At 41.2% G+C, this 72,089-nt stretch overlaps 1 protein-coding gene across 1 annotated transcript; it reads right to left on the bottom strand.

The window, feature by feature from the left end:
* Nucleotides 1-23,261: 23,261 nt before the first annotated feature.
* Nucleotides 23,262-65,944, bottom strand: SHISAL1 (shisa like 1). The gene is made up of 4 exons (XM_077807446.1): nucleotides 65,878-65,944; nucleotides 57,881-58,094; nucleotides 44,507-44,800; nucleotides 23,262-23,298 (listed from the first exon to the last, which is right to left on the bottom strand). The coding sequence occupies exons 1-4, from the start codon at nucleotides 65,942-65,944 to the stop codon at nucleotides 23,262-23,264; spliced, it is 612 nt and encodes a 203-aa protein (XP_077663572.1).
* Nucleotides 65,945-72,089: the final 6,145 nt, after the last annotated feature.

Here is a 72,089-nt window from a genome sequence, read left to right as displayed (position 1 = left end):
CAAATTTGCGGATGATACTAAACTGGGAGGAGTGGTAGATACGCTGGAGGGCAGGGATAGGATACAGAGGGACCTAGACAAATTGGAGGATTGGGCCAAAAGAAATCTGATGAGGTTCAATAAGGATAAGTGCAGGGTCCTGCACTTAGGACGGAAGAACCCAATGCACAGCTACAGACTAGGGACCGAATGGCTAGGCAGCAGTTCTGCAGAAAAGGACCGAGGGGTGACAGTGGACGAGAAGCTGGATATGAGTCAGCAGTGTGCCCTTGTTGCCAAGAAGGCCAATGGCATTTTGGGATGTATAAGTAGGGGCATTGTGAGCAGATCGAGAGACGTGATCGTCCCCCTCTATTCGACATTGGTGAAGCCTCATCTGGAGTACTGTGTCCAGTTTTGGGCCCCACACTACAAGAAGGATGTGGATAAACTGGAGAGAGTCCAGCGAAGGGCAACAAAAATGATTAGGGGTCTGGAACACATGATTTATGAGGAGAGGCTGAGGGAACTGGGATTGTTTAGTCTGCAGAAGAGAAGAATGAGGGGGGATTTGATAGCTGCTTTCAACTACCTGAGAGGTGGTTCCAGAGAGGATGGTTCTAGACTATTCTCAGTGGTAGAAGAGGACAGGACAAGGAGTAATGGTCTCAAGTTGCAGTGGGGGAGGTTTAGGTTGGATATTAGGAAAAACTTTTTCACTAGGAGGGTGGTGAAACGCTGGAATGCGTTACCTAGGGAGGTGGTAGAATCTCCTTCCTTAGAAGTTTTTAAGGTCAGGCTTGACAAAGCCCTGGCTGGGATGATTTAATTGGGGATTGGTCCTGCTTTGAGCAGGGGGTTGGACTAGATGACCTCCTGAGGTCCCTTCCAACCCTGATATTCTATGATTCTAATGTGTGCACTGCCTGATGTGATTTTTTGTTTGTTTGTTTTTGGTTTTTTGCACCCCAGTATAAACCGTGTAATGTGTGCTGTGTGTGTAGTAATGTAACGTTGCAAATGCACCTATTGCTATTAGCTGTGAATGTCGGCCCCAGCCAGCATATGATATGAACTAATACAATGATGAAGTTTTCATAAATAGACTTTTATTCCAAACCACTGCAAACAGACATACAGGTAAGTGAATGAAACTTTATAAATACAGGGAAGAGAAACCTTGGAAGAGAAAAGAACAGTCATTTTCCTTTCATAAACACACACACTGACTTGTAAGAAACACAGTTGGTGTAAGTGCGGCTGTGATTGTCTGTACTCGCCCCTGGGGTGGAGTGGTAGGGGTAATGCCGAGGCATCCAGGGCCATGGCATGTGGGGTGTGTGTAGGGAGGGCCCAGAATGTAGTTCTCTATGGGCTACAGAGGGAGGTGACCCATGGGTCAGAGCCTGAAGGTCAGCAGGAGTCTCCAGCATGTCTGTTTGTTGCTTGAGAAGGGCTAGCATCTCCTGCTGCTTATGTCTTTCCTTTTCCTGTGCTTTTCTCCTCTCTGCTCTATCCCTGTCCATTCTGCCTGTCCTGTGCTTGGTATCTGAAGCACCAGAGGGTGGGAGATGAACCCACATGAATGCACCCCTGAACTCTGGGGCTTTGCTGACCAAGGACAGCCAACTGTGTAGGGGGTGCAGTGGAGGGAGAGGGGAGGAATGTGTTAAAAGGACATTTGTTTGTTGGACTACCCCTCTTCCCCTCCCCCCACAAAAAACCATGGGAAACTGAGGCCAAGGACACTGCCCAACACACCGTGGAATTGAGTTGGCTTGGCTTATGATCGCATATGTCTGAATATGGTTGTGATGTTTTTCCAAACTAATGCCTGATTCCCTTTCCTTTTTAGTATATACAGACTCAGTGCTTGAGAGTGGGCAAGTATTGCCTCTTAGAGGCAGCTGGGATGCAGTTAAGTTTTCCCCCATTACAGGGTGGGGGCTCAAGCCAGTTCTGTGTTGTAATGTTAAGAGGAACCCCTAGATATTGAACTCTGCCCTTGGTGCTGCTGACTTCACCTGACAGGGTTACACCATTGTACGTCTGAGTCTGACCCTGAGAACCAGTTAAATAATGAGTACCAGGTCCTCAACTGCTGTTAATTGTTGATTTCACTCAGTTATGCTGATTTATACTGTTGAGGATCTGGCCCTTTGTATAGTTTAATCACTTATGGTTGGCTCCTAGTGGGTCTGGTCCAACTGAAGCCTCATGTTTGCTAATCCCTATGGTTAAAAATAGCTTTTGTATGAAGAATATTTTGTGTCTGTATCAGCAGCTTCTACTTCTTATGAGATCAGTTGTTACTTTGTCACAAGCCCGCTGTAGGGACAGTGCAGCCATAGAATAGGCTAGGAAACAGATTATGACTTGGTCACAACTTGCCTGTAGCTGCCTCCTGCTTGGAAAGGGGATGTACCCTGCACCAGCTCTGTAGCTGGCACAGCTTATGTCCCTGGTGCAGCTGCACTGGTTGGCATATTTGGAAGTGCAGGGCAGGTGTATGCAGGTGGGGACTCTGCCCTGAGGAGACTGGGTAGTCTACAGCATGGGTAGCTGGCAGAGGGCAGTAAAGTAACCCCCCACATAGGCATGCAGGGAGGTCACTGATCTGGTCCTATGTGGCTCATAATATATGGCTCCTAATGTACTGAAATAAATTGAGTTTACTTAAAGCTCCCATGCTAATAGCTTGAGTAACACATTGACTTCTTCATTAGGAGGTAACTAGATTATGTTGGTACTTCCTTATGCTGCATAATTGAATCTATGAGTCTACTGCAAGTGCTCTTTTAATATGCAGAAGATTCACGGGATCCAAATGAACTGTTTAAAGCATTTGTGTACAGTTGATAATACCTTAAAGCATTAGTCTTCTCTGAACATATTCATATATAACGCCCTTTACTATTAATGGAAATTACGGATGCACGTGAAGGGAGCAGATAATTCCCTTCAGTGACCGAAATTTGACTGGGTGACTAGACAGCTGTTTACATTGATATTTCATTATGTGTTTTTGAATGTGGACAGCTGATTCTGCAGTCCTCCAGGTGCAGAAAACTCATACTGGTAACAGCATGAGTTGCACAGTATAACTGGTACATCTTTAATATGGTAGACCACATTTTGTCCTGGCGTTAGCTAAGTATAAGTCAATTGTAAAAGAGAAAATAGGTTACCTCTGTAGTTTTGGAAATGGCTATATCTGCACCAATTAAGTACATCCCAGGTCCCTCTAGCTGGAAAAAAAATGAAACCACACAGAATGCAGTTTTCTATATTTACTTAATGAAGGGGCAGATTTTGCAGCCTTGTCATGCAGTTAGTAGAAGTGAGAAGTCCATGGGACTACCAGCATAAATAAGTTACTCATTGTGAGCGTGGGTTGCAGAATTGGGTCCTAAATTTTTGAAAGGCAAGTAGCTGTAAATTAATTTTAACTGGTATCCATCTGATAGTCCCTCATCTGGTTTGCAGCTGAGAGTTTTAGAAAGGAAATATATCCAAGTTCAGACTTTCCTTTCAGAACTTTGGAGACTTTAAAGAAATGTGAAATATGCAAACTTTAACAGAGGTGTATTGAACAGGGAAACAGATGAAGGAGACTTATGGACATGACACATAATGCTGGAGTATTTTGCTGAAAAACCTAAAAATTCTCTCTGTGTGTGTTCCTTGGCTCACTGAGTATATTATCATTTTTTTAATTACAAGAAATTCTCCTCTCTCCCCCATTAAAGTATATTATCAAGGAAAAAAATGTTTAAAAATATTTCAGCTAAGATTTTTAAATCACATTTTTACTTTTGGATGGATCTGTATTGGAAATTTAATAAGAACTGGACACCCAAATCTCTTAGATAGCTTTGAAAATCACATTCTTAAAGTCCTGCCCATGTTGCCCAAAGCAAGGCAATTCATTTTGGCTGAAACATTTGTCCTTAATTCATCCAGCTGTGTATGTCGAGAAATCATCATACATTTTAATGTATAGTGGTCATAAAATAACTAACATGGCCATTTAATTCACAGGGGTCACAAGAAAAACTGGCTTGATCAGGTGGGGACATTTGAATGTATACCTCTGACAGCCTTAATTGAATGTGGTTGGTTTGTCAAACCTTGACAGAACTAGTATGCCAAACTGAACAGAGATAATATGTAATGAAGCCAGACCTTTTGCTCAGCTAAAGAAGGTTGTAGTTAATGTTTCATGTCTTCACAAAAAAGTCAAGATACAAGGGAATTATCAAAGTCAAAATTGGGCTATTTTAAATTATTCATATTTCTGAAATGTAGTGAAATGACTCTCTGTAGGGTAGTTGAATGGATCATTGTAATGTGTAAGGAGAGAGTTCTTTTCCCCCCCCTCTGTGTCTTTAGTGTCTGGATCAGACAAGTTGTTCTGGAACTGAGCCAGAGGTGGTCTGGAATTTAAAATGCACAGGGCACCAAAACTACTAACAAACTATCAAAGCGATTAAAATCTACAAGTGCTATAATAAGGGAAGAGATTTTGGTGGAAGAATCCAGGAAAAACTCTCTTCAGTAATTGAATGCCCTCACCTGCACCTAGCAATAGAAATAAGAGATTAAGGTGGTTGGATTGCATAGTTTCTTATGTCAGCTCCAAACAGTCAGAGTTACTTGTACAGTCCCAGAGGGGTACAGCTTTTCTACCAAATTCCCGAAGTTTAGTGGCACTAGGAGATTCCTCTCACAAGCATGAATATAGAGATGCCGTTTCAAAGAACTACTACACCTGAGGCAGTGTGGTCAGCCAGATAAGGCATGAGACTGAGACTTGGACTTGGTTTCCATTCTTGACTAGCACCGAATTGCTGTGTAACCTGAGTCAGGCCACTTCACCTCTATTTTTCCTCCCACTGTTTCTTGGCTATGTAGATTAAGCTCATCGGGCCAGGGATTGTGGCCCAGAGCCTCAAAGCTATTTAGGTACCTAATTTCCCACTGGTTTCAAAACACCCTTGAGGATATGTGTCTCTCTTATTATGCGTTTGCACAATGTCTAGCACAATGGGTCCCAATCTCATTACATATAATAGAAAATTGCAATAATGATATTTTAGACAGTTCTCCATTGGTGATGAAGACTGGATTTTCTGAATGTCTCTAACTTCAGATCATCCCAAACCCCCAAAAGCCTGTGTCACAGATTTTGCAAATGTATTTCAACAAAAGGACTTTAAAATATATACAGTATATAAAATATACAGGTGTTCTTCATATTTGCAGAGCTATTTTATACTGGACTCAGAGTGTATATCTAAAGACTAAATTAGAAAGCAGCACACTGAAGAGTAGGGAAGGCTTTAAAAGAGCATGCTGTTCCAGGAAAAATTCAAATATGGGTGGGAGAAAAGGCCCTCTTTCTTACTCTCAGCTTGAATTTAATGGATTCTTATTCACTGAGATGCTACTCTGTTGTTGTCTCAAAGCCAACTTCAAAAGTTAGCCGGTAAAATCTATCATGTGATGCAATCTTTTGCTTCCTGCTGTATTGCCAGTCCCTGGTTACATACCCTCTCAGCAGTTTGTTCTTTGCAGTAGAATTTTTGAAAATGTAGATTTAAAAAAAATCTTCTGTTCAGTAACAGTGGATACTTGATTCATGAAAAAGGTATTCTACAAAATAGAGATACATTAAAAAAAATATAGTTCCTTCCTTTTCTCCATTCATTCAGCCTTTATTGGCCAACATAGAACCAAAAGTAATTTATCTATTTGTCAATGGATATTTGCCCGCCATTTTTCTCTCTCTATATATAATTAGAAACTGTGGGTAAGATCCTCTGTTGGTATGAATCTGTGTAGGTCCAGTGAAGTCAATGGAGTATACCAACTTCCCAGAAATCACCTACTACAGGACAGGCCTAACAAAGAAAATAACAGAACGCCACTAGCCGTCACCTTCAGCCCCCAACTAAAACCCCTCCAACGCATTATCAAGGATCTACAACCTATCCTGAAGGATGACCCAACGCTCTCACAAATCTTGGGAGACAGGCCAGTCCTTGCCTACAGACAGCCCCCCAACCTGAAGCAAATACTCACCAGCAACCACATACCACACAACAGAACCACTAACCCAGGAACCTAGCCTTGCAACAAAGCCCGTTGCCAACTGTGCCCACATATCTATTCAGGGGTCACCATCACAGGGCCTAATAACATCAGCCACACTACCAGAGGCTCGTTCACCTGCACATCCACCAATGTGATATATGCCATCATGGGCCAGCAATGCCCCTCTGCCATGTACATTGGTCAAACTGGACAGTCTCTATGTAAAAGAATAAATGGACACAAATCAGATGTCAAGAATTATAACATTCATAAACCAGTCAGAGAACACTTCAATCTCTCTGGTCACGCGATTACAGACATGAAAGTTGCGATATTACAACAGAAAAACTTCAAATCCAGACTCCAGCGAGAGACTGCTGAATTGGAATTCATTTGCAAATTGAATACAATTAACTTAGGCTTGAATAGAGACTGGGAGTGGCTAAGTCATTATGCAAGGTAACCTATTTCCCCTTGTTTTTTCCTACCCCTCCCCCCCTTCCTCAGACATTCTTGTTAAACCCTGGATTTGTGCTGGAAATGGCCCACCTTGACTATCATACACATTGTAAGGAGAGTGATCACTTTACATAAGCTATTACCAGCAGGAGAGTGGGGTGAGGGGAGAGAAAACCTTTTGTAGTGATAATCACCCATTTTTTCATGGTTTGTGTGTATAAAAACGTCTTCTGTACTTTCCACAGTATGCATCCGATGAAGTGAGCTGTAGCTCACGAAAGCTTGTGCTCAAATAAATTGGTTAGTCTCTAAGGTGCCACAAGTCCTCCTTTTCTTTTTGCAAATACAGACTAACACGGCTGTTACTCTTTAACCTGTCATTATGCAAGGCACTGCATTTAGCCGTATGGAATGGAAAACTATCAACTGCATGAAAAAACTTGTATAGATACAGACAGACATCATCTTCCTTTCCAAATGCAAACAGATGGACATCGTACCAAAAGGACTGAAAGTAAAAAATCCATTACAATCTACATACCACACAGACTATGCTGACAGCTTGTGCCACACGTTCTCAAAGAAACTGCAGAACCACCTGATCAACATCCTCTATAGCAAACATGGAAAGATAAAGAATGAGCTCTCAAAAATGGATACTCTCATAAAAAATCAACCTTCCACACAAACTTCCTCGTGGCTGGACTTTACTAAAACTAGACAAGCCATTTACAACACACACTTTGCTTCTCTACAAAAGAAAAAGGACACTAAACTTTCTAAACTACTACATGCCACAAGGGGCCACAGCAATGGTTCCCTCAACCCACCCAGCAATATTGTTAACCTATCCAACTATACTCTTAGCCCAGCAGAAGCAGCTGTCCTATCTCGGGACCTCTCCTTCTGCCCCTCCACCGCCACGAACATGATACAGTTCTGTGGTGACCTAGAATCCTATTTTCGATGTCTCCGGCTCAAGGAATATTTCCAACACGCCTCTGAACAACATACTAATCCACAGAGACCTCCCTACCAACACTACAAAAAGAAGGATTCTAGGTGGACGACTCCTGAAGGTCGACACAGCAGACTGGACTTCTACATAGAGTGCTTCCGCCGATGTGCATGGGCTGAAATTGTGGAAGAGCAGCATCACTTGCCCCACAGCCTCAGAAACAACTCTGACATCGTAATCAGAAAGGCTGACAAAGGAGGTGCTGTTGTCATCATGAATATGTCGGAATATGAACAAGAGGCTGCTCGGCAGCTCTCCAACACCACTTTCTACAAGCCATTACTCTCTGATCACACTGAGAGTTACCAAAAGAAACTACAGCATTTGCTCAAGAAACTCCCTGAAAAAGCACAAGATCAAATCCGCACAGATACACCCCTGGAACCCCGACCTGGGATATTCTATCTACTACCCAAGATCCATAAACCTGGAAATCCTTGGCACCCCATCATCTCAAGCATTGGCACCCTGACAGCAGGATTGTCTGGCTATGTAGACTCCCTCCTCAGGCCCTACCCTACCAGCACTCCCAGCTACCTTCGAGACACCACTGACTTCCTGAGGAAACTACAGTCCATCGGTGATCTTCCTGATAACACCATCCTGGCCACTATGGATGTAGAAGCCCTCTACACCAACATTCCATACAAAGATGGACTACAAGCCGTCAAGAATGCTATCCCTGATAATGTCACGGTTAACCTGGTGGCTGAACTTTGTGACTTTGTCCTTACCCATAACTATTTTACATTTGGGGACAATGTATTCCTTCAGATCAGCGGCACTGCTATGAGTACCCGCATGGCCCCACAGTATGCCAACATTTTTATGGCTGACTTAGAACAACGCTTCCTCGGCTCTCGTCCCCTAATGCCCCTGCTCTACTTGCGCTACATTGATGACATCTTCATCATCTGGACCCATGGAAAAGAAGCCTTGAGGAATTCCACCATGATTTCAACAATTTCCATCCCACCATCAACCTCAGCCTGGTCCAGTCCACACAAGAGATCCACTTCCTGGACACTACAGTGCTAATAAACGATGGTCACATAAACACCACCCTATACCGGAAACCTACTGACCGCTATTCCTACCTACATGCCTCTAGCTTTCACCCTGACCACACCACATGATCCATTGTCTACAGCCAAGCTCTGAGATACAACCGCATTTGCTCCAACCCCTCAGACAGAGACAAACACCTACAAGATCTCTATCATGATTTCTTACAACTACAGTACCCACCTGCAGAAGTGAAGAAACAGATTGATAGAGCCAGAAGAGTTCCCAGAAGTCACCTACTACAGGACAGGCCTAACAAAGAAAATAACAGAACGCTACTAGCAGTCACCTTCAGCCAACAACTAAAACCCCTCCAACACATTATCAAGGATCTACAACCTATTCTGAAGGATGACCCAACACTCTCACAAATCTTGGGAGACAGGCCAGTCCTTGCCTACAGACAGCCCCCCAACCTGAAGCAAATGCTCACCAGCAACCACATACCACACAACAGAACCACTAACCCAGGAACCTAGCCTTGCAACAAAGCCCGTTGCCAACTGTGCCCACGTATCTATTCAAGGGACACCATCACAGGGCCTAATAACATCAGCCACACTATCAGAGGCTCGTTCACCTGCACATCTACCAATGTGATATATGCCATCATGTGCCAGCAATGCCCCTCTGCCATGTACATTGGTCAGACTGGACAGTCTCTATGAAAAAGAATAAATGGACACAAATCAGATGTCAAGAATTATAACATTCATAAACCAGTCAGAGAACACTTCAATCTCTCTGGTCACGCGATTACAGACATGAAAGTTGCAATATTACAACAGAAAAACTTCAAATCCAGACTCCAGCGAGAGACTGCTGAATTGGAATTCATTTGCAAATTGAATACAATTAACTTAGGCTTGAATAGAGACTGGGAGTGGCTAAGTCATTATGCAAGGTAACCTATTTCCCCTTGTTTTTTCCTACCCCTCCCCCCCTTCCTCAGACATTCTTGTTAAACCCTGGATTTGTGCTGGAAATGGCCCACCTTGACTATCATACACATTGTAAGGAGAGTGATCACTTTACATAAGCTATTACCAGCAGGAGAGTGGGGTGAGGGGAGAAAAAACCTTTTGTAGTGATAATCACCCATTTTTTCATGGTTTGTGTGTATAAAAATGTCTTCTGTACTTTCCACAGTATGCATCTGATGAAGTGAGCTGTAGCTCACGAAAGCTTATGCTCAAATAAATTGGTTAGTCTCTAAGGTGCCACAAGTACTCCTTTTCTTTTTACCAACTTATACTGGCTCAGGATCTGGCCCTTTTGTAAATACAAGCAGATTCTAATTTGCCCCTTGAGTTTACATCTGTCTCTTCACTGTCACCTTTTGAACACTTTAATGAAAATGGAATTGTCAAAATGTCCGTTTTTGGATCACAACCTGAGCTTTTTGAGTTAGGGAGGGGGCAAGAGACTGACTTTTGTATGCTGGTGATTAGGGCACTGGCCTGAAATGCGGAAGACCCAGTTCAAGTCTGTATTCTGCTAGATTCAGAGTGATCTGGGATGACGAACTCGGCTCTGAATTCCGATCCTAGAGCATTCTGACTTGGGCAGAGCAGGGCCTTGAAACTGAGTTTTCTACAATCCAGGCCCAGTGCCCTAATCACCAGGCTCTAGAGTGAGAATCTCTCCAGAAAGCTTTGGACCCAAAAATCCTACCAACAAAGTTTTCATCAAAACTAATATATCTCAGGTCAAATGTTCTGGCTTTGGCAACAGTACCCTAACCATTGGGCTAAAAGTTTTGAGGGTGGTCCTCCTCTGCCCTGGCTGCTTTGGGTGAGCTTGCCTACAGGGACGTGCTCTGGGAGGTGAGCTCTTGGCATGCTTACTGGATCAATCCTCACAGGCGAATTGGGCAGACAAATGCCTCTTTTCCCCCAGTTCATGCATTGTGGTCTGGTGCTTAGGCATCCAAATGCATAGAATCAGGCTGCAGTGTACAGGCACAGAGGCAGAAATATAAGCACCCAGGGAACTTCTACTGTAGATCTCAAGTGAGTTTAGGTGCCTGCAGGGTTCAGCAGCAGCAGAACGGGGTTTTTGTGAATCCCAGAGTGCCTGATTGCCTGTCTTGGAACAATGTTTTGGGTTTTTTTAATCAAAGAACCATTATTTTTGTGTTACTCCATTTCCATTTCAGTGTTAAGAGGAACATCATGTTACCCTTTTGCTCCAGAGATTGAGAGACAATGTTAAGTGTAGTAATTGTTTGGGTGAGAGCTAGGTTTCAGTGTGTGAGATGCAGGATGAGACATTCATTGTTTGTCCTCTGACCATTTTTTAAAAATAAAACTCAATTAAATGTCACCTTTTAGCAGGAAGAAACCTAAAACTAATCCTTTTAAAATAAATAATTGCAGATCTTGTATTTGAGACTGCAAACCAGTTTATTTTTCAATGTTGAAATTCACAGGACAACACCTAAAATTTTTTTAAATCAAGACTATTGCTGATGCAGACTTATCTGACCTGTGCACCCATTTCTATATGATCACATATGTTCTATGTCTACTATAGTTTTGTTTGCCTCTGGACTGCATATAGAATCACTTAGGTTTGTTTTGGTTTTGCCTTAAAATGTAGTGAGGGTTGGAAAGCAACTCTATGTGTACTTTATTTCTCAATAGCTTTTATAACAACTTTGTAGTAGAGATGGATTTTAGAAGTGTTGTACAGGGCAATGACCAGAGATTTGGTGACAGCGTTGGTGCGAGGAGAGAGGAAAGAGAGGCTCTCAAAGTTGTGAGCTTGAGTGGCTAGAGGATAGTGGAGTTATGACTGGTGATAGCAGGAGGAAAAGTGGCAATGGAATAAGAGAGATGGAGGTGTAGTTTTAGCCCTGTATGGTTTCAGGAAGTGGTACCATACTTTTGGGGAGATACTGGAAAGAGAGTAGGAGAGGTGCACTTGGAAACATGGGGAGGGGTAGATGGAAATAATCTAGGGGTTGAATGTTAATGCAATCGGAGAAGGAAAACAAGATTTTCTGAGGTGACCCCAGTTGTAGTTGCTCTCTTTACAAAGAGTGCTCTTTGACTCCAGCAATGGAGCTGTGTTTATTTTAAAAACTGTTTCAGGGCCACATCTTAGTATTGATTTGTCCATGTGTAAAACTCCCTTTGGCTGGACTAGGATCTATGCATATGAATCAATGCATGGCATGGCCCCTGGTGAACAGCTCTTTTTGAGTCACAATAAAAGTAGACACAAAAGAAAAACAAGTTTTGTTGCAATATTTCACTCATTCAGCAGCATCTGGTTGAGGTGCTTTACTGAGTCTGGCTTGGTATGAATGATGATTTATGAAGTATGGAGATTTTGTTTTGAATGATTATGGCTACCAGCTGGTGGTTGTTCCACGTTTGTTCTTGTTATTAGGAATTCACTTGTGTATCCGTTTTTCAGATCAGGAGTATTTATTTATTGCAACTACACTGGGATGACTGACTGTTTCAGGTGTTGGCTTAATGTATGAGATGAGTTACAGAAAGGAAGTAAAAATTCGGAATGAATAATTCAACACTCTACAAATATTACACACATGCGAGTGCGCACACCCACCCACACCCACTATGTAATGAAGAATCCTGGTGTGCTATGTTTGTTTTTTTGTGTGTTTTTTTTAATCTATCTAAACACACACTCACAAACGTAATGTATGAGAAAGAAACCCCACAAATCCAGATTTCTGTACATGCAGAATATTAGAGATGGGATTTGGCTGGTGGTGCTGAGAGCAGTATTTTCCCCTCTGTTTTCAGATTGATACATTCTATAATCTGACTATGTAATCACTGCATACTCCCATTGACATCAGATGCTATTATGTGGCTGCTGCATAACCAGCTACTCTGTGGGATGAGGTGGGGGGACATATGTTTGTCTCCTATGTTAAAAACATATTGTGGGGAACAAAACAATCGGAAAGATTTTATAAGGTTTTGATGTGCAGCTGCTAATCCACATTCTCTCACATCTCTGCAGACCTGATATGGATGCCATGTGGGCAGGGCCAGAAAAAACTGAAGTGGCTGGGAATCTGCTGGAAACTCTATTCCACAACCCCACAGATCCCTAGCTAAATTAATAGGGATCAATATGATCATCTAGTCTGACCTCCTGCATAAGACAAACCACCATAGAACTCCACCTAGTGATTCTTGCATCAGCCCCATAGCGTCTAGTTGAACTGTAGGATATCTGTGTGAGCACATCTTGATTTAAAGTTGAACGTGCCAGAGAATCCACCAGGCCCATAAATAAACTGTTCCAATGGTTAATTACCCTCGTAAAAACAACCACCACCTCATTTCTAATCTGAAATTGTATAGTGTCAGCTTCCAACCACTGGGTCTTGTTATACAGTTGTCTGCTACTTTAAACAGGCCTAAAAACATCAAGAAACCTTCATCCCAAGTATACCCTTATAGACTGTGATGAAGTCACCGCTTAACCTTCTCTCGGATAAACTAAAGAGCTTAGATTTGAGTTCAAGACTCTTAATGTAAAGCAAATTTTCCAAAATTCATAACTTTTGTTGCTGTTTTCTGAACCATTTTCAATTTGACAGCATTGTTTGAAGTGTGGATACCAGAACTGGACATAGTAGTATTCCAATAATAATCTCACTAATGTCATAAACAGTGGTAATAACACCTCCCTACAACTACTTGATATTCTCCTCTTTATGCTTCCCAGGATCACATTTGAGCCATTTTTGGTCAAACTTTCCCAAAAAATCCAACCTGAAGCAGTGACCAAAGCTTCACAATTTCAATCTGGGTAAAATTTGCCCAAGTTACATAAAGGAATTTATAATAGAAAGGGGTTGGGAACAGGTGTCACTACTGCTCCAGCTATAACAACATGTCATACAGCATTTTTCACCTACAAAAAACTAGGGCTTACATCATCTCTAGGTACGTGTTTAGTATGATTAATGGACTCGGTCATAAACTGAGCAATACCTTACTCTGGAGTCATCTCAGTGAACCCAGACTAAGAGATCCCACCAGCCTTAGCGTGGTAGCAGAATTTGGGCCTAAGTGATTTTGTTTCAAACATCACCACAATTAGGTTGTATTTTCAGATGAAGACTTGTTAGTGATTTTATCTTGGCTCACTTGTTCACCGAAAATAGCATGGTTCATTTCATCATAACATAGTACTGCTGCAGAGCTTGAGAGAGATTATTCAGCAGTCACATATTTTCTCATGCAATTTATTTGAAATGATATCTTGAAAATACTGATAGACAAGCATTGTTCTAGGTGATTTCAGTCTTGCTGATCAGCAATTTTGTTTATCTAATTCCAACAGATGAAGATAAATTTGAGACATTTTCAGTGACACCAAGGCAAAGGTCTGACAATTTCAAAACAGAATCCCCTCAAGATGGGCTTATTTTTAGTTAAGATTGGTCTGAGATCTACTATTACGATTCAAAGTGCAAAAATGGACCATATTCAACAAGTTTCCTTGTGACTCGCAACATCTTTGTTGCGAGATGAAAAGCCTAAGAAACAATAGAAAAGAACTCGTGTGCTCGGAGTCTGCTCAAAATTATTAAAACTGAAGAGAGAACAGGTGGGTGAAGTAATATCTTTTATGGGACCAACTTCTGTTGGTGAAAGAGTCAAGCTTTCAAGCTTACACAGAGGTCGTCTTCAGAAGTTGGTTCCATAGAAGATGGTATCTCACTCACTCAGATACTGGGACAAACACCAGCTCTGATGACATTGCATAAAGCTGATATTGCTAAGCCACGCTTAATAGAAATGTTTAGTGATTATTTAATTTGTTTAGTTTTTGATGAATCACAGATTTAATTACTACTTTAAATTGCCCTACATTATGGTAATGACTTTAAACAGCAATAAAGCATGACTGTATTTTGGGCTTGTTTCTGCTCTCCCTTGCAGCACCACTCTATTGACTGTGCAAGGAGTCACTCTGTAGTTACTCCAATGCAAGCAAGAATAGAATCTGGCTCAGTAGTGTGCTTGAATGTTCCATTAGTACACATCTCAAATTACTTGTGAACAACCTTGTGCATCAACCCCTTGAGATGTATTAAAGAAACATTGTTTCCATATCTGCAGATGGACCCAGGGTCCTTTTAAGAGACTGCTCTAAGGGCTTGATCTTATCAGGTGCTGAACATAATAGACCAGATCCAGCAAAACCTTTACCAACACGAATAGTTGTATTGATTACTTAATTTCACATGCATAAAAGTAAGTGTGTGTTTAAGTTACATATGTGCATAAGTGCTTTACTGGATCAAGGACAAATGCACAGCACCTTGCAAGATCAAGCCCTAAAACATGCCTGAAAAGGTGTTCTGTTATAATATGGCTCTTTGTTTAAATTTTGGTTTCAAATTTTACATTTATTTTCCCAATTTCTGCAATATATCTTTCTATTATGATACACATTTGATCACAGAAAGCTACAACAATCTTGTTGATGATTGTTTTGCTCTCTGCCTACTATTTTAAATGAACATTGATTATGCTTTGTAAATATATTTAACTCTTTCCCCCTCAACCTTAGTTGGCCTCAACTTTTTCTGCAATCCCACTGCAAACATTCCATCTGCTCCTTTCAGTCAGCAGCCTTGCTGGTGTGTGTGTTCCCAGCTCAGGGCGAATTTCTACTTTTCGTTCTCATTTAAAAGATCTCTCGGGTAGGGTGTTCAGATAGAAAGTGTGAAAAATAGGGACAAGGGCATGGGGGGGGTAATAGGTAATTTTGCCTGTATAAGACAAAACCCTGAATATTGGGACGGTCCCTATAAAATCAGGATATCTGGTGACCCTAATACCAGGAGCTGGGTCACACAATAACACATAGGGCTTAAATTGTCTAAGAGGAAATGGAAAGCGAAACATGCTAGAAAAATTACTACAGAAATGGAGCTGTGGGCTAGCAGTCAGAATTAATTAAATCATCAGCACTAGATTCATAGATATTTAGGTCAGAAGGGACCATTATGATCATCTAGTCTGACCTCCTGCACAACGCAGGCCACAGAATTTCACCCACCCACTCCTGCGAAAAACCTCTCACCTGTGTCTGAGCTATTGAAGTCCTCAAATCGTGGTTTAAAGACTTCAATGAGCAGAGAATCCTCCAGCAGTGACCCGTGCCATACGCTACAGAGGAAGGCAAAAAACCTCCAGGGCCTCTTCCAATCTGCCCTGGAGGAAAATTCCTTCCCGACCCCAAATATGGCAATCAGCTAAACCCTGAGCATATGGGCAAGATTCACCAGCCAGATACTACAGAAAATTCTTTCCTGGGTAACTCAGATCCCACTCCATCTAATATCCCATCACAGGTCATTGGGCCTATTTACCATGAATATTTAATTACCAAAACCACGTTATCCCATCATACCATCTCCTCCATAAATTTATCGAGTTTAATCTTAAAGCCAGATTACCAGCACTGGTGTATCCCCTCAAGTAACTTCTCTCTCTTCAATGGAGTTACTCGGGGTTTAACACTTAGGTTAGAAAAATGAGACCCTGTCCACAGGGATATAAGATCAACTAGTTGATCTTTCGTGATTTTTGAGCTGTGACAAGGAGGTGGTTCAATGACAGTTTGGTTGTGCTTCAGTTGGGGATAGCTGATTTTTTAAAAAAACAAACAAACCCACACTGAGCCCCCCATAACTTCTGAGTCTTTCTGTTACCCTGACCTCTCCCTGCATTTGGTAGGGCAGAAGAGCTGAGAGAAACTTCTGTCAAAACTTTTTTTGGAAAAACAAAATGGCTTTTACAAACAATTTGCGAATGGGTCAATTTTGCTGAATAAAAATAAATCAAAGATTAAACATTTTCAAATTGTGAAACACGATTTTTTTCAGTTCAAAATGATTTTTGTTTAGACATTTCCTTCTTTTTTTATTTTAAAAATAAAATAAAAATGCATTTTGTTCAACTCAAAACAAAGCACTTTGAATTTTTGATTTGCCAAAATTAAAAAAAATAAATTTCTTCAATGGTTTGGAATTCTCCGTGAACCAAAGAATCAGTTATTCACAAAGCTCTTTGTCACCCTCACTTGTCTCTGTTTTTAGAGTGCAGTCTCTTTCGGAGAGGGACTATCACTTAAGTCTAGATTGCAACTGGGTTTGAGCTTCCCAATGCATGAAGACAGCCACATGCTGGTTCTGTTCAAGCTAGCACACTACAAATAAGTTGGCTGTGCTGGTACTGGTCGCAGCTCTGGTTAGCTGCCTGCGTATGTACCCAGCGAGTCCTGCGGGATTGTAATTGGGCGGCTAGCCTGAGCTGGCACCTGTGGCCAGTGCTATTTATAGCATACGAACTTGAGCAGAGCTAGCAAATATCTGCCCATGCTGAGAAGCACCCTTCTCAGAAGCATAGACTGTGTGTGTGTCACAATCGACCCTTATTTTGCCTGGGTCATCCAAACGCTGTCATAATAGACCAGACGTAAGTAGAGCTGGTCAGGAATATGGGGTTTTTCCTGTGAAATATTTTCACTTTGTTGAAAAAAATTAAATACTCAATAACTGTAAATCTTTGCCTGAAAATTTTTGTTTAACTGTGAAAACAATTTTACATCAAAAACAGTTTTGATGGAAAAAGTTCAACCGGCTCTAGTTAAGACTGCATCTGTGTGTGTGCGCACGGGCGCATTTTTAACAAGTTTATTTACTGCTTGTGAGAAGCTCAGAACTGACGGTCCTGAGTGTTAGGATATAGATATTCAGGCCTGTCTGTAAAGGCCTGTACTCTAAGAATTTAAATGTATTCTTATCACTTAGCTAGTTGTAGAGGTATAAAAGAGAGAATCGAATCACTGTCTGCCAGTGTAAGGGCCTTCTCTCACTGTGACAGTCTGGGGCCCTGTTCTTAGGCTAAGGCCTTTGGCTAAGCGGCAGAGGCAGCCATAAGCTGGGAAGCGACCGGTCACATCTTTACATTCCAAACTAGTCTCATTGAAATAAGGTGCTCTTGGGCTGTTAGGCATTATCAGGACAGGATTGTATTCCTATCACCTCCAGAGAAAGGAAAGTGCCTAGAAAATGTAAACGGAAACTTAGTTTGATAGCATCCTGTCTGGCAAGAACTCACTTATCAATAGCTGGGATGTGAAATCCTCATTTCTGTTTCAGAGTAACAGCCGTGTTAGTCTGTATTCGCAAAAAAAAAAAAAGGAGTACTTGTGGCACCTTAGAGACTAACCAATTTATTTGAGCATGAGCTTTCGTGAGCTACAGCTCACTTCATCAGATGCATACCGTGGAAACTGCAGCAGGCTTTATATATACACAGAGAATATGAAACAATACCTCCTCCCACCCCACTGTCCTGCTGGTAATAGCTTATCTAAAGTAATCTTCAGGTTAGGCCATTTCCAGCACAAATCCAGGTTTTCTCACCCTCCACCCCCCCACACAAATTCACTCTCCTGCTGGTGATAGCCCATCCAAAGTGACAACTCTTTACACAATGTGCATGATAATGAAGTTAGGCCATTTCCTGCACAAATCCAGGTTCTCTCACTCCCTCACCCCCCTCCAAAAACCCACCCCCATACACACACATTTCCTGCACAAATCCAGAAACTCATTTCTGTGTTATTCTATCACTGTAGTCCCCATTTCCCTATTGTTTGTCTGTATAATCTCTGTCTAGTTAATTAATTTTGCTGGGTGTAAACTAATTAAGGTGGTGGGATACAATTGGTTAAATAATCATGTTACAATATGTTAGGATTAGTTAGTTAAATTTCAAGAAAATGATTGGTTAAGGTATAGCTAAGCAGAACTCAAGTTTTACTATATAGTCTCAAAAAGAAAAGGAGGACTTGTGGTACCTTAGAGACTAACAAATTTATTTGAGCATAAGCTTTCATGAGCTACAGCTCACTTCATCGGATGCATTCAGTGGAAAATACAGTGGGGAGATTTATATAGAGAACATGAAACAGTGGGTGTTACCGTACACACTGTAACGAGAGTGATCACTTAAGGTGAGCTATTACCAGCAGGAGAGCAGGGGAAAAAAACCTTTTGTAGTGATAATCAAGGTGGGCCATTTCCAGCAGTTGACAAGAACGTCTGAGGAACGGTGGGGGGGGGGTGGGTGGGAATAAACATGGGGAAATAGTTTTACTTTGTGTAATGACCCATCCACTCCCAGTCTCTATTCAAGCCTAAGTTAATTGTATCCAGTTTGCAAATTAATTCCAATTCAGCAGTCTCTTGTTGGAGTCTGTTTTTGAAGTTTTTTTGATTGAAGAATTGCCACTTTTAGGTCTGTAATCGAGTGACCAAAGAGATTGAAGTGTTCTCCAACTGGTTTTTAAATGTTATAATTCTTGATGTCTGATTTGTGTCCATTTATTCTTTTACGTAGAGACTGTCCAGTTTGACCAACGTACATGGCAGAGGGGCATTGCTGGCACACGATGGCATATATCACATTAGTAGATGTGCAGGTGAATGAACCTCTGAAAGTGTGGCTGATGTGATTAGGCCCTATGATGGTGTCATCAATGGCCCACCTTGATTATCACTACAGAAGGTTTCCTCCCTCACCCCTTCCCCCCCCCCCCGCTCTCCTGCTGGTAATAGCTCACCTTAATGACAGGTTTCAGAGTAGCAGCCGTGTTAGTCTGTATTCGCAAAAAGAAAAGGAGTACTTGTGGCACCTTAGAGACTAACCAATTTATTTGAGCATAAGCTTTTGTGAGCTACAGCTCACTTCATCGGATGCTCAAATAAATTGGTTAGTCTCTAAGGTGCCACAAGCTCACCTTAAGCGATCACTCTCGTTACAGTGTGTATGGTAACACCCATTGTTTCATATTCTCTGTGTATATAAATCTCCCCACTGTGTTTTACACTGAATGCATCTGATGAAGTGAGCTGTAGCTCACAAAAGCTTATGCTCAAATAAATTGGTTAGTCTCTGAGGTGCCACAAGTACTCCTTTTCTTTTTGCGAATACAGACTAACACGGTTGCTACTCTGAAAACTATATAGTCTGCAGTCAATCAGGAAGTAAGGGGGAGAAGGAGGGTGGGGAAATTGGATTCATGTTTTGCTAAGGGGGGGGAATGGGAACAGGGACACTGGTAAGGCTCTGTGGTGTCAGAGGTGGGAAGGGGGACACTAAGGAAGGAAACTGGAATCATGCTTGCTGGAAGTTCACCCCAACAAACATTGAATTGTTTGCACCTTTGGACTTCGGGTATTGTTGCTTTGTTCATGCGAGAAGGACCAGGGAAGTAGGTGGGTGAAGGAATAAGCCGCCTAACACTGGAGACAGAAGTACTCTGTTCGTAAAATGGGCATGCACTGGCAGCGTAAGTGCAAACATTTTCACACAACTACCCCAGTGTCAGGAGGGGTCCCCTTTAGAGGTGAGAAGTTGGAACGGTCTCTGTGTCCCTTCAGTCCTTGGCTTCTTTTGAGAATGTGAGTAAAGGCGTCCCCTGTAACAGTGGACCTAGCTAATCTTGCCCGCTGATTTAGCACTTGCCATCTAATATTATGCTGACAGTAAGTTTTTAAAAAAAGTTTTGAAAAAATACCTCCTCATGCTTTGTGTGTATATAAAAAGATCTTCTACACTTTCCACATTATGCATCCGATGAAGTGAGCTGTAGCTCACGAAAGCTTATGCTCAAATAAATTGGTTAGTCTCTAAGGTGCCACAAGTACTCCTTTTCTTTTTGCGAATACAGACTAATACGGCTGTTACTCTGAAACCTGTCACTGCTAATTTAGGTTAGATTTGATTCAGCAATTTGAGGCTACACAATCCAATGTAAATTCTGGGAGCAATCCAGTGCCTGAGTATTTCTCTTTGATGCTCTCGATGCACTCCAGCTCAATAGCACTTCAGAGGCAGCTAGTCTGATTTCCAGTTGAGTCTGTATTTACAAAAGCTAAATTGGGAGTGATTGTCAATGCCTGATTTTAGCTTTTTAAATGCAAAATGGAGTTGAAATCAGCCAACCAAGACATCTTTGAAGTGCTATTGAGATCAATGGCCAAACTGAATGAGGTATGTGGGTCTTTTCTTTGAAGTTCAGTTGTTGCACTCAGCTGTACTTGAAGTGGCTGGGCTTGATTTCAAGTTTTACTGTGACATTTAAGCAGCAAAAGTTGGAGTTTCAAACAGCTTCCAATTTTGTTAGGTCTCTTTGAAGTTATGCTTCACATAGAATATGTGCCTCTAAAGAGCTGTTTAGTGTCTGGGTCCTAGCAAGTTGCAAAAGGGTGGGAAAAAGTACTAGCAACCTAACTACACTGACTGTTAGATGCACTGGTTGCTGCCACTTTCGGTATATTTCAAAGACAATAATTAGAAATGGCTTATATCTAATGGAGATAGTGAGACATTTGATGATGAGGTTAGTAATGACACACTCCTCATTCCTGTGTGGGTAATTAAACATGGATATGACATTACCAAAAAGACCCAACCACAATCCAGCTGTAGACTCAATTGGACTTGACTCTGATTTCACATTAATCATAACTCCAGTTACTACAATAGCTACTTCTGATTCATACCAGTGTATCCAAACTCACACTCAGGCCATAAGACACCTGCAGGGAATGCTATATAAAGTGTAAGTGTGGGTGGTGGTCAAATCCGAATTCCACTATATTTATTATTCCCCCCCAGTCTGCACAGGCAGGAACAGACTTTAATTGTCCTTTTAAAATATTTTAGTTGTTATTTTCTGACCATACTTCACAAGCAGATGGCTACATTGATGTTTAGTTTAATCACAGAAGGCTTTTAATGCAAAGTAACAAATGGACCTGGCTGTGAGTGAAATGCTGCTGAATGCAGCAGTCCCAGTTTGATGGAGAGGCAAAAAGGGGGGTAAAATGAAGTACCGTGCAGTTCACAGAAGAAACCCCTACAGGCATCACCCATTAGACTTATACTTCATAAGGCACTCCAGGCACACTGTGTTTTAAATACTTTGTACAGGGAAAATATTGTCCCCAAATACGCTTTATTTATTTAAAATCTTGACTCCTTTGTCATCGTGGTCAGACAACTTTTTTAAAATATATATAAAGCAGACACTTAAGAAATACGGGCTTTGCTTTCTCTGACATTAGAAACACTAGTTGCCAGGAAACAAGCTTGTTACATTAAGGGTGGTGAACATTCAGATCTGAATTTGCACTTCTTTTTAAGACACTTGAACTTGTAAAAATGAATCCCAGGAGGTTGCAGCTTATTAGGGCTCGTGATTAAATACACAAACCCTCTCCCATTCATTTCTATGCCCATGACAGGTTTATAACTTATTTTTTTATGTATTTCCTCTTTCAAATTTGTAGGTTTCTTTAATATTAAGAGCCTGGTTTTTTTTTTTCACTTACTCTAATTTTATGCCTGTTAATGCCAATGGGATGTTGGTCCCTCCTTCCAATCCCCACCTGACTTGTTTTGAGACGTACCAGTAAATCTTAATTGTGCTCTGCCCTTGTTGTTGGCCTCGTCAGGAGCAAAGTTCAGGTCTTGTAACCACTTAGGAACACAATTGTTTTTGTGTGCGCACTGGCCTGCCCCAACAGCAACCCTCATGCTCAAGTCTTCCCTCCCTGCTCTAAATTTGTATGGGCATGCTACAGTGCAGTTTCTCAAATAGTGGGTGAGCCTGACCCAAGGGACTCCAATCCCCTCTATGTCAGCTGTCTCAAAGGGCTTACAGGGATAGGTCTCCTGGAAGCCATCGGCAGGTTGAATTTGCCTATAACTTATTGTGCTAGGCATATTACTTACACCATTCTCTAGGTTTCAGAGTAGCAGCTGTGTTAGTCTGTATTCGCAAAAAGAAAAGGAGTATTTGTGGCACCTTAGAGACTAACCAATTTATTTGAGCATAAGCTTTCGTGAACTACAGCTCACTTCATTCTCTAGGTACACCAAAATTTCAGAGCAGACCACTGAAAATTTACATTTTATCAAATTGTACCTGTTTGATCTCTTTTTGGGCCAGATTGTATGTGCTCCTTGCTCTACCGCACACCAGCAGAAAGGCATCCAGGAGCCTTTACACCAGCAATCCCTGTGATCTGCTCACTACTGCTTCCTTGATGGAGGCGGATGCTGGGAATGGAGGCACAGTGTTAGCCTCATGTATCTGCACCATCCCACTGGGTAGGACCAGCATGCTAATCTGGTTCATCCTAATGGATGGATCAGATAATGCACAGCACAACCCTGGATAGACCACCTGCCTAGGAGCAAGGCGCAGTCTCTCACCTGCTCCTCCTGGCTTGCCCCCCTCCCCCCCCCGCAATACCCCCTGTCCTCCATGCAGGGGTGTGGTATAAGTACCACAATCTGACCTAATCTTCAACAGATTTTTAATAACTATGCACAGGGATGTGCAAGTATAGTTTGTCAATACTCATACATTTTTGGATTCTGCCATTTAAATTACAGATGTCACTGCATTACATGTGTGGCCTGTATGTTGTTGCACAGTAGTAATGGTTTACCTGCTGCTGGTTGAAGTCTGATCTGTGTATTTTCAAAGAGCTTGCTTGCATGGTAAACCCTGACTCCCACTAAAAGCAATAATAAGCGGCATGGGCATGGTCTTACCAATGTACATCAGTGCTGATCTCAAGGAGCCACCTTGAAGTGTGAAAGAGTAGTTTAGTCTCGGTCAGTCGTTGACCTCTTTTCTGAGGCTGATGCCACGTGTGATGGCGTTGGTTTGTGATGTGGATGTACGGCTACCGGACCCTGAATTCAGACTACTCAGGCCACTGAACGCCCCTCAGATGTTTTCCATACTAAAGAAACAATCTGTTAGTTGGCCTGTACAATCCACTCGCTGTTTGATGCAGCACCGTTATTCTAACTCAGATTTACTGTTTCTGAGATTTATGGTTTTCTTTCCTCTCCCTGCACGAAACTGCAACCCTATTACAGAGCAGGCAGCAGAACATGTAATGGATTCCAGACTCCTCTGGTTATAATAATATTATGACTATACATGGCCCTCTTTGTCTCAAGCAAATACCTAAGTGGTCTGCTATGACAAACAGTTTAAACATTTCTGGCCATCTCTACCCTTTAGTTCACTATGGTTTTGAGAGGGAAACTGGACAGACTTGTCCCTTTAAATACCTCAGTTTCTTAGTTGCAGGATCTGAAAACCACTGACTGAAATATTAAGAATAAGATTTACACAGCATTTGAATTGGGGCAGGAAATAAATGGTTCTGTGCAGAGAAAGTTGTAACTTGCACATCATGCAGATGGATTCCAGTCCACTTTACAGACTATGGTTTGGGGCCAATTTCTTAGACTCTAAGGTCTCTGGGACAGCTGCTGTCTCAAGGAGGCAGAGCGGCTCTCTGAACTCCTGGGTATGCATAGATTTTAGGGCCAGACAGGGCCCATTAGGATCACTTAGTCTGACCTCCTCCATAACACAAGCCATAGAATTTCACTCAGTGTTTGTGGTGTCAAGCCAATAACTGCTGGTCGAGCTCTGCCAATCTTCTAAAAAGACATCCAATCTTGATTTAAAGCATACTTATTGCATTCGGTATGACCAGCCAGCTCAGCTGACCAGAACAAGTGGGGGAATGGCAACAGAAGGAGCAACGTGTCTGCCTCCTCCCCACCAATCCCTACCCATGTTGGGGTGATGGGTACCTTCGATGAGTAGGAAATGAGAGACTAAGGTCATTGGGTAGCTGTTTTCTCCTATCACTTACTCTGGTGTGCCTTGGTACCTAGTAAAGCACGGGGCCTGCAATTGTTCCTGGCCCTTATGTAAGCCACGCATGGAGAAGAAGATGGCTCCTTGCACCCTCACACTCGCATAATGGCCAACCAGTAGCTGGCACATAGCCATCACTTTCCCCACAACCATATTGCAGCCACCTCTGGGATGGGCAGTCATTTAATTGCACCCGTAACAGTGTAGTACAAAAGCTGAACAATACCATCCAATGGAAGCTACAAGGGAAATCTAGGACACACAATAACTAAAGGGTAACATTTCAGAGCAACCACAGGGGACAGTTGTCATCACCCGATTTTCTTTTCACATCAGTGTAACTCCCCTGGCTTCAGTAGGGTTACTCTGGATTTACACCAATTAACAATATGAGAGGAGACTCAGAACCCCAATAACATCAGCCAGAGCAGCATGCCCAGATTTTTAAGCAGCATCGGGAAATTTACAACAATAATCTTCTTAGCTAGAGTAGAAAAACATTCCAAGTTCTCTTTTCATATAATGAATATTTCATGAGACATTTCAACAAACAAGGTATCAACCAAGATAATGGGCTTCATGGAGTAATTCCTCAGCAAATCAATAAAGCTAATGGGCTCAGTTGTCTGCTGGTGTAACTCCCTTGGACTTCAGTGGAGTTACTGCAGCAGAGAATTTGCCCCAATGTAGTTTTAATTTTTTTCTTTTACCTTTGTCATTATTCTTGTCAAAGATAAATGCACAATTCTGCCAAATAAATTAATCCCAAAACTGACAAAAGGAGATGTTTAGGAACAGCTGGATTCTGCATTCCCTTGCCTATCCAAAAGGCCTGTTTGGGGGTGTGAAGAATGTTGGAACAGACTCCAGGTGAGCTACTATAAGTTACCCTTCTTTTATCCACAGAAAAGAAATTGCACACTGATCTAATTATTGAGGTCAAATGTAATGCACATTGTATGCATGACCTTTTGTCAGCCTCGTGATTCTTCTTGGTGTACTTGCATATTTTAAATTTTTGTGTTGCAAAAGCAGAAAATAGTTTGTATTTTAAAGTAATTGCAACACACTGAGGCTGTTGGGTCATGCACCATCAAAGCTCAGGAGCTGGACACCATATAGAAAGCAAGGCAAATGAAACATTTTGGGGGATAATATGAAGAAAGAATGACTATACTCTGGGAAAATTGTTTCTTTTTACAATTTCAGTAACACTTTAGTTTATATTTATATGCGGTAGCCCAGTTTGTGTGCACAGAAACACACACACACACACAATGTCACATATCAATACATCTCTTAACATTTCAATATGAGGTTTTATTATTGTTGAGTTGAAACAGAGCTTAATTATATACAGAAACTATTGCTAACCAGTAAGACACTGCCAATTCTTTAAAAAACCTCTCAGTTTGCTAAGTAGAGGGAGACTGATTAATTAACCAGCAAAGAAACTTAGACAATTATAAAGTGTCTCAAACATATCCATGTAAAATTAAAAGCTTTATGGCTGGAACTGTAGCATTGCTGAAATACCTCAAGGTCCTAGAATCTGCACTTGGAGCAATGAAAATTTAAATACAAAGTGGGAAGTGTGTCAATAATTTGATAAAGGGCCATCTAAAAACATTACTATATTGAACCAGCATCTCACTTGGTTCATTAATAACATTATAATTAAATTGGAGAAGACTTAATATTGAGATCATTCCCCAAATATGGGCTGTATCAGAGCTAGGGTGACGAGATAGGAAATGTGAAAAATCGGAACAGGGTGTGGAGGGTAATAGGTGCCTGTATTAGAAAAAGTCCCAAATATTGGGACTGTCCCTATAAAATCGGGACATCTGGTCATCCAATTCAAAGATGATACTTATACTATACTTGATTCGAGCTACTATTATATCATGCAGTGTCTTACCTGCTGAAATAGGAGGGGAAAATCAGGATCAACTAAAGGAAGCACCTACTTATTTCTTCCAAGTAAAGACACTAGGAGAAAAGGGAATAGCTTTGTGTGGGGATGAGGAAAACAAAAAGACAGGGAACACTGAGTGGGACCCACCACTGCCTGTCTCCTGCAGTCACAGGAAACTGAGCATGTGGGATATGCTCACCTGATCCTAACGTATAATCCCTGTTTAATGCTTCAGGAAAAGAGGGGGAGGAAAGGTAAATCATTGAAAGTTTCTATAAAAGTTTAACAAGTTAAGACAGGAGTTCTTTTTATTAGGAATTTTACAGTAAACTGCTAACCACGTTACTGAGCCCTATATATTTAAAAAAACAAACAGCTATGCAATCACTGTATTAAGAGCTTTATATTTACATAAAAAGAAAAGGAGTACTTGTGGCACCTTGGAGACTAACAAATTTATTTGAGCATAAGCTTTCGGCACTATAGTTGGCTAATTACTGTGCAACTGAGGGTCCTAGTCTGTATTGGGACTACCACTGAAGTAAGTGAGAATTCAGTGTGCAGGAAGGCTGCCCAATTTGGAATATGAATTCTTATAAATGTAGTAAAAAGATTTGAGACCAAGATATATTTAAATTAAATTGAAAGAACAACAAACCTTCTCTAGACCAAATCAAGACAGCTGGCATTGAGTCTCATTATATTTACTTTATATCCCCAGAGTATTTTCTTTTACTCAGTTTATCATGAAATCAAATATGGGAATTCAGTTGCAGAAGTTAACATCTACACTGTGATGTGATGTTTACTGTTTGTTTTCATAGGAGAAGGTGTATAATTTAAAAGGCTGTGATTTATATATGCCTAGACAAGCAGACACATCCTGGAGCTATTGTGGAAATCCTCACTAAGAACGGATACAGCAACTGCAGTATGTAAACTATTGCTTTTAAGTTTCAGCTTTCAAAACAAAGAAATTGTGGCACTTTAAACATTCTCTTTTACGTTGTTGTGGTTGATTTATTACCATCAAAGATTTCTAAACAACATTTGGAAGGCTATTCCAAAACTTCACTCCTCTGATGGTTAGAAACCTTCATCTAATTTCAAATCTAAACTTCCCAATGACCAGTTTATATCCATTTGTTCTTGTGTCCACATTGTTACTGAGCTTAAATAATTCCTCTCCCTCTCCGGTATTTATCCCTCTGATATATTTATAGAGAGCAATCATATCTCCCCTCAACCTTCTTTTAGTTAGGCTAAACAAGCCAAGCACCTTGAGTCTTCTTTCATAAGACAAGTTTTCCATTCCTCGGATCATCCTAGTAGCCCTTCTCTGTACCTGTTCAGGTTTGAATTCATCCTTCTTAAACATGGGAAACCAGAACTGCACACAGTATTCCAGGTGAGGTCTCACCAGTGCCTTGTATAATGGTACTAAAACCTCCTTATCTCTCCTGGAAATACCTCGCCTGATGCATCCCAAGACCGCATTAGCTTTTTTCACGGCCATAGCACATTGGCGGCTCATAGTCATCCTCTGATCAACCAATACTCCAAGGTCCTTCTCCTCCTCCGTTACTTCTAATTGATGCGTCCCCAGCTTATAACTAAAATTCTTGTTATTAATCCCTAAATGCATAACCTTACACTTCTCACTATTAAATTTCATCCTATTACTATTACTCCAGTTTACAAGATCATCCAGATCCTCCTGTATGATATCCCGGTCCTTCTCTAAATTGGCAATACCTCCCAGCTTTGTATCATCCGCAAACTTTATTAGCACACTCCCACTTTTTGTGCCAAGGTCAGTAATAAAAAGATTGGTTCCAAAACTGATCCTTGAGGAACTCCACTGGTAACCTCCTTCCAGCCTGACAGTTCACCTTTCAGTAGGACCCATTATAATCTCCCCTTTAACCAATTCCTTTTCCACCTTTCAATTTTCATATTGATCCCCATCTTTTCCAATTTAACTAATAATTCCCCATGTGGCACGCTATCAGACGCTTTACTGAAATCTAGGTAAATTAGATCCACTGCATTTCCTTTGTCTAAAAAATCTGTTACTTTCTCAAAGAAGGTGATCAGGTTGGTTTGGCACGATCTACCTTTTGTAAAACCATGCTGTATTTTGATCCATTTACCATTGACTTCAATGTCCTTAACTACTTTCTCCTTCAAAATTTTTTCCAAGACCTTGCATACTACAGATGTCAAACTAACAGGCCTGTAGTTACCCGGATCACTTTTTTTTCCTTTCTTAAAAATAGGAACTATGTTACCAATTCTCCAATCATACGGAACAACCCCTGAGTTTACAGATTCATTAAAAATGCTTGCTAATGGGCTTGCAATTTCAGGTGCATTTGTAGAGTTCTTTTCATACTAAAGCACTACAGACAATTCCACAAAAGGTCAATGAAATTGACTGCTAGTTTGCAAAACATTTTCCACTGTCAACACTGGTTTTGATATGCTTATAACTTCATGTAGATAAGCACTTATAAAGATGTCTATAAAATTTCAGGAACTACAAAATTTAAAACTCTCTGAAAAGTTAAACCTTGTGGGTCTGATTTTGTTCCATAGTTGGTTTTGCCCAAAGGTGGATTTTATTTTATTCTTTGCTTTTGGAATTTTTGAGCAATAGACCTTGACCCATTTCTGAGTTAGGAGAAACTGGAAAAATACAGTGGTCTCGTTGTAACCATACATTAACCAAACTTTTCTGAACAGTACAGTAAAAATGGAAACTTAATGAGGGGCAGGTAGTTTAATAGGAGGATGGAGAGATGAATTAAAAATGAACAGAAGCTATGATTGGTTGAATGATACTTCCATGCGCACTCTGAGGGAAAATACCCTAAAACTTTTTATACGGTTTAATGAAGCCCTTTCTGACATCACTGCACATTCTCTCTGCCCACCCAACTAGTACAAAGGCTGCTTCTGGGACAATGTGCATGAGAGAGAGTTTGTGTCTTATGAAATACACACAGCAAAATTCTCAAAAATATCCTAACTTCAGGTAAGGAGAAAATCGAAGAAGGAACCCCACTCCCTGCCGACCACAGCTAATTTTAGGGTCTCTGCAATTTTTGCCTCAGTTAGACCTGCTGAACAGAGCTCATGGTGTGAAGCAGGGGTGCTGAAGGACCACAGCTCCTTCCTAAGGGGGCAGTGAAATCACGTGGCTTGCCCTGGAGAAAGAATGAGACCCCCCTAGGGCAGTGCTGGGCAAATTTTTGCAGTCACGCCCCCCCGCCCCCCTTACCATTCATGGAATTTGTCACACCCCTCCCTCCTCCATTACTTGTAATCTGAAGTAATCTCTTGCTTCCACACTGCTGCTGGTGACGGCACTGCCTGCAGAACGGGCTGGCTGTAGAATGGTGGCTGCTGGGCATGGCTTTCATGTTGTTTGCGGCTCAGGAGGACTATTTTTTAATCCCACTCCCATCCTACGCAGTCTATTTTTACCCCGCTCCTGCTATTATGGCAGAGGGTCCCGTGGGATCCCAATTTCTTTATGCCCCACCCCAGAGAACCTCTTGTACCCCGCCCCACCAACTTTGCACACCACTGCCCTAGGAGGTCTGGACCACTGAAGGGGTCCTCCGAGAGATTGTTCCAAAGCTGATGTCCTAGCACCGGTCCTGTGGATCTGTGACAGCTGCATAGTGAAAACAGGAGTAAAACGGCATTTAAAAGCCCCTTTTTGCCATAAAGTCAACAAATCCAACACTAGATACATACAGGGTATCACAGTGAGAAGGTGCCATATTTTTCTGGTTTTAGTTTTGGACAAAAGTTGAAATTTTCTGTTCTCTACTGTTGCCAAGATAGAGTTTCCCTATTATATCTGTGTGCTACAGCCCTATTGACTCAACCTTGTAGAAGAGAGGCTAGGTGCGATGCCAATTCAGAGTAGCTGAGGATCTGATGCTGTAGAATTTCTGTAGCCACACAATAGCAGCAGTAAAAGGAATGTATTTATCCCTCTTCACCCCATTCAGAGGAATGAATTTCAAAGTGTAATTGGGACTAACTATAATTATTTATTTCCAGTATCACCTGTAATGTGGTAGGCACTTTCTTAACAAAAGAGAGAGCAGGAATGTCATTATAACCTCATGGGAAACAAAGACAGAAGGAGTATATTATATCAGTTGTTAGGGTACCAAGATTTATTTTAACATATGAACTGAATTTAAAAGTCTATTTATTAAGCACATAATCCACCCCACTTGCTTTGTTTCCTTTTAAAAAAAAATACCAGAAGAATACATTTAAAAGACTGTTAATCACTTTAATCATTCTTTGTCATTTTAAGATGTTGCATTAAGTTTCCAACAGCAACTTCATTTCACTTCAGCCACTTTTCTATTTCTATAGGTAACTGTGTAGGTAAATAATGTATTACTCTTTGTCATAAACTAGATACCGTAAAACAATCAACAGCACAGGAACCTTAACTTTAACATTTCTCAAGTGGGATTTATACTGTGCAACCTGACCATTTAATTATTGGAGCATTTTGCACAGGCTTACACTGGAATCACTTTTCCCAGCACTGAAATAGAACGAGCAGCTGTTTAATTGCACACAACAATTTAGAACAGCAAGCTAAGAACACCATGATATCGAATTGAAACTGCAGGAGAAATATAAAACACTCAACATAGGCAGAATAAAGTCTCATATTAGCTGCTCTTAATTTTATTTTTTCTAGTACTATACAAATGATGAAGAAAATCTGCTTGTTTACAAATATCAGGGTTCTATTCCCCTGATTTGAAACCAAGCCTGCCTTTGTAAAAAGTGTGTGTATCTGACATGCATTTTCAACCATGCTTTCAAAGAAAGCATTACACATCAATGGTTAGAAACTGTTAAATGCAATGCTAGCCACAGCTTCTTAAGGGTTACAGTGATAAAATTGTTAGACGACAGAGTAGGCCTAAAGGGTTTTGTGGTGGGTTGAAAGGGTCCAGCTAATGAAGTTGAACACCAGATTTGGATTTTGGACGCCTAAAACTTCAGGGATGTCTGGCGCTGGAGTTTTCATGTAGTGCATTAGGAAGACAGAGGCCACTTATCAAATTCAGATGGGAGTTGGTTTAGGGCACACAGTTCTAGGATTTCAGAATTTGGAGTTTTATTTGGATCCATCTCTAGAAATGGGAGCAAGAAAAGTGACTTGGCAGGGGTGCATGTGAAACAAGTCATAATGAGATTCAATATTCATAGCCAAGCACAAATAAGCTTCTCTCTCAAGTAGTAGCATAAAGGCTCTTTAACTGAAAGAGTAAAGCCTTGTCTACGCTACAAAATTAAGTTGACCTATGTTAGGTCGACCTACAGCCACAGCAGTAATTACTGTGGTTTTTTACGTCCATGATGCCCTCCTTCTGTCGGTGGTGTGCGTCCTCACCAGGATCACTGGCACTGACTTAAGTGCGTGGGGGCTTAGAGCCCAGGCTGTCAGTCTGGCACGGGGTTCCCAGCTGGACGCCCTGGGGCTGACAGCCAGAGCTCACACTGAACACCTCCCTCTGAAAGAGGTATATAAAATCATGAGTGGTTTGGAGAAAAAGTGAATAAGTTATTTACTTGTTCCCATAATATAAGAACTAGGGGCCACCAAATGAAATTAATGGGCAGCAGGTTTAAAACAAATAAAAGGAAGTTCCTCTTCACACAGCGCACAGTCAACCTGTTGAACTCCTTGCCTGAAGAGGTTGTGAAGGCTAGGACTATAACAGGGTTTAAAAGAGAACTAGATAAATTCATGGAGGTTAAGTCCATTAATGGCTAAGGAATGGTGTCCCTAACCTCTGTTTGTCAGAGGGTGGAGATGGATGGCAGGAGAGAGATCACTAGACCATTACCTGTTAGGTTCACTCCCTCTGGGGCTCCTGGCATTGGCCACTGTCGGCAGACAGGCTACTGGGCTGTATGGACCTTTGGTCTGACTCAGTATGGCTATTCTTATGTTCTTGTTCTTAGGTTCCCCCCCCCGCGCGGGACTCCAGCTGTGAGCCCTGCATGTGCCAGCAGGCAATGTAAGTAACGCAGTGTCTACACGGACACTCTTGCCCTAACTACATCAACCTAAGCACTATGCCTCTCACGGAAGTGGTATTAGGTCGGTGTAGTGGGCATCTTACATCGATGGGTGCTACATTGTAGTGTAGATGCTTACAGAGTTAGGTCAACATAAGCTGTCTTACGTTGACTTAACTCTGTAGTGTAGACCAGGCCTAGAATTCACTGAGATACATAAGTAGAATCTGTACTGAATGCATCCAGTTCTGACTACGGTTCCAAGTGGGCCTGTTTCCAATGTTCCTAACTCCTGTTCAGAAATGAAGATGAATGTGGATTATTAAAAAAATTGTGCTCTAGGATTCCTTTTATTAAATAAGTCAGGCAAAAGTAGTAATAATAGGACTACTACTTCATTATTTGTATTGCAGTAGTACTTAAAGGTCTCACTGTGGGTCAGGGCTCCATTGTGTTAGTTACTGTACAAACACTTGCCTTGTTTGTTTGAAAAAATTAGAAAAAACCTACCACTGTGCCTTGATTTACATCTCAGTCTCCTGTAGCCTTCCTGATCTACTAGGGAGAACCAACTTCCTTTTTTTGCCATTTCACTCATGTTATTCTCCTACTCAGAGCTCTTAATTGGCTTTCTCTTTCTCCACATCAAAATAAAACCACACACACGCACCATCAAGATCCACCCCCATTGTGCCTCTTAAAGCAGTCTTCAGTTCCTCCTGTTTGTACCATATGCTGTGCCTGCTCCTGAGGTCTGTCTCCCACTTGTGTCACTGTGTCCTGTTCGTATTATCTAACCTTAGAACAGCACTCCTCCCACCCCATCTCCCCCAACACTTGTTTCTAGAGCTGGCTAGAAAAAGGAAGTCCCTTTCCCCTCCCAAAAAATTAGCATTTTTGACTTGTCATCCCAGTGAGGGACAACTTCATGTTTTTGAAAATTGGGATGACAAGTCAAAAATGCTAAATTTATTTGGAAGGGAATTTCCAGAAAAATTCTGTTTTGAGAGAACTGAAATGGAATTTTCCAGTTTGCTGGTTTTTACCCCCTACAAACCCACCCCAGGGACTTCTACATGTTTCCCAAGATACACAAACAAAGGAACCTAGGCCCATCATTTATGGTAACAGCACTACTGAGGGAATATCATAGAGACCATCCTCAGTCCACTCAGTGCACAACCTACTTCATCCAGAAACTCTGCAACACTAACAACCTGCTCAAAATACCATCCTTTCCACCAAGGATGTTGTCAGGGTTCCCTCCCTACTCTGGGGTACAGATGTGGGGACCCACATGAAAGAACCCCTTAAGCTTATTTCTACCAGCTTAGGTCAAAAACTTCTCCATGGCACAAATTTCTTTCCTTGTCCTTGGATGGTATTGCTGCCACCACCAAGTGATTTAGACAAAAGTGCAGGAAAGGGTCTCTTGGACTCCCTATTCCCCCAAAATACCCCCCCTTCACCCCCTTTCCTGGGGAGGCTTAAGAATAATATACTAACCAATTGGTTACAATGTGAGCACAGACCAAACCCTTTGGTTTTTAGGACACTGAAAATCAATCAGGTTCTTAAAAGAAGAACTTTATTATAAAGAAAAAAGTAAAAGAAGCACTTCTGCAAAATCAGGATGGAAGGTAACTTTACAGGGTAATAAAAAAGATTTAAAACACAGAGGACTTCCCTCTGGACTTAGCTTCACAGTTCTAAAAAACAAGAATAAAACTACCTCTTAGCATAGGGAAAATTCACAAGCTAAAACAAAAGATAATCTAATGCATTCCCTTGCCTTACTTAAAATTTTCATAATCTTAGATGGATCATTTCAGGTATGTTTTCAAGAGATGTTTTACCTGCCCAGTCTCTCTCTCCATCTGGGGAGGGAATAAACAAAGAGAGCACAAACAAAATCTCCCCCTCCTCCAGATTTGAAAATATCTTCTTTCCTTATTGGTCCTTCTGTTCAGGTGCCAACCAGGTTATTTGAGCGTCTTAACCCTTATAGGTAAAGTGTTTCAGTACAGCTGCAAGGAGGGATTTTATGCTACCCTTATCTTTATGTTTATGACAGATGTCATCTCCCTATACACAAATATCTCTCACCATGAAGGCATTTCAGTCTGACAATGACAGCACTCAGATATTCACCTCAAACACATCCTCACCTGTAACAACTTAACATTTAACAACAAACACTTTGTTTAAACCACAGGAACTAGGATGGCTGCCCAATATGCCAACTTCTTCATGGGCCACCTCGAGGAATAATTGCTGGAAAACTACACCACAACAACCAATGAGATACCGGAGATGCACTGATGATATTTTTATTCTCTGGACAGATGACCTAAACTCTTTCATAGATTACCATCACAACTTCAGCAACCACCACTCATTCATCAAACACTCCCACACCAGCATCAACTTCCTGGACATCACAATCAGCTTAAACAATGTAACCCTACAGACTATATACAAGAAACCAATGGATCACCACACTTACCTCCACAGATCCCTTAACTACTCCAGACACACCACGAAACCTGTTTATTTCCTGCCAGGCACTCAGATATCACAGAATATGCTTTGATGAGAAAGTCCGGGACATACACCTCAACCCACTTAAATCACCAAACAAGGACACTCCATCAGAGAAGATCTTCGCATCACTGAATGGGCCAAATGCCCCGAGAGAGCATGCTTCAATACAGGAAAAAAAGAAACCCACTAACCACACACCTGTAGAGTCCATCTACACTTGGGAATGTACACGGTTGCATGTGTGTTGTTATGTTGCAACCGTTCCCCTGCCCCACCCCATTGTCCACATCTGAAACCCTGAAGCAAGTTTCTGAAAAACAGTCTAATGTGCTAAAGTTCAGCATGCATGAAGATGTGGGTATGTACACATCTCCGCTGTGGCATGGCCCCATACCATTCTACAGTCCAGTGTGGACAGGGGCAAGGGGCATGTACCAGTTCATGGGGTATCGATAGTCCCCCAGAGCCATTCCCACAATGCACTGATCCCTTTGCTGCCTACCCCTTACCCAAAAATACACAGGTCCCTGCCCTCCATTGCCAATGGTACTAGCAACCTCTCCTGAGCACATTCAGTTCTCCCATGAACGCTATTGATCAGTACCAGTCACCATGGAGCGTTCCATGAGCTGCTACCTGGTCTTTGAAGAACACCTTGGTGCTGATCCATATGTGGTCAGAGTACACCATGCTCCATGACTTTGCCTGTAGCAGCAGAAACATATACATATGTCAGGAGAGTTAATGGAGGTGAGCATTCACCAGACTTTGTTCCAGTGCCTGGAGTGCATGAAGCACCTTGGGTTCCTGGCACATGCCCCTGCTATGATGAGCTGGACCAGGTGCTCTCCACGTCTCTAAGTACTGAGCCTGAATTCAGTCATGACCCCCTCCTCAACCCTGCCATCCTCATTATACTGCAGGACACTGATGAGGGGCAGGGTAAGGAGGCAGAAGGGACCTTGGAAGTCCTAGAGGAAAAGCCTGCTTAAGTACCCATGGACCCAGTTGAGAGAGCCCACATCAGGAGGACCACAGCAGGAACCGGAATCCGAGGCTGGTAAGGGACTATGCACCCCCACATTCCTCAGAAATATCCCTGTTTTCTGCAGTAATAGATGGCTGAAGCTGGCCCCCTCACTGCACTCCATCCATAGTCCAACCTGATGTGGTCCCTGTGACAGTCTACACTATTATGATCACCACTTTTACAAAATTATGATAAATCTTGTACAAAGTATGCCTTGTGATGTATCATTGGAAAAGCCATAATTTGCTGAATATCATTGTCCTGTTGATTCACACATTTTAACATTGTATATGGAGATATGAGATTGTGTTATATGTTTGTTACTGGAGCATGTTGTTTTAACTCTGGGGAATGCCCACAGTCTAGCTCTTCAGAGGCAACAAAAAGAGACTATTGTCTTTTTAACCGGCCATTCACCAGCAGGGGAGTTGTAATCAAGAAATTTACAATTCACCTGAAGGACAGTCGGCAGCTCACATATTCCATGGAACTGCCTGATGCACCAAGAACTTTTTCCAGTAAAAGGGTCAGGATATAAAAAAGGGATCAAAGGCCCCTGGCCACCTTTCTCCTCTCCCATCTCTACTTGAAACAAGATTGCTTGAAAGACTTTGAACTGGGGAGATTGATCCCAGGCTGGGAAGGGAATTCAGTCTGTGTATTAAGAACTGTGAATTGCTGCAACATCCAGAGAGGTAAGAAAAGCTGTTTGCTTCAAATCTTGCACCTTGTCTGCACTACACAGTTTTGTTGACAAAAGTCAGCTTTTGTCGACTAAACAGTGGAGGTGTACACACTAAAATGCTTCTCCCACTGATGTAACTCCCTTGCTACGTCAACATGGTAAAACTACCTTGATGAGCGGCATAGGGCTTTTTGCGATGTAGTTAGAGTGAGGCAGCATCAGTGTAGACACAGCACTTGGTTATGTCACTCTCATCCTCCAGGAGGTGTCCCACAATGCCCATCCTGACCCCTTTTCTCAGCAGTTTGAACTCCGCTGCCCTGAAGGTACACAGGTATGCCTTTCCCTTTTAAAGGCCCAGGAATTTTTGAAATTCCTCTTCCTGTTTGCTCAGTGTGCACAGTTCAGACAGCATATTCCCAGCATATTGACCATGCTGGCTTTCTGCAATAGAAGTGCTCCTGTGTGAACACTGGTGCGGTTGGATCTGCTGGGTCTGTGGGGAGAGGAGGCTGTGCAGTTGTAGCTTTGCTCCAGCTGTAGGAACTTTGATACCTCTGGGCTGATTGCCAGTAGCATGCAGGAGAAGGGGCACGAAAGGGACACACAGTGGTGCTGTGCTACGATCAAGGAGCTGAGGTAGGTGTACCAGAAGGCAAAGGAAGCCACCCATTGCTCCAGAGCAGCGCTGAAGACATGCTGCTTCTACAAAGAGCTGCATGCTATCCTTGGTGGCAACCCCACTTCCATTGCCAAGAGCCCCACGGATACTTCGGGAGGACTGGAGGCAGCGGCCAGTAGACTCAACCCTGAGGACAAAGTGGTAGATGAAGAAGTGGAGTTCAAGGATGATGTGGAGCACATGGCAGAGTCTTCCGGTGGCGTGGTGAGTCAGGATCTCTTTTCTACTCCGGAGGGGTCTAGCCAGTCCCAGCACTCCAGCTCTGGTGCAAATGATGCAGGAGAGGGGAGCTCCTGTAAGTGTTCATTTTGCTTTGATACTGCATGGTGAGAGGAGATTGAGTGCTCGTGTACTTTGTTATATGGTAGAGGAAGGATAAGGGACAGAAATTAACAACAGAGCCTGTGCATCTACACAGTTGGGTCATAGCAGAAAAGTTTGTTATTCTACACCGGGATGTCCTGGGAATCCTCCATAGAAATCTCTAGGAAACTTTCCTGCAGATACTCTGCAATCCTCTGTCGAAGGTTCCTTGGGAGAGCTGCCTTGTTTCTCCCCCCTGCTGTAGTAAATTTTGCCACACCACCCGCTAATTATTTCTGCAGGGACCAGAGTGGCATACAGGTGAGCAGCATATGGAGTTGGCCTGTAGCCATACGCATGCAAGAGATGCACTGTTGCATCCTGGGTACCCTTAGGAGTGACAGATTGGGTTCAATTACCATAACCTGTGGAAAAGGGTGCCAATATTCAGAATAGTCTCCCTAGGCACTCGTAGTAACCACATTTGCAAACCACCCAGACCCTATGCTTTGAAAAAACTGTTGCTGGCCAAGGACCACAATGAGAAAAAGACAATAATTAACGAAGACAGATGTCATAAATATAAAGGGAAGGGTAAACACCTTTAAAATCCCTCCTGGCCAGAGGAAAAACCCTTTCACCTGTAAAGGGTAAGAAGCTAGGATAACCTCGCTGGCACATGACCACAATGACCAATGAGGAGACAAGATACTTTCAAAGCTGGAGGGGGGGAGAAACAAAGGGTCTGGGTCTGTCTGTGTGATGCTTTTGCCAGGGACCAAACAGGAATGGAGTCTTAGAACTTAGTAAGTAATCTAGCTAGATATGCATTAGATTCTGTTTTGTTTAAATGGCTGATAAAATAAGCTGTGCTGAATGGAATGTATATTCCTGTTTTTGTGTCTTTTTGTAACTTAAGGTTTTGCCTAGAGGGATTCTCTATGTTTTGAATCTGATTACCCTGTAAGGTGTTTACTATCCTGATTTTACAGAGGTGATTCTTTTACTTTTTTTCTTCAATTTAAAAGTCTTCTTTTAAGAACCTGATTGCTTTTTCATTGTTCTTAAGATCCAAGGGTTTGGTTCTGTGTTCACCTATGCAAATTGGTGAGGATTTTTATCAAGCCTTTGCCAGGAAAGGGGGTGTAGGGTTTGGGGAGGATTTTGGGGGGGAAGACGTTTCCAAGCAGGCTCTTTCCCTGTTATATATTTGTTAGACGCTTGGTGGTGGTAGCAATAAAGTCCAAGGGCAAAAGGTAAATTAGTTTGTACCATGGGGAAGTTTTAACCTAAGCTGGTAAAAATAAGCTTAGGGGGTTTTCATGCAGGTCCCCACATCTGTACCCTAGAGTTCAGAGTGGGGAATGAACCTTGACGAGACATTTCCATAAAATTCTTAAGTGAGAATACACACACAAAGGAAACTAAGCTTACTAAAGATATCTTACACTGAATAGTGCTCTAACAACTCCGCCCTCCCTCATTAAACAGCTACCCCTGGCAGCTATTGGAGTACTCATGCCACGGAGCAATCATGCACAGCATCTGATAAGAGATGTGAGCTATGGTGTCAGAAATAACACATTTTTTTCCTCAAAACTAAGTCCCTCTCCAAACCTTAGAGAACTGTTTGTAATTACTTTAAACAATGTTTGTGTTCCCCATAAATTAACCCAAAACAGAGCAGTTAATAAATAACAAAAACATTGTTCAATGATGGCATTAAAGTGTGTCAACCTTCTCCACTACACAAAGCCATGGCCAAAGATATTGACCTGAAGGATCCTCCCTCTGTTGTCTGCTTTTGATTAGTACATTAATTGCAGGGGATTTAACCCCACTGAGGTAGCTCGTGACTGAAAGATGTGACCATGCTCTAGTGTGCTTTTTGAGCAGCACCTTGACAGTGTATCTTGGCACACTCCCAAGTCATCATCTCGCTCCCCATTGTTTCACTATGTCCAAGCACACAGCATCACAAATTTCCCTGGCCTGCTGGGAACCACAAGCTGTGTGCCACATGGGTGGGGTCAGGTTGCCACTACAGGCTTTGGAAAGCAGTTTTGTACTATGCCCACTTTGCTGTGGAAGTATTTCCCTTTAGCTTTATATACGTTATGCAAAGCACCGCATGTCACAATAAGCCAAAGTGCTTTGGCCACACTGGCATCCAGAGCATGGGAGGCATGTAATGGAGGCTGGGGGAGGAACCTCATGCCACGGTGTGGGGAGGGGCAGTGGCAGATTACCGAAGGGGCCCCGGCACAGAAACACCATATATAGTCATGTCATTTCAGGGAAATAAAGTCCTCTATTTTGTTCTGCAGTACAGCCCTGAACCACCCTGGTGTCATGGACCTTTCCCATGTGTTCTGCATTCATGTTCATGAACTGACTGCTTATGGCCTTGGAGAACCAGTGAATCCTAAATGTCACAGTTCATTTCTTCATTGGTCCCTTTCAATAGGCAAAGTATAGGTACATGCATTCTGTCGATGTATCCCGCACAGTTTGGAAAACCCATCCTCTTGCTATAATTTCAGGGAGTTGTGTTATGACAACTATCCATAGGTACGTCACAGTACTGATAGCCTGGCAAACCTGTGCAACCACCATTCCCACAGTTGACTTCTCAGCCCCGAACTGGTTGGTAACTGACAGGTGCTGTTAGCTTCCAAAGGGCAATAGCCACCTGCTTCTGCACTGGTATGGGTTTCCGAAAACAAGTGGTCTGGCACTGGTGGATTGGTGCAAGCTGCTCGCACAACTCCTTGAAGATCTGCTTCCTCCTTCTTCAGTTCTGCAGCCACTGGTCATCATCCCAGGTTTCACAGATGATGTGGTCCCACCACACTGTGCTGGGTCTCCAGGACCAGAAGTGGCAGTCAACCCATGGGCATGCCATTGCAATCCCAGCATTCAACACATCTACTGCAGGGGACTCGTGTGAATTTTCAGTCCCCCTCTGGGTCAGCTGTCTTCGTTGTCTGAAATCTCTCTGGACCAATTCTGTCCAGTGTCTGATACTGGATGGTTCTGCTCACATGAACATTTGTCCAGTAAGCAGTAGCAGGAGCAGAACCACATCTTCATGGACTTGCTCTATGTATCCAACACAGTTTGGCAGAAGGGAGAGATGGCAGGGAACTGCAGTCATCAAATGTGTGAAGGTGACATAGAGTTCCAGCAACATGTAGCAAAGCAATTCCTATAGCATCTCCTGTGATACAGGAGATGCAGTAGGATTGCCACCTTTTCCACAGACCAAAACTGGACATGCCACATCAGTTAATGGATATATTACTCCTGGGGGAATTCTGAGCCACTGCGCAATTCAGAATTTTGCAGAAGTTAATGTTGTGCGCGCAGAATTTCCTTTTCTGAACAGAAATGGGCTGCAGTGCAGCTAGCTACCACTAGGGACCGCTGGCCCTGACAGATTCCCAGCTCGCACATAGAAGACACTGCTGTGGGGAGAGAGAAGGAGCTAGAGGGTTCCTGGCAGCTGCAGTTCCCAGCATGCCCTGAGGGAAGGAGACGGCAGTGTGCAGGAAACTCCATGCAAGCCTGGGACCGAGCATCAGGCTGTTTCTCCCTCTGGATCCCTGGGCTCTGGTGAAGACGGGGCGGGTGTCTGGGCAAGGGGTGGGCCTGTGGCTGGGCTCTGGGGGGGAAGGGATTGTGGGTCCAGTCCCTCTGGCTGGATTGGGGGAGACAGAAAAACAGGTACAGGGTTGTCATAGGGGTTTCTTTAACTCTCTACTTCTGGGGGAATTTTTGTGTGTGTCTGTATTGTTACGCACATACTTGCTGACAGATATTTTGAAATAAATTACCGAAATAATTGAAACTGGTGTTATTATGTAGTGTTATTTTGACAAATAAATGTTGTAGAATTTTTAATTTTTTGGCAGAGAATTTTTATTTTTTGGTGCAGAATGTCCCCAGTAATATATATGTCAAAACAAGACAACAGAAAGTGCTAGGCTTAGCTACATGACATTTGAAGTTCAAAGAATGAACAGTGCATATTTTCACGTTTAACGTATAATAACACCGAAACATAGAATGTATATTTCAGTACTAAACAACATATTGAAGCATTAAGGTTGTTGGCATTGCTTGTGTGTTTCACTTAAAACTGGACATCAGGACTTGTCAAATGGCACCCGGACACAGAAGCCAAAAGCCGGACTATTTGAGTAAAACCCGGATGAGTAGCAATCCTGGGACTCTGGGATACTGCCCTGACATGTTAGCACTAATGACGCATGCTTAAAGGGGCAGTGTGGATGAAGGTGTGGCGTATACTTCTTACCAGCACTGGATAGGTGGACACGCAGTGTATCCCTAGTTGTCACCTACCAACCAACACTCAACCCTATAAGAGTATCACCAAACAAATGCAGCCCATTCTTGATGGGAATCACATTTTGAAAGAAATCTTTCCCCAACCCTCATCTTCTGGCCATCAAACAGCCTCCCTACCTTGCGAAGCTTACCATCAGAAGCAAGCTTCCCAAAGACTACCGCACACCAGCTCAAAGCACCTGCCAGAACAACAGATGCAAAGCCTGCAGGCATATCTCCATTGTTATGATAATCAATATCCTCACCACCACAAAACACTTTTCAAGATCCATGTTTCCTATATATCCCCATCACAACATGTGGTATACCTCATCCAGTGCATCAAAAGCCCCAACAACTATGTGGGTGAAACCAAATAATCACTATACTCACGAATGAACCTATGCAGAAAAATGATAAAGGACAAAAATGCTCTGTCACCCATGTGTGAACACTCACAAAGCAATCACTCCATATCTGATCAGTCCTCATCCTCAAAGGAAACTTGCAAAATACCTTCAAAAAGATGAGTCTGGGAACTTAATTCATAATTCTGTTAGACACTAAATGTCCTGGCTTCAACAGAGACACTGATTTTATGGCTCTTTACAACAATTTGTAACCTACTAATCCTCCTTTGTCCTATGACTGTAGTGGTGTTAATTGCCCACTTCATTTCAAGGGGTTTCTTGCAACATGTGTTAACCCCTTATGCTTAACCATCTGTTCCATCTTGTATTCAGCTGTGACTCTCCGGTTACCTTTTCCAAACCTGACTCTGTGAAGCATGAAAGTTCTCTCTTCCACCAATTTCCCCTACAATTTTTATCTCACCCACCTTGTCTCTCTCATACTTTGGGACCAACACACTACAAAGAACCTTTGAGGCAGGCTACTGAAGGCCGACTACCCTGACTCCCAGCCTTAAAAGTTTTGATTTTTTTTTTTGCGATAATGATATTTTCCATCAGAAAATTCTCGACCAGCTCTACACATTGCTTTCAGTTAACTGTTCACACCAACCCTATTCCAATGCCTGACCATAAACTCTTCACAGGAAGCAAAACAAACTCAAAAATGATCTTTAATTTTTGCAACTCTTGATTGTTAACTTTTGTAACTCCGCTCCACTGCCACTGTCAGAATGTTGTGTACATTCACTGTGTTATTCCTTTAGATTATAAACGTTTTGAGTTGGGGGTCCTTCCTTCTTATTTTTCTGTAGAGCATCATATCCACCCATGACACCATACAAATAATAGATAATTTACAAACATTAAGTGCTATAAAACTGTTGGTATTAAAACACATTTTGACATACATGTATACAACATGGCAGGAATAATAATAATAATAATAAAAACCCTAGGCTGTCACTTGTCCTTTTTAAATCTGTAGAATCATTTTCTCCCCACTGTAACTAACATACAGCTATATTTCTGTGGCTAAGCAAATAAGACATTAAGCTAATTTTCACATTGTTTCTGTGTCTCAGTGGATAGTATGGATTTCTCACATCTCTAATTAAAACTGTTTTCCACTTAGTGTTTACGTTGAACACTTGGAGTTAACGTGTTTTTTTTTTTTAAACTGAAAACAGATTAATTGCTATACATGGCAAAACCTTGGGTACATTTAGAATATTATTTGCACCTAGATTAATAATTAACTCTACAGTGGACACTGTAGAAGCAAAAAGAAAAGGAGTACTTGTGGCACCTTAGAGACTAACCAATTTATTTGAGCATAAGCTTTCGTGAGCTACAGCTCACTTCATCAGCTGTAGAAGCAAAGATTGTAACCTTGTTTATATTTAGTTTGGCAGAATTTATTATTTTTTGTTATAATGTTGATGGATAATATCAATGTTTATTTTTAAGCTTTTTATTGTTATTTATTTAAATGTTAACAGTATGCAGAAATTATGGGAAGGCCAGACAATGGGGAGTATCAGACAATAATTATTTAATGACAGTAGATATTGAGATTCAAAACGTTAAAGTTTTATCACCGTTAAAACACAAATTGTCAACATCATATGTCAAAATATACAAAGTAAATATTCTTAAATCAAATTCTAAGTTCTCAAGCAGCATTTTTCTTACTTGGCTGATATGTATATTTTCATGATCAATGGAAATATATTTTTGTCGGTTTGTGTGTGTGTATACAGTGAAATTGACATTTAATGACATTTACCGATAAAAATCTAATCCTTCCAAACCTATTTATATTCACCCAGTACTGTAAATTTACTTACCTCCAGCACATATTTCTCTAGAGACAATCATATTTTTATCATAATTTTCTATGAAGCTGATGCATTTCTTCTGAGTGGTGATTCTGTAATGCAGTTCATACTGTAAAATTTATATGGTACAGATCCTCAGCTGATGACTTAAATGGAGCTATGCCAATATATACCAGCTGAGAATCTGGCGCATAATTGATAATGATGTTCCAAAAAGACAGATGACTGTTTATACCACAAAAGAATATGGTGCAAAAGTATCTGAACTTACCAGGCAGATGAACTCTGAAAAGACATCAATGGTGGGTTCAAAGCATCTCCTTTTAAAGTATGTACTGCCTGTGACATCTGAGGCTGAGGCTGAGTCTGTACTTGGCTTGGATTCTGAGCAGGGTTAACCCATCGGCTCTGTGCCTGTGTCATCCACTTTCCCTGGATTCCCCACCTTGCCAGGTAAAATTTGCAAATATCGTAGTTCATTGATGAGTAATATAAAAGGTCCAGTACCAGCAAGATCACAACAAAAAAGCCATAGATCCACACTCCTAACAATGCACTGTAATTGCTGGGGAGGAGGGGAAAAAAAAGAAAACAACAAAGGAAATGATTTAACAGATCATTCACTGTCATCACTATATTTATCAGGGTTTTTTGTTTGCTGGTTTGTTTGTTTTAAAAATAATCTGGATTTTCATCTAAGAGGAGCAGGTCTTTTTGGGAGTAGGGTTAAGAGAGTGGTTACCCAAAATGCTGCATTTCACTAGTATTAAGTACATCAAAACTCAACATTACAAAGACCAGTGATTTTATAATACAATTCATTCAATAAGTACAGAGGTGAAAACACATAGTAAGCTTACGTGTAAATGTTGGCATAGCTATAACCTATATATGAGTGGTTTCAGAGTAGCAGCCGTGTTAGTCTGTATTCGCAAAAAGAAAAGGAGTACTTGTGGCACCTTAGAGACTAACAATTTTGTTTGAGCATAAGCTTTCGTGAGCTATAGCTCACTTCTGTAGCTCACGAATGCTTATGCTCAAATAAATTTGTTGGTCTCTAAGGTGCCACAAGACCTCCTTTTACATATATGAGTAAGGATCAGGATGGTTACCACCCTGTCATTGGCTTATAAAAAAAGTGCCTCAGAAAGCTTAATTGGATAAAGACAGAACAGAATGAGTAAAGATATCAAATAAAGTGAGAGAGAATAGTAGGGAGATAAAAGCAAAGGAGAGTGAAAACACTGTTGAGACAGCAAGTTTAGCTGTTTTTTTAAAAACTGATTGTTAGGTCTATTGGCAATTGGTATGGGAGACTGGGGATTGGGAAAGAATTAGGCTAGAACAAACGTGCAGGTTTTGAGGAGGAATTTAAAGTGGGAGAATGGAGGTTGTTAGGTGTATGGCGTAGGAAGGTCGTTCCAGACAAAAGGCCTGGTGTGACTGAAAAAATGCAGAGCAGAAGTGGGAAAAGAAAAGGAAGCAAAAGGAGTAGTAGACAGAGATGCAGAGTCTTGAAAACCACATAAAGAATTGCAATATGGCCCCCAAGCAATGCTTTAGGCATACATCATTTACGGGAATTACAAATTATATAAACCTGCCATTCAACCACCAGCACCCTGTTGAAAGCAGGGAAAGCAATGAATGTATAAGTTACAGTTAGTGAGAGAAACTTCGACAGAACCACATTCCAACAGAATATGCAGTTCTGCTGAAATCTATGTGCTCTGTCAAATTGGGTTGATTTCCCCCAAATTTTGTTATGGAAGAAAAACCAGGAAAAATGCTAACAATGTTGAAATGTCCCATTCTGACAGTTTCAGAAGAAACTATTTGGAATTCGTGTTTTAAAATGACTGTTTTGAATGGTTAAATACTTTGTATTAATGACATATAATGCAAAACAAAAAAGTTGAAGTTGAAACAAATTGCTTTGTTTCCAGAATTGTTCCTTTGTTGATGATAATTTTGAAATGTTTGGTTTTCCATCTGATTTGGGACAAAGCCAAATTTCAAAAAAAATCTCAAAAATCCTTTGCAAAAATGATATGCTATCCTCAACCCAGCTCTATATTCAGTGATTTACTTCATTGAGCTATTCTGTGTTGGACGGGGTGGAGTCTTTGTAAGCAGTTCAAGGCAGCATCTGACTTCTTTTTATATGTTTGTAAAACCTGGAGGGGAGAGGGGGGCATCTCATGCACGATTGGCCTGACCCATCTCCCACTGTAGTCAATGGGGAGTCTTTCAAGGGGAATTTTGCCTCTGTTAGGGTTCAGGCTCAGGCTCTTAAATGCAAAAAATATCTAAAGACTAAGCAGTGGTATGATTCAAAGCCCAAAAACATGTGCTTGTGAACCAATGTAGTATGTTGTACCTGAGATTTACTGTGGTAGCCTGAAAACGCAATGCTTTTCTCCTGTATTTCTGTCAATGCTTCCCCTATCATATAATGAAACTGCATTATCAATTTTGTACATTTCTATGTTATTCTAGACACACATGCGCACACACACACACTGCTGTCCAGTGTGTCACACACATTATGGCTGGACACCACAATTTGCCTTAAAAGGCAATCAAAAAATGAAAGCATTTTGAAGGCAGATTTTGATATCCAGGAAGTAGGGGAGAAAAGATTCAAGAACATGCTCATAAATTTAATTTTGTTTTAAATCAAAATTTCAGGTACGATTCTGAGTTCTTGTCACATCAAGATTTAAAGGGCCCAATTTGCCACTCGTTTATCACGGATTTACACTAGTGTAACTGTAGTGACTTCAGTGAAGGTAACACTAGTATAAAGCAGGTGCTAAAAAGAGGAGGAACAGGCCCCTTAATGGATCCTATTAGCATGTAGCTTTAAAATTTCAAATAAACACTGGGTATTTAATGCTGGGATTTCCAATAGTGTTTAGTACTAAATCTTCAGTGGGAATAGAGGTAGACCAATGCTAAGTGCTTTTGAAAATCCCATCTGATCCTCTAAAAGGCCTGTTCCTGTGAAGACTTGTGCATGTGCTTAACTTTATGAACTATGAGTAGTCTCTCGTAATTTTTGTAAGTCTTTGCAGGACTGGAGCCTAAAATATAACCTGAGAGGTTTGGGCAAAGATTTTCAATGGCATTGCTCCTGATTTTTCCGTGGATATACTCTTGTTTACACTGGTAAAACTCTGGAGTCACTCCATTAGAAAATGAAAGGGGAGTCGGGCGTGAAGAATTCAGGATGAGCTCCACAAGGAGAAATCCTGTTCATTGTAACCATTGAATCTCAGTGAAGTCCCCAGGACCACTTCTGGGAACAGAATTTGGCCCACAGTGGGGAGGACAATGTATTTTTGTTTCCCATAAAGTTAGAAATCATGTAATTTATATGCTAGCAAGAACTTGTAGGCAGGAACGTTACCTTCTCTTCTAGTTGTTTCATATGGACGTTTTTATGGTTGTGTTTAGGAATTTGTTTTGTTCATTAAAAATCGCTTAGTGAAAAATTAGGTCTATTTTGAGCACTGCAATTTAAAGCACCAATTTATTAATCATGCTGTATGTGAGTTCTCCATCTGTTCCTTGTAAATAACAGCTGTTTCTGACAAGTACAAAAATGAAAGTGCATTATTTTAATTAAGATACAGTGGGACAACAGCATTGTTGAAGAAGCCTTGTGCAAATCACAGGCAATTAATAAATTATATGGGTTGTTCACAGGGAGAAACTCTATACATTGGTATGGTTTGTTAAATATTATGATGGTGCAAAATATTAACTTTAATATGGAAATTAAAGCTTTCACATACATCAAGAAAAAATAATACTATGAAAAAATGTGAAGCCAGGTAGACAAGCCCTAAGTTTCACATTTCTAGTTAGTTTCACTACTCTCTAGTTCTCCTGTGCTTTCGCATGGATGCATTATCTGGGTTGCAAGGAACTATTTTAATTTATATCAATATTCACATCCAGGTTTACATATGGATTTCAAATCTCAGTAAGATTCAGGGTTATTTCGATTCAGTCCATTACAGAAATTCCCTAGTCAAGCAATTCTGATGTGTGTTATTGTCCAGATTTGAAATCATGTTCTTTACCCTCGTTTCCCTGTGTCTTCCTAAGAAGTGCAAAGGTTTTCATTTTGAAGGTTCCTCTTCAGGCCCTTCACTAATTTTAATAATACAATACCTAAATCTGGACCATAAATTACCTGACAGCATTCTTTTAACCCACTAACTAGAAGCAGATTAACTCACTGGCCTATTAGGAAAGCTCAATGACCCAATACTTTGGCTTTCATTCTAATACAGTATAGGCTTGATCCAAAGTCCATTTGAAGTCAATGGAAAGACCTAGGCTATGGCTACACTAGAGACCTTACAGCAGCACAGCTGCACTGATGCAGCTGAAAGCTCTCTAGTGTAGCCCTTCTAAGCCAGCGGGAGAGAGCTCTCCATCAACTTAATTAATCCGCCCCCAATGAGTGGTGATAGCTATCTCAGCAGGAGAATCTGTCCCGCTGACATAGCACTGTCCATGCTGGTACTTAGGTCAGTGTAACTTCTGTCGCTCCGGGGAGTGGCTTAGTCACAACCCTGAGTGACATATGCTATACTGACATATAGCCTCAGAGGGTATGTCTACACCGCAATTAAACACCCGTGGCTGGCCCATGCCAGTTGACTTGGTCTTGCAGGGCTCGGCTAAGGGACTGTTTAACTGTGGTGTAGATGTTCAGGTGGGAGGGTCCCAGAGCGTCTACACCACAGTTAAACAGCCTATTAGCCTAAGCACTGTGAGTCCGAGTCAGCTGGCATGGGAGGTGTCTAATTGCAGTGTAGACTTACCCTGCATAATTTCAGTGGACTTTGAATCAGGACTTGTGAGAATGGGAAATACTTTTCTTCCTCATCTCCACCCCTTCCAATTGCAGAAGCCTACTTAGATTTTTACTTTGGGCCCTAGATGCAAAAGGGGCAGTCACTCTTGTTGTTCCTCCTTCCCAAGCTAATTTTGCACCAGGTCCCGAGACTCTTTAGTCAACTAGCAAGCACGATTGGACCAGAGCATTTTTAAAAAAAATCAGAATCAGTAGCTTCTATTTGGCATATATGAGCCTATGTGGAAAAATCAGGGAATCCACAATTCTGTCTTTTTAAAAAACACTTGCAAACAGCTCAATGTAGCTGTATAATTTATATGTAGGCAAACAGCCATAGAGAATGTTGTTTTCTGGACAGGGCTGATAATTACAGTAGCAATGCATTTCAAATTCTTTCTCTCAACCATACACAGATGGCTGATGGTGGTTAGATACCTGTATAACTGAGGATACAAGTGAATATTTTGACGTGTACTTCTTATGTATGACCTTTCCTAATTATATTTATCATATATGTTACAGAAAGAAAGGTCCCTAGAGCTACCTTTATGTTTTCTAGAGAGCCCATCAGTGTGGTACCTAAAGGCTGAATCCATAAAGTGATTTAGGCACCTAACTACCGCTGTAGGCTCCTGAACCAAACATTTAGGCACCACTGAGATCCTCAAAACCCCTGTTCTGCTGGTGGGCATGATCAAAACTGCCCAAGTCCTAATGGTGCTGAGCTGCTTGGCACCCCAGCTCAGACCTAAGTTCTGGCAGGATTTTCACCCTAGGTGTTCCCCCTCCTATCTCACCTATGGGGATAGGCCTGCTCAGAGCCCCGCACAAATGACAGCCAGGATGACCAGCTCAGGAATTGTGTGTGTGTGCGTGCATCCCAGAATACCCAATAGCCCAGTGGTTAGGACACTCACCTGGACTGTGGGAGAGCTGTTCTCAATCCCCACTCTGCCTGATTTGGAGAAGAGTCTTGAAACCCAGGTCTCCTGGACCCTGTTTCAGGAGAGTGCTCTAAGCCCCAGGCTCTAGGGTATTCTTCTGTGGATCTCTCTTGATCTCTTCTGTTGAAGATGTTCTACTTTGTATAAATAATTAAATGGCCCAGAGAGAGAGATTGACACTATAGACTGGTGGGATACAGCCAAAAGTGTCAGTCACTTGGGATATGGGAAACCCCAGTTAAGTCTCTGCTCCAAATTCAGCAGGGTGGAGATTTAGAAACAGGTCTCCCACATCCCAGGTGAGTGTCTAACCACTGGGCTATTGGCTACAAAGGGTAGGTGGCCTTTCTCACTCTCTGTCTCTCTTGTTCCCTTTCTCATGAAAAACGAGGCCGGGGGGTGGGGGCTGACCTGGCTTAGGTGTTAATCGTTGTGAATCCCAAATGGAGATAGATGCCTAGCTATCTTTGGGGCCGGGGCTAAAGCCCAGTTTATATGTATACAGTCTCCATTAGCTAGAGATCTTGAAGGACATCTAACAGCGTCACATGGCTGTTTCTGAAAATTAGAGATGCTAGCTTAAGGGAAGACGTTTGCTCAGAGTTTGAGGGCCAAGGACCACATCAAATAGGAGGCTATAGGACAATCACAGGGGACATAACTAAAACTTGGTGAACGGTGAGTTTTGGTTAATTGGAGTTGTCTGAAATTACAGGCACAGGCATGCCCATAAGTAAAGATCACTCAAACATTTCCCCTCCAAAGGGCTAGTTTCAGATGTCTGTTGCTTTGTCAGTCTCCCGTACCTTTCCCAAAGAAATTTTGCATTGTGTAGGTTCAGCCCACACACCCTGTTTTCTTAAATAAAAAAGACAGTGGGTGGGAATAATCTTGTGAAAACTTGACATATATGATGGATTTCAGAAAACCAAATAACCAAACCAAGTCCATAATTTAATTGTCAAAAGTGTGTCCCTTTTGGCTGCTGCTGACACAGCACTCCAAGTGTATCCCTCTTCCCTTGAACAGAAACTTTTGGGAAAAAGAATTCAGCTGGTCTTTTGAAAACCTCACAGAATTCTTGCAGCATATTAAAAGAGAAGTAAAACTTTTCATAAACCTATGGAGCATAATTAAGTACATTTTCAGCACTACAGGGGCAAGCTAATATAGAACCTCTGCATTCTCCCATTGAACTTAACGAGCGCTTTGCTAGACAGACTTTAGCCTGTTTTCTCGATTATGGTGAGTTAAAATACTATTCACACAGTTTTGTAACAGTAATAACTCTCATATGGGTATGTGGGTTATAGTTGACTACAAGCTCAAAAGTTCTCTCTATTGAAAGAATCACAGAGCACCAACTGGATATCCTTAGCAAAAGCCTTAACTTTTTTTTTAAACACAGAAAAGAGATCCGATGATGTGAGTGATCTAAATTGTAATGTAACCCGGTTAGAGACCAGCATTCATTTGTCTAACAATTCTCAAGTTACTCTTCTGCAGACTAATTAAAACAGATGCAAGCTAGAACATTAGTCGTAACAGTGTGTAATCTGTAGTTATCATGCCCTTCTAGTCCACAGGAACAGAACAGACACATTCAGGTCTTGTGTAAGCACGTGTACAGCTCATCACATCAAGTTTGAATTTAGCTTATGTAGTCTACCTTAAGGGTCATGTACATACATTTTGAAATTAATTCACCATTTAAATAGTTGAGTTAATGAATAATGCAAAGCTGCTCCTTCAAGGACCTGAACCAAAGTTCATAGAAGTCAATAGGAATCTTTTGTCTTCAAGAGGTTTTGGATGAAGCCTCAAGAGAGCAGAGATATTTATTGGAGCCAGATTCTGCCACTTACTCATGTTGGGTAATACCTTACTCCGTGAACAGTGCCATATTCAAAATATATTGGATGAGGTACTATGTCCAGTATTGTATCCTCCCAAGCTAATTTTCTCAGGTAGGAGTAGATTAAGTTCAGGATCATTTATATTGATCACAGAGGTTTCCCCCCAAATTTTCACCCAGTCAGTTTGAGAAAGGAATTCTTGTATTACTTTTTAGGTTATGGTGTAAATTATTACTCAGGATGAATAAGGCTGGCAGAATCTGGCTGCAAGTAATAACCCACAAGCTAGGAAGGATTTAAACAATAGGCTCTGAAGGAGATGCTGGATATATACTTTGTGTGCCCTTTGCATGTGTATGTGCGTGCACACATTTATATTTTATGATTTTGATCTCTGATCTTACAGTGAGACCAGAGGAAATGTGTGTATTGAACACAGTACTATACATACCAGGAATCACTAATCTTAGCTCCGATTAATCCCTTGCAATAGAAGCATACTCTACTTAACATCTAATCTTGCAGACCCCATGTAGGCAAAACTTCCATTCACTTCTGTTTGCAGAAGGGTTGCAGGATCTTAGGAACAGTTATGGCTGCTTTATCAGGACACCTCCCAGGGAGCTGATTTAGCCTAATGACAGTAGCCTAGATTACTCCCTTGATTACATAAAGTGGTGGGAACTAAAGTAGCAGCAATTCTGTTACTGTCGGAGAAAAGAGAGCTGAGCCAGACTGGCATCGATACCTCTTTCACTGAACCTCTATGCTGCACAAAAAACCTATGCAGTCAGGGTTTGTGGCTAGGAGAAGTGAATATAGGAACTGCCCAGTCAGAGGCATGAAGCCAGGGAACAGACATGTTACAGGTACTGAACTCCAACAAACCTGTGGCATTTCATATTAAATTCCCAGAAGACAAAGGTCCGAATTCTCTCCTGGGTATAAGCTTGCACAGCGCCACTGATTTCACTGGAGCTGTGCCAATTTACACCAAGCACAGAATTTGGCCCTTAATGTTTTAACATTAGAGCTGGGTGACATTTTTTCAGTGAATAGATTTCTTTTTGCATCAAAAATGCATTTTCCGATACTCCGAAACTATTCATGTATTAACTAATAGTTTCAGTTGGGGAAAAAATTTCAAAGTCAAAAAATTTTGTTTCAAAACATTTTCTTTTGACTTTTCATTTTGAAACAGTGTTTCAAATTCAAATTTGGCTAACTTTTTTTAAAATAGTGAAAACACCTGAAAATGGCTGAATTGAAATGAAAAACTGAAAAAATATTTGTTTAGAATTGACTGAAGCATTTTGGTCAGCTTCAAACACATCAAAAAAATGAAAAATTTCCCTTTGAGTCAACCTGAAATGTTTCTTTTTTGATCTTTTGATTTGATTAAAATGTTTGAAAACATTGGTTTTCATTGGTCAAACTAGATTTTTTTTCTGTTCCACCCCTAAAGTGAAAAATCCATTATTCACTGAGCTATGATTAACGCTTTGTGACTTGCTGCTCAGCATTGGGGAGAGCGTTAATTGGTGACTAGGGAGGAGTATAAAAATATTGCTCAACAATGCAGGGATGTAATCAGGAAGGCCAAAGCACAAATGGAGTTGCAACTAGCAAGGGATGTGAAGGGTAACAAGAAAGGTTTCTACAGGTATGTTAGCAACAAGAAGAAGGTCAGGGAAAGTGTGGGCCCCTTACTGAATGGGGGAGGCAACCTAGTGACAGATGATGTGGAAAAAGCTGAAGTACTCAATGCTTTTTTTCCCTCGGTCTTCACAGACAAGATCAGCTCCCAGACTGCTGCACTGGATGCAAGTTTTGAGGTCACTGCTTTACAGAACTCTCACTCTAGTTTTCCCATTCATTCCAATATAATAGAGAGATAAAAGGACTAGATTCAGACCAAAATTAAGTTCAAACCCTCTCAAAGCTCTAAAATAGTAGCATACGAAGGCTAAGGGAACAAGGTGCCCAGCTCCCAATGAAATTCAGACCTCATTCTCTTAGGCTCTTTTGAAAACCACAGCCTAGGCCTACTTTCCCAACAAAGCCTACATTGTTTGTACTTTTACTGCATTTTTCTTATTGTCCTCAAGGTACTGTATGCAAAAGCAAGAAAGCAAAACACAGTGGGGTGGGGAGGAGGAATTAGATCCGTCTTCCCCTGTGTTTTTATGGCCACTGTAGTATCTGAGCACATCACATACATTGATGTTGTTTATACTCAGAAAATCCTATATGAAGTAGCAAAGTGCTATAATTCTCACATTACAAGTGGGGAAACAGAGGCACAGAGAAACCAGAGGGAGAAACAGGGGCACAGAGAAATGACTTGTCCAAGGAAGTCACAAAGGAAGTTTGCTGAACTGAAACCCACTCTCCTGGGTCTGAGTCTAGTCTCTTAACCATCTACACCACCCCCCTGCTGTACATTAAATAAGTGGAGTCCCAAAACTTTGGACTAAAGCATGTTCCTGTTTAGCTATAGCCCTCTGGCATCATTGTAAATGAACCATTGTCACTGTTTTTAACCAATAATTAGGGTTTATATGCATACAATATAGCTGAATAAGAGTAATAAAATATATTTAGGTATCATTTTCTCTGGTATCTTGTACTCACAATTACATGGGGCCATTTGCAGTAACATCAATCCAAATCTGACCACATATATAACCCCACTGATGTTAGCATTGAAGTACTCAATGCTTTTTTTGCCTCGGTCTTCACAGACAAGATCAGCTCCCAGGCTGCTGCACTGGGCAGCACAGCATGGGAAGGTGGTGAGCAGCCCTTGGTGGTGAAAGAACAGTCTAAGGACTATTTAGAAAAGGTGGACATGCACAAGTCCATTGAACTGGATGCAATGCATCCAAGGGTGCTGAGGGAGTTGGCTGATAAGATTGCAGAGCCATTGGCCATTATCTTTGAAAACTCATGGCGATTGGGGTGGGCGGGGAGTCCTGGACAATTGGAAAAAAGCAAATATAGTGCCCATCTTTAAAAAATGGAAGATGAACAATCCGGGGAACTACAGAGCGGTCAGCCTAACCTCAGTCCCCGAAAAATCATGGAGCAAGTCCTTCAGGAATCCATTTTGAAGCACTTGGAGGAGAGGTAGGTGATCAGGAAAGGTTAACATGGATTCACCAAGGGCAAGTCATGCCTGACCAACCTGATTGCTTTCTATGGTGAGATAACCGGCTTTGTAGATATGGGAAAAGCACTGGACATGATATACCTTGACTTTAGCAAAGCTTTTGATACAGTCTTCCACAGTATTCTTGCCAGCAAGTTAAAGAGTATGGATTGGATGAATGGACTATAAGATGGATAGAAAGCTGGCTAGATCGTCAGGCTAAACGGATAGTGATCAATGGCTCGATGTCTAGTTGGCAGCCGGAATCAAGAGGAGTGTGCCCCAAGAGTTGGTTCTGGGGCCGGTTTTGTTCAACATCTTCATTAATGAGCTGGATGATGGAATGGATTGCACCCTCAGCAAGTTCGCGGGCTTTGGGTCAGGCTCTCTATATAGACTGGAGGGCAAAGCTGCACTAAAAAGTACTGAAGTTTCACGTGGATGGAGGAAGCAGTGATTCAGGATTCTCCTTCCCTTTCTACACAGCTGTCATTATTCTTTCCACAAAAAATGTACATGGCTGAAGCAGAAGTGGTGGGGATTGGGAGGAAGAGCTGGAGAATTACAGCTATAAAGCAAGATGTTTCCTTTTTTTCCTACTTGGATTAATACCACATCAAAAAGAAAGGGTAGGGTGGGGTGGGGTGGGGTAGGGTAGGGTGGGAGGAGATTCATTAATGCAGTTTAACTACCCCTCCATGATCAAACCACCTGGGTGGGAACTGGCTGTGTTATTTTTGCCCGGGAGAACCCGTCTGAGTGCCTGACCAGGAAGTCTGAAGATTGTGGCCAGAGTTGCTCATAGATCTCTAGCTTCCACTCCTTTTCCTGACCCTGATCAATCCCTTCACAGTCCTGATAGTCCAGTAGGTTGCAAAGAGGGGAAGACTGGCTCAGCTGCAGCAATGCTAAAGTCATGGTCCTGGGACTTCTATTTTTTAATTCTCCTTCTATTGTGCATGATTTTACACACGTACGGTACAATTCACCCCTGTGCAGATGTGCAGCACAAACCTCATGCACCACTGAATCCCAGTCCAAACCTGAAAATAGGACTTCAGTGGCACATGGCCCTTTTGCTGGTTCTTGGCACAAGGTGAATTTCACCCATAAGGAATATGGAAGTAAAACGTTCCGTGGCAAAGCTGAATGATTTGTTAATTATTATTGTTAGATATATAAATAGTGGTGCTTATCAAAGGCTCTAGCCACCACTCCTATAAGGTATGAAAACAAAAGTAGATTGCCAACGGGGACCCCAAATTATCCTCTCTCCCATATGCTATCCATTTCTCTTTTTAGAGTACTGTTCATAAATAAATTGTCTAAGTAATCCAAAATAGATTAAACAAATTTGAAGTTGGCGACATGAATAAACAACTCATGAATGAACCCCAGAAAATGCTTTGCAAGTTTATCTCTAAAGGTGTAACAAACTTGGTGGTAGTGAACAGTTTTTGGTGTATCACTTTTGTAAAAATATAAGGCTAGATTCTGTCATGCATCCAAGGCCCAAACTATGGACAGTTTTTATACTTGTATAGCTGTTTTGGTTAGAGAGGTGATTTTTTTTTTAAAACTGAGACATCTAGTGTGGATGCTCTTATACCAGTATTAAGGTGCCTTATACTGGCATATCTTATTCCTCTTCCCATTTAGGAATAAGCTATACTGATATAAAGCACCTTACATACTGATATAACTGAGACCACACTAGAGGTATTGCACTGTTTTAGCTAGATTGGCATAGTCAGTGGTACAACTTTTGTGTGTAGACAAAATCCAAGACACTCTCAGTACAGTAGTGTGAGGGGGCTATTAAGGAGGCATAACTAGCTCTCTGATTGTGCTGGCCCTGGCACCACTGAGAGTTAAAATAGCCTAATTTATGACAGGAGAATATAATCTCAAAGAGACCTACAACCCTGCCCCGGCTCCCATAGAAGTCAATGGCAAAACTCCCATTGACTTCAATGGTGCGTGTTCAAGACCTAAGAATCATACACTAGCTGAAAACTGGTGCAATGGCGCTCCCTACCACTCCTTCTGAAGCTGAAACCTTCCCTCCCCTGACATTGCCCCTGAGCCAGGATGAGGGGGGCAGTTGTCTTAAGAGCTGGCTCTCAGTTGAGAGCGCCACCCTCCATCAAGGGAATTCAGCCACGGTGAGAATTCTTGAGTAGTGCAAAGGAACGAGTCTGGACCTGGAAATCTTGCCCCCACAGCATGGGCAGTCCATAATTCAGGATCTACTTACTACCTTGTCAGTTTTTCTGCAAAAGTTCTTATTTTCTATCTTTAACAACAGGCCACAGAGCTGCTTTTAAAAAGAGAATGTGAAAAGAGATCTCAAGCAGCAGACAAGGTGATTAAACAACCAAGAGCATTTTGCTGATCAAGCTCCGTGATTGCAAGTCATTAATATGCAAAACATGCACAAATTCAAAATAGCAATTATCCATGTAAAACATTTGGGATGGTCTGAAAAATGTCAACTTGCCTTTCTCTTGCCATCACTTGTTGGGGTTTTCAGATACACATTTAAACACAGTTTTGTCCAATTTTGGGGGGAGAAACAGCCTATTTGCTTATAAAATTTACATACATGCTCTTAGGAATTTATATAATGGGCACTGAAGCAATAGAAGCAAAGGTAAACATCCCCTTCATGAGAAGTAGACTTGTACAGAAGAGCTTCTAGGAACGTTTCTGTGTATGTACAATTATTCTAATTGCTTCCATCATTAAATATATCTTACATTATGTGATTAGACTAGGAATAATTTGGTAAAGAGTACTTTATAACTCATTTACTTACTTATGCATATATCCATCTGCATTCCCCGTTAGGTTCATCTGCATAACAGTCTGAAATTCTGTCTCATTGCAGCAGTATTTAAATACCGTGTTGTTATGGTGACAGCAGAAGATGTAAGATTTATTGTCAGAAAGACGTGGACAGTGAAAACCAAAGTGGTAGCGGCCTTTGTAGTCTGTATATGGCTCACAGACACGAAAATGTGCAGACAATGCTGTAAAACAAAGATTGATATTGTCTTTGTGAGTCATATGTGCTAGTTGCATGTCACATCCATTCTCATTTTTCAATTATCTTAAATAATTTTTCCCCTGGCTTCTGAGAAACAGTAATCATGTATTTCAGGAGTTTCAACCTCATAATATTTGATACGACTATTGAAAGCAAGAAAAGCATTTTTGTGATATTTTCGATATTGTGAGTTACTATGTTTCTGACTTTTTTTAAATTTTAATTCATTTATTTTTTAAACAGAAGAGACCAAGTGCTGTCCATAACTATCACAATTTTGAACGGCAAGGAACACTAAAATATTTAAATACATATCTTCAACTATGCAGTATTAAAACTATGGGATATCAGCAAAGATCTAGAAAAGTTTAAGATTTTTCTGGGATGATTTTACTATCAGTAAAGAAAAAACATACATGCAAACTGAAATAAGAGTCCAAAGGCACATGATTTAAGGTGGCTGTTATTAATGTTTCAGAAACATCTGCTCTACTGTAAAGGTCATTATTTTGATAGGCATTGATCTTCCAAAAATAATAATTAAAAGATATGACCATGCTAACAGGCCTGAACAACTGTGAGTATACAATATCTAGAACAATAACAATGGAAACACAAAAAGAAAAGGAGTACTTGTGGCACCTTAGAGACTAACCAATTTATTTGAGCGTAAGCTTTCGTGAGCTACAGCTCACTTCATCGGATGCATACTGTGGAAACTGCAGAAGACATTATATACACAGAGACCATGAAACAATACCTCCTCCCATCCCACTCTCCTGCTGGTAATAACTTATCTAAAGTGATCACTCTCCTTACAATGTGTATGATAATCAAGTTGGGCCATTTCCAGCACAAATCCAGGTTTTCTCACCCTCCGCCTCTCCCCCCTCCACACAAACTCACTCTCCTGCTGGTAATAGCCCATCCAAAGTGACCACTCTCTTTACAATGTGTATGATAATCAAGGTGGGCCATTTCTAGCACAAATCCAGGTTTTCTCACCCCCCACCTCCCCCTCCAAAAACCACACACACAAACTCACTCTCCTGCTGGTAATAGCTTATCCAAAGTGACCACCCTCCTTACAATGTGTATGAAAATCAAGGTGGGCCATTTCCAGCACAAATCCAGAGTGATCACTTTAGATAAGCTATTACCAGCAGGAGAGTGGGATGGGAGAAGGTATTGTTTCATGGTCTCTGTGTATATAATGTCTTCTGCAGTTTCCACAGTATGCATCCGATGAAGTGAGCTGTAGCTCACGAAAGCTTATGCTCAAATAAATTGGTTAGTCTCTAAGGTGCCACAAGTACTCCTTTTCTTTTTGCGAATACAGACTAACACGGCTGTTAATGGAAACACAATTACCGTTCAGATCTTAATTTTTTAAAAATTAAATCCTCATGTATGGCAGGTATTATGTCTTTTAAATCATTTTGCAGGTATTTTGTTACGCTGGTTTTGCTGGTCAATTCTCTTGAAAGAAATAAATCATCTCTGTATATTTCCCCAGATTTTGGGCTCTAGGCTAATTGTTGTGTGGTGGTTAGTATGCCTTGTAGGAGTTTGAGGTCTGTTGCTAACCCCAGCTCTCACACTTTGGCACTACTTTAATTTATTTAGGGGTTATATTATGGTAGTGCCTTGAAGCCACATCTCAGATTACACACACAGTCTCTGCCCTTGAAGACCTTACAGTCTAAATACAGACAACAGACAAAACGTGGGAGAAATGATGTATTTTTACTCTGATTTTACAGAACTGAGACAGACACACTATGGACTGCTGTACACCCAAAGTTGCACCAATAAATTAAGGTGTTATTTTAAACTGATTTAGTTAACTGGTGAAACTTTGAGCATGTACACTCATATTTTTATAATTGTTTGAAAATTGGGATAATGATTCTGACCTTTTTTGTTAAATCGCTTTGAGATCTTCTGTTGAAAAGCTCTATATAAGAGGTAGGTGGTGGTCTCATTATTACTTATTATTATTGTATCAGCTTACCAATATAGAGTGTACACACAAAGGTTTGCACCAGTTTAACTAAACTGGTATATATTTGGCTGTAGACAATGCCTGAGTGAACTAGGTGCCAATGGAAATTAAAGAGAAATGAGTGCATTTCAATCCTGGCATTACTCCTTTGCTATCATCTACTGAGAGGAAGACTATGCCATCTTTTGATTAAGGCCACAGCCATTGAACTCAGAGGTTTTGAGGAGAGCTGATCGAAAACCAAAATTTCCATCCTGTGGAAAATGCAAATATTTTGACATCTATTTTCATCCTGAATCAGGGTGAATATCTGAAATATCAAAACTTTTCATGGAATTGAAAGTTCAGGAAAATTTCAGTTAGAAAAATGTAATTTAGACATTTCTAATCTAAGTGAAATGTTTTGATATTAGCTAACCAAAATATTTCATTTTGGTTTGTTGAACTGAATTGAAACATTTAATTTCAGTTTACTTCAACATTAATCTGTGTCCGACTGAGCAGCCATGGTGCTTCATAGGAACTGTAGTTTGAGTGTCTCATGCTCCCATTCTATATGGGATGGACTCCCCAGCTGGACTATATGTCCTGTGATTCACCACATTGATTCAACCAGAGAGAAGTTTACAGTGCATCATGGGGAAACTTAGTCCAGCCAGGGAACCTGGCTCACGAGAAGATTGGGGGCACAAGGCACCCAAACTACAACTCCCATTACAGCAGCTCAAGCAGACATAGATTAATGACTAACTGAAATGTTTTGATTTGGGTTGACTTGAGATGAAATATTCCACTTAAACCTTCCTGACAGAAAATTGAAAAATGTTTCCCACAGAAAATTTCAATTTGGCAGAAACTGCATCTTCTGTCAAGAAAACATTGATGGAAAATTTCTGAACAACTTTAGTTCTGAGTTCTGTACCCAGATCTGCCATTGACTTCCTTTGTGACCATGGGCTACAGTTTCCAACATCTGTCCCTAAAGTTAGGCTTCTAAATCCATACCTAGGCACTTCAGTAAGTACCTGATTTGTGGGGCTGCTCCTGCAGACACCCATCCCTCAAAAATGCAGAGATACATACTAACAAATTTAACATTTATCCAACTGTTTCTAACATTTAGGAACCCAAGAAGTGCTGAACTTAATCAGCTCTGTGATCTATCTAATCCTATATCCTTTCTTTGGCAGTGTCTAGTTTCAAATGCTCCAAAAATGAAGATGCAAGAAATGCCATCATGGAAAATAATGGCATAACCTCCAGAAAAGTGAAGTTACTTCCTAGCTCCCATCAGTTACTGTTTGGCTTATGTGCTTAAAGCAGAAATTTTTAATATATATATTTTGTCCTATCTAATATGTAACTCTGAATGTTATCACTATCCATATACATATGTCTGATCTTTTTTCTTTCAAACCTACTGAGCTCTTACCCTGAATAATATCTTATGACAATGAGTTCCACAATTTATATGTAATTGTGTATGTGTAAAAAAAAATTTCTCATCAATTTTACATTTGTCGCTTTTCAGTTTTATTGTTCTCCTTGTCCCATAGGAGGACCCAATTTACCTTCTCTTACCTTATTTCCACCTACCTACCCCAGTGGTTTTATTGAAATGTTTAAGTTACCTCTTGCAGAGATGAAAGGTATAACATACTTTTTCTGAAGTGAAGTAGCATATGTAAAACTCTACCCCACATTTGAAATTTACTGCCAATAATGTGAGGAGGCTATATCCTCCTATCTCTGTGCATGCACATTTCTAGGGCAGAATAGACTATCAGGCTTTGAATGATTGATTTATGCTGGTCTTTCAGGGTTTACTTGCAATATGTTCAGAAAAATAAGCAGCCAATGTAACTAAAATGTCTGAATACGCAGTCCAATGTAATGCTACTTTCATAGATTTTGTTAGCTAGCTCTGGAGAGTATTGCTATGAGTTTAGTACCAAGTTAGTGTAGAAGTCTTTTATTTTATTTGTTTTGAATACTGATGCTTTCAATCAGAGGCAGGTGCTCATTGTAACAAAATATATACCATTCACTTGATATCCTGTGATTGTTTAAACATAGACATGACACCTTTCAAGTATGATTGTGAAGTGCAAAAAAATTGCCAAGTTTTGTATGTTAATATGAAATTCACTACCATCCATAACTTCGTCAATGAGTTTCAACCCATTATTTTGTAACAAAAGCATCATTCAGTTGAATTAAATCAAACTATATGCTTAGGAGTTAAAGCAGACAGGGCAGATATTCTTTGTAGCATGCATGCATGGCTCCCTTTATTGTGAGTTATTGGTACAGCCACATCGAACTAGTGAATACCAAAAAGTCCTACCATTTTGTCTCTTCTTGCTCTCCATCACAGTCTTAATCATCCCAGTTCAATCATATTGGTCAGAGGGTTGCCATTAGAGCTGGCCTACACAAATTCCATTTTTGTGGAAAATGTCAAGGTTTCTAAATTTGTTTTCATTCCACATTAGAATGAAACCAAGACCTTTCAAAATTTTCATAAAAATAACAAAGTCCCTGTCCCCCCTCCAAAGAGCCACTAGCCCAGTGCTTGAGTATCAGAAACCATGCTGGGGATGGTCAGGCTTAGTGGTCAGAGCTGTGGCAGTTGGGCCAGTGGTCGAAGCCAGGGGAGTCAGAGCTGGAATCAAGAATCAGAGCAGGGTTGGAGCAAGAGCTAGGCTGGAGCAGGCTAAGGCTTATGGAGTCTGTTAGCACTATCAGGCAGGGATGAGTCCCAAGCCATGAAGTGACGCTGAGCAAACTGATCTGCTGTTTCTCCTTTGAGACTTATATACCTGCCCTGAGAGTCACCGGAATGGCTTTGGCCTTGTGGATTGGCTGGAGCCTAGCACAGGAATAATTCATCAATAATGTGTGGCTTAATCAGTCTCTAGTTCAGGGATGACCCAACACCTCCCATTAGGGCACTCACCTGGGATACGGAAAAGCCAGGTTCAAGGGCCTGCTCTGCCTGACCACTGGGCTAACCACTAGGCCAAATCAGGCAGAGCAAAGCCTACAACCTGGGTCCTAGGAGAGTGCTCTAAGCAGTGGGCAATTGGCTATTCTGGGGTGGGTCATTCTCTTCTGTCCTGGAGCTGAGAAACCTTTTGTTTCATCAAAACCATTATGTTTCATCCAAAAGTTTCAATTTTGACAAACTGGCATTTTCTGACAAAAAAATGTTTGTTAAAAAATTCCTGACCTGCCCTAGTTGCAACGTTCCTATTCTGCTACTGCCTTTTCTAACAGAGCTCTAGCCTGCCTGTCCTCACCGTAGGCCCTCCTTTTCATTCTTATTTCCACCTACTCAGACACCTTTCTGTTTGCAGGCAAGGAGCTGCATCTCCTTTCCGAGGCCAGCCAACACAGCTGAAGCTGCTCAGTGCAGGTCTCTACTATTCTGGTTCTTCTACCAACCTCATCATCTTATTTGAGCTATCCAGCTGTTCCTCTACCCCACTGTTGCTGCTTCCCTGCCTGCCTGGCTCTCCAAAACAATGTCCCCAAAAGTGCTGCACTGTACATCTGGGATTTATCAGCTCATTGTCATCCCAACCTTTGTTATCTGTGCCTTGTGGTTGTGATCAGACACTATGCTCTTAATGATTATTAGATATGATCTTCAAATATCCTTGTTTTTATACTTTCCAATTCTACTTTTTTCAAGTATGAAATTAGTATAATTGCAATAAAAAGCAGCATCCTGTAGTTCTTTCATTCAAATTATGTAAAGCCAGTCGTCTCCCTTTACAGAATCTGGGGCATACGGGACATACATTGTACATATATCTGAGTTGATTACATAGATAAACACAAGTTACCGTGTAATTACTATGGTTATCAGCAAAGTTACTATGGACCTTTGTTACTGTGATGCTGCTACAAAATTAACATGCCTCCATTGTTTTAGGAAACTTGCTGTTTATGTGAAAGGATGCCAAGAAAACACTCTCAATTGTGTTAATGCTTTATAAAGGCTGGGGATAGAATTTTCAAAGGTACTTAACACTGGTTAACCTCATTCCCAATGTAAAACTCTCACTGACTTCAGCAGGCATAGAGTTAGGCCAGCACCGAAAGCTTTTGACAATCCTACCTGGGGTACATAAATTAAAGCTGCCATTATCATTGTAAACACCTATCCTGCAGCATAGCGTCATGCACCCTATGTGCTAATAAGAAATGTCAAAAAAATAATAAAGGATCTATTACAGGATAAGGTATACATGCATAAACAAATAAAATAAAATACTAGAACAGTGCCTGGTATTTATCAATGATTTATATAATATGCAGAAGTCCTATGTAAACAGGATCAAAGCAAAGACATTTTTCTTTACAGACAGCATTTCACCTCTCCCCAAAGAGACAGTGTCAGGGCTGAAAAGCCTAAACATATTAAATTCAGACCTAACAGCTTTGTTTTGGTTCGAGGATAGATGTTTGTGTGACACATAAAAATGGCTCAGCTTTGTTTTGGTTTGAGGATAGATATTTATATGAACAGTCAAGGTATAACATTAACGTTGAAAAGTAAAATTCTCAAAAGCCAGTAAATATGAACATTATGGCTGATGGTGCAAACTTAACTCTATCCCCTGTGCATATGCATATGAAATAGTATTTATTACTACGATGACATGCTGTTTCTGAGATAGATGATGATATATTTTTTTCCTACAATATAACTGGGCACATGTAGTTGGGATAAGTTATGATCATGTAATCAGCCTGCCTGAACAATAAATTCAACCCGATTTTGCCCACATTTCCTGCCTTTAGATTATTTGACTCTGCCGCTATCTGTGTAAACGTGAGTAAGTCATTCAACTTTGTGCTTCAGTTTCTCCACCTCTAAAACAGGGATACTAATGCTCCTCTAACTTCATCAAGCACATTAAGAAATATGAATGAAAATCATTATATAAAAAGAGCTAGTTGTTATTATTCATCCTCAATTAATCCATTCCAAATTTCAAATGTATCTGCTGTATTCCTCATGACAAAAGTGCAATTAGAGTATTTTAAAATGGGATGGATGTCATTTTACTCCCTCATGGAACTAGGAAAAAAATTCTGGGATGGGATTCTGCTTAAACTTCCCGAGAATAAATCACCTTCAGACAGAATTACAAACATGGAAAATGTCAGAAAACTGGTGAGCTTCTGAAAGTTATGAGCCTGTGAAAAGTACTACTTCTAATTGGAACTCTTTTGTAAACTTAACTATAGCAGCAGAAGACTATGAACAGGCATAGCATGAAGATAACATGAGCCATACACATAAACACACATCCTCTTTTGTCCAATGTGAAAATGCACATGATACAACCTTGCTTCCTAGGTCTGCCGTACGTGGATCATTTGGCAGAATTGTTTGATTTATACGGTGTGAATCCTTCATTTTAAGGAGCTGATAGCCTATTCAGAATTAAAATAGTAAAGAAAATGATTATTCAAGTTGAATGTCAAATGTTGAGTCTGCTTATCTTGTCTGTGTCCTATTAGTGTTCCTTTCCTAAATGAAATAGTATTGCTATTTTAGTATTCTTGTTTTAGCTGCCAGTCACCAAATGCACAGCTAAGTTTAAGTTGCACAGTGCTTTTGTTTCAACTCATAGCATTACCTATGGTACCATTAGTTTTGTAGGCACTTGGGTTTGATGAAGTTTTAACCCATTCATCCCCTCGCCCGGCTGACATAAAAATAAATTTCTGGAAGAAACATTACCTGCTGACAAGAGCAATAAGAACACAACCATCAGCACATTCAAGGACTGTTGACCACAACTTGTCATCGTTTTGTTTTCATTGATCCATTAGAGAATTACCTGTTTAATAAGATGCAATGTCATAGTTAAGTGTCAATATCATCTCACCTTTATCTGCTTAAATCTGTACTTGCAAAATGGCTTTGCAACAGAGAAAATGGTTTAGAGCAGTAGTCTCCAACCTCCAACCAAGATCACTTTTTGAATCTAAGGGCAACCCAGGATCTACCCTGCCCCTTCCTCAAGGCACTGCCCTATTCACTCCATCTCCCCCCCACCCCGTTGCTTGCTCTCCCCCACCCTCACTCACTTTCACTGAACTGGGGTAAGGGGTTGGTATTCGGGAGGGGGTGTCGGCTCTGGGTTGGGGCCGAGGGGTTTGCAGTGTAGGAGGGGGCTCTGGGCTGAGCCTGGGGCAGGGAGTTTGGATGCAGGAGGGGGCTCTGGGCTGGGGCAGTGTGTTGGGGTACAGGAGGGGATACACGGTGCTGGCTCTGGGAGGGGGGTCAGGGCTGGGGAAGATTGTTGGGATGCAGGAGGAAGTATGGGGTGTTGGCTCTTGGAGGTGGCTCAGGTGGGGGTTGGGGTGCAGCCTCGTGCTGGGCAGCACTTACCTCTGGCAGCTCCCAGTCAGCAGCAGGTGCAGTGAGGCTAAGGCAGACTCCCTGCCTACCCCAGCCCCACACTGCTCCCGGAAGAGACCCATGTGCCCCTGCGGCCCCTGGTTGGGAGGGGGCGCAGGAGGTATGTGGTTCCGTGCGCTGCCCCTCTCTGCAAGCACTGCCCCCACAGCTCTCTTGGCCAATGGGAGCTGTGGGGGTGGTGCTTGCAGGAAGGAGCAGCACGCAGAGGGAGACCCCGGCTCTCTCTCCCTCAGGGCCATGGGGCTGGGCTGGCCACTTCTGGGAGCAGTGTGGGGCTGGGGTAAGCAGGGAGTCTGCTTTAGAGGCAGTCATGCTGCACCACCGGATATTGCGATCGACGGGGAGATCCTCTAGGATCAACCAGTCAATCACGATCAAGCGGTTGGTGATCACCGGTTTAGAGTAATACAATGCGAAAACAAAACTGTCTTACTTCCACTGCAACTGTTGCATGGAAAAACACATTTCACATAAGAAATTTTAAAATATGCTATCCTTTTATTTAGCTATGTGTACATTAAATAGTGTGAGTTATGTATACCCTTTATATTCTACAGCACGAAGTAGAGGTGAGCCAAAGGGAGTGCTTGGTTGGCTATTCACACCAAACTTTGTAATGTAAGAGGCCATGTCTCAGGCAGTGGAATGCTGTCAGAAAACTGGGCTATTCAGTATGTCTGGAAGAACTAGGGGAGTTAAAACAATTTAAAATAAATAGGGCTGTCGATCAGTTGCAGTTAACTCATGCGATTATCTCAAAAAATTAATTGTGATTAATCGCACTGTTAAACAATAGAATACCAATTGAAATTTATTAAATATTTTTGGATATTTTTCTACATTTTTAAATATATTGATTTCTATTACAACACAAAATACAAAATGTACAGTGCTCACTTTATATTATTATTTTTTATTACAAATATTTCCACTGTAAAATGATAAACAAAAGAAATAGTATTTTTCAATTCACCTCGTACAAGTACTGTAGTGCAGTCTCTTTATTGTGAAAGTCTAACTTACAAATGTAGATTTTTTTTGTTACATAACTGCACTCAAAAACAAAACAAGGTAAAACTTTAGAGCCTACAAGTCCACTCAGTCCTACTTCTTGTTCAGCCAATCGCTAAGACAGACAAGTTTGTTTACTTTTACGGGAAATAATGCTGCCTGCTTCTTATTTACGTCACCTGAAAGTGAGAACAGGCGTTTGCATTGCACTTTTGTAGCCGGTGTTGCAAGATATTTATGTGCCAGATATGCTAAACATTTGTATGCCCCTTCATGCTTCGGCCACCATTCCAGAGGACATGCTTCCATGCTGATGATGCTCGTTAAAAAAATAGCGTGTTAATTAAATTTGTGACTGAACTCTTTGGGGGAGAATTGTATATCTCCTGTTCATATTCTATCATATATTTCATGTTATAGCAGTCTTGGATGATGACCCAGTGCATGTTGTTCATTTTAAGAACACTTTCACAGCAGAACTGACAAAACACAAAGAAGGTACCAATGTGAGATTTCTAAAAATAGCTACAGCACTCAACCCAAGGTTTAAGAACCTGAAGTGCCGTCCAAAATCTGATCGGGATGGGTGTGGAGCATGCTTTTGGAAGTCTTAAAAGAGAAACACTCCAATGAGGAAACTACAAAACCCAAACCACCAAAAATATGAAAATCAAGCTGCTGGTGGCATCTGACGCAGATGATGAAAATGAACATACGTCGGTCTGCTGTGCTTTAGAGTGTTATAGAGTAAAACCCGTCATCAGCATGGATGCATGTCCTCTGGAATGGTGATTGAGGCATGAAGGGACATATGAATCTTTAGTGCATCTGGCACATAAATATTTTGTGACACTGGCTACAACAGTGCCAAGCAAACTCCTGTTCTCACTTTCAGGTGACATTGTAAACAAGAAGCGAGCAACATTATCTCCTGCAAATTGTAACCAAACTTTTTAATCTGAGAGATTGGCTGAAGTAGGACTGCATGTCTAAAGTTTTACATTGTTTTATTTTTTGAATACAGTTCTTTTTGTACATAATTCTACATTTGTAACTTCAACTTTCATGATAAAGAGATTGCACTACAGTACTTGTATTAGATGAATATATTTCTTTTGGTTTTTACTGCGAAAATATTTGTAATAAAAATAAATATAAAGTGAGCACTGTACACTTTGTATTCTGTGTTGTAGTTGAAATCAATATATTTGAAAATGTAGAAAACACCCAAAAATATTTAAATAAATGGTATTCTATTATTGTTTAAGAATGTGATTAATCATGATTAATTTTTTTAATTCCTTAACTGCTCTAAAAATAAATCAATCATTTTTACTTTTAAATACTTACAAGCAACACCTAGGTTCATCCCATTAGAACAGTGGTTTTTAACCTTTTTTCATTTGCAGACCCCTAAACATTTTTGAATGGAGGTGCAGACTCCGTTGGAAATTATAGACACAGTCTGCGGACCCCCAGAGAACCACAGAGTACAGGTTGAAAACCAATGCATTAGAAGATGCAGTAGTTCACAAATTGGGTTAGATAACAGAGCCAGTCGGAAAAAATTTTACAAAATGTTTTTTATCAGAATTTGCTGATTTGTGGAAATTGAAATATCCATCAACTCTGATGGAAGTCTGCTTGATTTTCTGCAAGCTCGTTCACCTACCCAGTTCCTCGGCAGTCCACCTGACAGCTGCCATAAAAAGGCTGCTTTAATTTATGTCCAAGGCTGGTCCAGCCCACACCAGCCCCAAGATTGGAGGAGTAAAAAGTTGTCTTAAATCCATGTTTGTTCTACCCCATCAGTTATGCTGAGCATTCTTTGACTGTTGTTGAGGATCTGCCCCAAAGTGAATTTTACCATTTATGTCAATGGGAGTAGACCCTATGCCTGGTACCTAGAGTGCTGCAGTACACCCTATCCTGTCTTCCATGGCAGTATATCTAAAGTTAGTACTACATTAGCTGTGACACCAAAGGGCATGAAGAAAAGAAATTCTTTTATTGCTTATTCACCAATGTTAGTAGCCTGGATAATAAACAAGAGGAACTGGAGTTGCTCAGTTGTGAGCATAAATTTTATCTAGCTGGTATTACTGGAACTGGATGGGATGATTGGCATGACTAGAATGTTAAAAATCAATGGGTTAAATCTATTTTGGAAGGATGGAGTGCAGAAAAGGAGAGAGGGGAATGGCACACTATGTGAAAAAAATTACTGCTTATCACCGACAACTTAGAAGCAAATGTTCTTGAATGTGGATAGATAAATGTTCTAATAGATAAAGCACAAGATGGGGAAGTAGTTGGTGTCTTCTACAGACCACCAAATCTCTCTCTCACACGCTCACACGCAAAAGGTGAGTTCAACTTGAGTGACCTAAGGCTGATCAAGAGTTCTGTGGACTATTAAAGTTGATTTTCAGTAAGTCTTGGAACACTGGGAAAGTTCCAGAGGACTGGAAAAAGGCTAATGTGCCAAGGGTAAGCAGGACAACCAGCCTTTCAGTCTGCCTTCGATCCCAGGAAAGATAATAGAGTGGCTGATTCGGGACTCTATTGACAAAGAAAAAGGAAGGTAATAAAATTAAAGCCAATCAACGTGGGTTTATGGAAAATAAACCCTGTCAAACTAACTTGATTTTTTTATGAGATTACATATTTGGTTGACAAAGGTAACAACAGTGTTAATGTGATATACTTACAGTTCTGTAAGGTATTTGACTTGGTAACTCATGACATTTTGATTAAGAAACTAGAATGATACAAAATCAACTTATGGCACACATTAAATGGCTGGATCTCCACATGTAACCAAACAAGGCATCATCATTGAGCAGCTGTGTTTTTAGTGTGGTCCAAAGGGGACCTGTTTTTGTTGGTATTCTATTTAACATTTTTATCAATGACCTAGAAGAAAAAAAAATCACAACTGATAAATTTTACAGATGAAATAAAGATTGAGGGAGTGGTAAATAATGAAGAGAGCAGGTCACTGATACAGAGGGATTTGGATCACTTGGCACTGCACCCCAACCCCTAGCTCTGAGCCCCCTGCTGGAGCCAGCATCCCATACTCCCTGCCCCAGCCCTGCCCCCCTTTCTGGAGCCAGCACCCCAAACCCCCTCCTGCACCCCAACACACTGCCCCAGCCCGGAGCCCTCTCCCTCACCCAAACTCCCTCCCGGAGCCTGCACCCCCTCCTGCACCCCAACCCCTGCCCCAGGCTCAGCCCAGAGCTCCATTCCACACTCCAAAACCTTCGACCCCAGCCCAGAACCCACACCCCCTCCCCAACCCCGCCCCAATCTGGTGAAAGTGAGTGGGGGGGGGCAGCGAACAGGGGGGAGGGCCTAGAGTGAGTGGGGCAGGGCAGATCCTGGGTTGCACTTAAATTCAAAAAGTGATCTTATGTATAAAAAGGTTGGAGACCACGGGATTAGATGGAATATATGGGCCAAAGATTTTAACATAACCCAGTCACTATCTGACATTTAACAGTGTATACCAAACCCCAGACCTTAAGAGACCTCAGCATGCTTAGTACCATGGCACACACCTCATTAAACATCCATTTTATTAAAGATAAAGAAAAGAAGGAAAAACAGTACCATTTGAAATGTAAAGTATTACATAAGGCTTTTGTTTTAACAGCATCCCTTGATCCCTTTCCTTTTAGCTGGAAAGACTTTTCAAAAAGCCCCCCACCCCTTTTTTGACAGTTTCTTAGATGGTATCAAAGACAGCAATAATTCTCCTTTTGGGGAAAAGAGAAGAAGTTAGTCATGATGAGCTGGAGCCACTGTTGTTAAAGTCTGATCCCATTTCATCTCAGGTGGTGTTTGGGTAGGAGTGGTGATGTCAGCTGGATCCCTATCTCTGGCCTGCTCTGGTCAGGACATCCCTCAGGATCAGGAGGACTAAGGCTTGGGGTCACAAGAAATGGTGGGGATGGCAGCGATGATGGTGAAGCTCGCTCCAGTAACCTCCATACTGTTCTTTTTTCTTTCCCCGCCAAAGTCTCTTTCTTTAAGGACCCACAAAGAGCATAGTGAGTGGAATAGCCCATCCCCTCATTATTTTGTCCATCAATTAGGCCTAGTTGCCGACACACCTATTTTGGTTCACTGATTTCCTGAGCCATATTTCATGTTTACCAAGCGTGATCTTAACACAGTCCTTGAGTTATATCAGAAGCCTTTGTGTTTAGACTAATTCAGTCTTTTTGTCTCCTTTTTATGTCTTTTCCCATCAACATGTGTTATTATAGTTATTGTGACATTTTATGAACTTTCACATACTTTTTACAGCTGAGCTCACAATTAAAGTAAATTGATAGGCCCAATTATTAGTCTTCTTATTTTAAGAAAGATCAAGAAAGATAAGGTTAAAGGGTGCCTTGATCAAAGTAGATACAAAGGAAACAGAAATTTGAGAATAGAGGGTTTTTCAGACTAGCCAAGAGTGGTAGAACAAGACCCAGTGGCTTGAAGTTGAAATTAAACCAATT

This window comes from Eretmochelys imbricata, chromosome 1 (assembly GCF_965152235.1).
Source record: "Eretmochelys imbricata isolate rEreImb1 chromosome 1, rEreImb1.hap1, whole genome shotgun sequence".
Classification (NCBI taxonomy): domain Eukaryota; kingdom Metazoa; phylum Chordata; order Testudines; family Cheloniidae; genus Eretmochelys; species Eretmochelys imbricata.
The sequence above is the reverse complement of the archived record's forward strand: the minus strand, read 5'-3'. Positions and strand labels throughout refer to the sequence as shown.

What these genes read in the sequence shown, in the direction of transcription:
- SHISAL1 (XM_077807446.1), bottom strand. Translation starts at nt 65,944, where the DNA reads ATGACAAGTTGTGGTCAACAGTCCTTGAATGTGCTGATGGTTGTGTTC. An exon ending in CTTATTGCTCTTGTCAGCAG is followed by an intron (nt 58,095 to 65,877) that starts GTAATGTTTCTT and finishes TTTGTTTTACAG; the next exon opens with CATTGTCTGCACATTTTCGT. An exon ending in TTTCAGAGTTCATCTGCCTG is followed by an intron (nt 23,299 to 44,506) that starts GTAAGTTCAGAT and finishes TCACACTTCAAG; the next exon opens with GTGGCTCCTTGAGATCAGCA.